General features: G+C 32.4%; 4 protein-coding genes and 2 long non-coding RNA genes across 8 annotated transcripts in view; 3 read left to right on the top strand and 3 right to left on the bottom strand.

Annotated features, from left to right (window-relative positions):
* LOC113522183 (uncharacterized) overlaps positions 1-308 on the top strand; it is a 922-nt gene extending 614 nt beyond the window's left edge. The window contains exon 2 of the mRNA XM_026907858.3: positions 1-308. This exon is cut by the window's left edge and continues 182 nt beyond it. The gene's annotated coding sequence lies outside the window, so the exon portion shown is untranslated.
* Positions 309-28,308: 28,000 nt separating this feature from the next.
* Positions 28,309-36,484, bottom strand: LOC113523611 (tenascin). 2 transcript variants are annotated; one of them, XM_052895620.1, is made up of 7 exons: positions 36,324-36,484; positions 34,717-34,860; positions 33,894-34,028; positions 32,447-32,683; positions 31,388-31,504; positions 30,508-30,648; positions 28,309-28,869 (listed from the first exon to the last, which is right to left on the bottom strand). In XM_052895620.1, the coding sequence occupies exons 1-7, from the start codon at positions 36,403-36,405 to the stop codon at positions 28,862-28,864; spliced, it is 864 nt and encodes a 287-aa protein (XP_052751580.1). In that variant the 5' UTR covers positions 36,406-36,484; the 3' UTR covers positions 28,309-28,861. The 2 variants fall into 2 exon arrangements, with proteins under 2 accessions (XP_052751580.1, XP_052751579.1); XM_052895619.1 differs by lacking the exon at positions 28,309-28,869 and adding an exon at positions 29,157-29,545.
* Positions 36,485-36,617: 133 nt separating this feature from the next.
* On the top strand, positions 36,618-43,663 carry LOC128200860 (uncharacterized). Of its 2 annotated transcripts, XR_008252925.1 has the most exons (3): positions 37,047-37,061; positions 37,167-37,417; positions 42,617-43,663. It is a non-coding gene; the product is annotated as an uncharacterized LOC128200860 (long non-coding RNA). The 2 variants fall into 2 exon arrangements; XR_008252924.1 differs by having other exon boundaries at positions 36,618-37,417.
* Positions 43,664-52,287: 8,624 nt separating this feature from the next.
* Positions 52,288-54,291, top strand: LOC113523439 (uncharacterized 30.3 kDa protein-like). The gene is made up of 2 exons (XM_026909419.3): positions 52,288-52,439; positions 53,286-54,291. Exons 1-2 carry the CDS (start codon positions 52,349-52,351, stop codon positions 54,065-54,067), a joined length of 873 nt encoding a protein of 290 aa, XP_026765220.2. The 5' UTR covers positions 52,288-52,348; the 3' UTR covers positions 54,068-54,291.
* Positions 54,287-56,701, bottom strand: LOC113523440 (gallerimycin-like). The gene is made up of 2 exons (XM_026909420.3): positions 56,523-56,701; positions 54,287-56,086 (listed from the first exon to the last, which is right to left on the bottom strand). Exons 1-2 carry the CDS (start codon positions 56,599-56,601, stop codon positions 55,935-55,937), a joined length of 231 nt encoding a protein of 76 aa, XP_026765221.2. The 5' UTR covers positions 56,602-56,701; the 3' UTR covers positions 54,287-55,934.
* A 1,514-nt stretch (positions 56,702-58,215) lies between these two features.
* LOC113523443 (uncharacterized) lies at positions 58,216-59,644 on the bottom strand. The gene is made up of 2 exons (XR_008252926.1): positions 58,926-59,644; positions 58,216-58,398 (listed from the first exon to the last, which is right to left on the bottom strand). It is a non-coding gene; the product is annotated as an uncharacterized LOC113523443 (long non-coding RNA).
* Positions 59,645-72,089: the final 12,445 nt, after the last annotated feature.

The raw sequence follows: 72,089 nt of genomic DNA, 5'->3' as shown, positions 1-72,089 counted from the left end.
AGATGTAATTAATTCATTACGATTACACAATTGACTTTTTTTTATGGAAAATATTAAAAAAAATCTATATATGTTTTTGTGATTAAAAAACTTTTGTTCCGTCGCTAAGTGTAGTGATTGACAATTCCTTATTTCGTAACAATACCCGATAGCCAAATCTAGTCCCATTAGATTTTTTCTTTTTAACAAAAAATAATAATAGATTATTAATAATATTCCTCCATGTAATGATTTCAAAGTCTAACAATGTTTGTATTCTTATTTTATGTTTTTCTACTTTAATTAAATTTGTATGATTCTTAAAAATTTTCCTGTGTATTTATTTTTCAATTGACTTTTAAAAGAAGAACGTATAGCATTCGATTGTATTTTAAAATTGGCAGTGTTTACTCGAATGGGTTTTACTACATCTTTTCCTTATCTGGTTTTTGAAAAGGATAATGTACCGTTATACCAGCCAAGTCAACTGATGTTTATTTAGCATTTGTAGTGTTATACTTACCTACCTAATTACGAGGAAAAAGGGAGTGACTGACAAATATTGGTTATGCATTGCACTAAAGTTCCATATCATATAAGCGCATGCTTTTATGTATTATTATTATTATCATATCAACTGTATTTTTTTTAATGGATGATAATGAAATGTTAATCCCGCTTGTGCTAACGGTATACGCTGGCGGAGCACCAGTGAGGGATGATAGGTGAGAATAAAAAGGCAAGTCAGTTAACCCATCGTGTCGAATATACTATAGTCTGGCTAACTGACCTACCTGGGGGGAAAGGGATTGTTAGTAATGGAGACTGAGAATCCCATTACTAGCAATATACCCAACCAGGTCGACCTCTTTGCGGTTCCCCCTGGAAACTATCATGGTTAATTCCTAAGGAATTCATCATGATGGGCTAACGGGCCTGTTTACATTCTCATCAATCACCCTTTTCTGGTACTCGGCCAGCGTATTCCGTTAGCGCAGGCGGGGTTACCAATCCACTTTCACCCATTAAAAAAAAAACCATAGTGAGGAATTCAGCACGATGGTTTTAATTCAGCAATGCGACTGGTGTTCTGTATTACTAACAATCCCTTACCCCCATATGAACAGTTAACTATCTAATGTAGAATTCTGACCTCAAAAGGAGTGGGGGAGGACTGCCAGTAGTTGCTACGCTTAGCAGACAGGTGGGCAACCGCAGATAGGCTTTGATATTTTAAAAGAGACGCTGCTGCCCATGCCTATACCATTAACTTCCCATTAGACATTAAGTTGGCTCTTACGACACCCGCGAGAAAGGAAGGTGTGGCCCATTCTATGCTGTGACCACACGGCACATATGTAGGTATAGTTGATTTCTTCGATGTGTTTTTTTAATATTTCATTTATATTTTTTATTTTTTAACAAAATTTGGTTAATATTCATTAGGGTTTATTTCGATTTTCAAAAAAAAGAGCATTCAATTCTATTTACCAATTTGTGTGAATTTTTTGCGGTTATGTTAAGTGGCTACGGCGCTATGACTGAATCGATTTTCGTAATATTTTTGTAAGACAGAGTTTACTTCCTTGATGCCATATTAATTTTGTGAGGAACCAGGCTCATGATTGGTATGATATGAAGCCCATTTTTAGGGGAGTTAACTTTAACTTGGCGGGCGGGTTGGCAATCGCAGTTCGGTTTTGGTGATGTTTTAAAAGAAATTCTGCTGTCAATCCCTCGACCATTAAGTTCTCTTAGTTGCCTCGTACAATACCCACGGGAAAGGAACGGGTGGCCTATTCTATGCCAGGATCACATGGTAGGTTTTTCTTTTGCTAAAAGATAAAATTGTGGGAAAAAAAACTAGATAAATATTATGAATATTCTTGATAAAAGAGCACCAACGGAAATGAAGCTCAAGTTTTGTTATAAACTTACAGTTCACGGTATGGTATGGTATTGAAATCTAGGAACCATCTATTGTATGAAGGTAGTAAATAATAGAGAAATACAAGATCAGGCAATACGAGTTTCGTAGTGCTAACACTGCGTGCTCTCTGGCGGCGAGAGCGCTGAAACTAATGGTTCGTTTGTACATAAATAAGCCACACCTTCCGAACAAAGCTTCGGATTTTTTAAATCCAATTGCATTTGTTTAATATTGCCTTAGTTTCTTATATGAAGATACGAAGCTGATTCTTTTACCATTTTGTGCGCTAGCAATACCCGTTATATTACTTGCATGGTGTCATACATGGTGATGTAAAATTCTTGAGTCTCCATAATTAGCAATTTTTTATAATACCTGGAATGTCAAACGAGCTGACGGTCCACCTGACTTGGTTCGCGTGTCCAGTCTCTCATATCATTCTCTATCCCATATAGTACGTGTATATCAAATTTTATAGTAATTGGTTAAGTTGTTAAAGCGCTATAAGGTGACAAACAAAGAAACTCTCATGCAATTTTATAATATTAGTAAGTATAACATACTTTTTAATATATATAACGCACACTTAGGTATGCAGTATTGCAATGAGTTGGCGCCTAATCAAGTTTCGATCATGTTGCACCTTCGGTAAATAAAAACGATAATGTCCTCATTTCTGAGAAGGTGCAGGCAAATGGAATTGGTTGGTGTTTGCTGAGCAGTGTGTAGACAATGTTTCCAAGAAGAAATAACATAAGTGTTTATGTGTATACAGTAATGTATTTAAGGATTACATTTTATGTCTTTTTTATGGCAAACAAGTTGACGACCCGCCTATTGGAAAGTGGGAACTCTCATGAAAAATAACACATAAATACAAATGTCTAACTAAATAAATTATGAACTTTTTAGTTATTATATTGTATCATCATATTGTCTTATCAGCTTTTAACTGTCCACTGCTGAACGAAAGCCTCCCCTAGGGAAGTTTTATTTGTAATTGCCACGCTTGGTAGGCGAATTTACAACCGCAGTACCGATTCTGAAGCGCTATTTCTCTAAACCTATCTCTTAATTATGCCATTATAAATATTTTGTTTAAATTAATAGTTATGTAAAAATTACTGTCTTATGAATCAGAGATGCTATATAGCAATATCTGTATATTTTAGTTACAATATATTCTAAATGTCTTATCTAATATTAAATGTCGAAATGATCGCAATTAATATACCAGAGGGAGACTTTGTACAAAAGTCGATTGCGTAAATTTACTGGGTACAGAGGAATAACATCCGAGTCCTCAGGAATGGCAACACATGGGGGAGTCATGGGCGAAATTGTATACTCTGTTATATCCGTGGTACTGCTCATGTCTATAGGCGACGGTTCCACTTTCCATCAGGTGGGTCGTCAGCTTGTTTGCCATTCTAAGTTGTATAAAAAAAAAAAGGAATCCAACTGATATGGACGATATCAAAACAGGTGATGATCTTTTTCTGTCATCAGTGTCCAAAAGAATCCAATATTTAGATATTGGAGCAGTACCAACATTATGCTTATCATGGACCATCATATACGAAACTTACATACATATATTAATTTTAACTGAAATCTATTACAAATTGAGTTCATATTGGACCTTAGAATAAAGATTTAGCTGTGATATTAATTTAAAATTTTAACATTTTAAAAGTTTAAGACAAAATGCACCTCAGAATCGACCCCAATGCTTAGTTAATATACTTTAGAAGCATATACCTTGTGAAAGAAGTATTAGGTACTCTTAATCAAATGGTTAAACCCTTTAATTAGAAGGATTTGAGATGGATAATGGAGACAAGACTTCGTCTGTCCTATTTAGATAGGTAATCCTACAATAATACTTCTGCATCATCAGAGTACCGTGTCATTTTGGAATTATGATAACGTCATAGGATGTCACCTACACTGTTTTGCTATTTATGTACCATATAATTACAGTAGCCTGTTAAAAAGTAATATTAATGCATATAGGCTAGCTTATTTTATCATTATTAGTAAGAGTTTTTCGCAAAAAGAATGATGTTCAGTGGTAATTTATAAAGAAAATTTTGTTTCTAAATTATATAGTCTCCGGTCTTAACAGTCATTACCACGGGTATACATGACCACAGTATAAATTGAAATTGCATTTGTTAATTGAAATCGTAAAATAATATTAATTTAACAGTAATTTAAATAAATAAGGATAATAGGTATAAGTATTAGAAATTTTACAGTTTCTGCAGTTCGGTTAGATTAATACATGTAATTCAATAAGAATACATACATACTATTGTGCTTAAATCTTATTGAATTCGTCACGACTGTACAACTGACCTGCTTTTATCTTCACTTATTATCACTCATTGATGCCCCGCTAGCGTATACCAATAGTGCAAGCGGGGTTATCATTCTATTATTATCACCTTGATAAAAAAAACTGACCTGCCTTTTCATTCTCACTTAGGTATAATTCCTCATTAGTACCCTATTAGCATATATTGTTAGCCCAGACGGGGTTACTATACCATTGTCAACCATTAAAAAAATACGGTACCTAATAGTTAGTATTATAGGAACAATTACTTTCATTTTTGGTTATGAATGAATTAGTGAAAATTCTCTATTGTTTCCTGCAATGACTGACACAGATTATAAAGATTAACAATATGAACACAAACAAAAACTTGATTACATTAAAGCAAGATAAAGAAGTTGTGTATTTATTTTAATATAAAATGAGCAGAGCAGTCGACTTGTTATGACTAAAGTTAATAATAATCAATTTGTCAATTAGTAATCATACATACGTAGGTATTCAAAAATATAATAATATAATATAATTATCGTCCAACGGCAGACCATACAAAAACAAACTGTATCCCCTCAAAATAATAAGGAAAAGTATTAGATATATACGTTGTCGAATCAAATACACAAATATTTATCTTTAAAGCTGACTGAAGATTGAATTCCACGTCCTCGGACCATTTTTTTTATACAACTTAGAATGGCAAACAAGCTGACGGTCCACCTGATGTAAAGTGGTAACCGTCGCCTATAGACATGAGCAGTACCATGGACATAACAGAGTATACTGTTTCGTTCATGATACTCCCCATGCGTTGCCATTCCTGAGGACTCAGTTGTTATTCCTCTGTACCCAGTAAATTCACGCCATATCCCACCCTTCAAACCGAAACACAGCCATGCAAACACAACTGCTTCACGGTTGAAAAACGAATGGGACAGAGGTACCCAAGCAATCGACTTTTGTACAAAATCTCCCTCTGGTAATTCTCACCGCTTGTTGCTAGTTGGCAATGTTGGCAGATTGGGTATTTTTTGGGGTAAAAAAATTCTGGTGAAATTTTGGAGATAAATAAAATTAACATGAAATTTGGATAATTTTTTGACAGTTTTTCGTATCGTTCACGGAATAGTTACATAGTACAACGTAAAGAAAATAACACAAATTTGAGCAGGAAAAAAATTTAACATTTGGGTAGAAATAAAAAACGTATCTGGCAATGCTGCCTGTTGGGGTTTGAGAATAATGATTGGGATGCGACATTGTTCTGTCATCTCTGTCTGAAATTTGGGTCATGGGATTCGAACTTGAGACATTTTGGTCTCCAAACGTGTCACGCAGAATCTGTTTGATTAATTTCGTTATTTTAATTCGACCAATCTCTTCAATAAGAATAAAAGTAGTAGGAAATGATAACATTTCCTACTTGAAATCGACACGACTACAGTGGCAGCCAGATCAGTTACCTTACTTGCTGCTAAATGAGCTGACAAATGATAATACTGCGAAATAGAGGTAGAAAAAATGCCGGCAATCTTTCTTACTTTGCCTCCAAGGCTGACTAAAATACCTGCGGGCGACACTATCATTAATCTGGCACCGCGAACAGCTAAGGTGTTGTTGCAGGATATTCGCTACGTGCTTACTTCAGAGACATTATATCTCTAAGAAGAATATTTTATTGGTAACTAAATAAATATAATCACAGATAATATAATATTATATAACTAAACTGGTGCTTCTGTAAACTTTAATTATTCTTAAAACATTTTTATTATATGGAACTTTTAAAAATAACTTTGAATTTTTACATAATAGTGTCTTGGCTGTGTGGTCTCGGCATAGAATAGGCCACTCCTTTCTTTTCCGTGGGTGTGGTAAAAGCCGAAATGAAATGAAATGAAATTTATTTGCTAGAAACATTGTAGAAAAGGTGTTGCATTTGTGAAGTTTATAAGATGTCCATTATGTTTCGCCACATCAAATGGCATGCAAATATTAATTATTGAATTTATCCATTTTCTATTTTATACAGGTACATCATATATTTAATTTTCAATTACATATACAATAAATCACTATTAGTACGAAGTGTCACTTTGGTCATGCATTACAAATAGTCAATAAAGCTACTACAAATAATAAAATGATAAAAATGTCAAATAAAATTAAAATTACAATTTAAATTTCAACTAAGTCAATGTCACAGCATTTATATTTTACAAAAACTCATTAATATTGTAAAAATTATTTTCTATTAACCATGTTTTCAATTTTAATTTAAAATAATTTAATGGCAATTCTCTTATTTTTTTTGGTATCCTATTATAAATTCGAATAGCCATTACACCGCAATTTTGTTGATGCAGCGTTGACTTACAGGTGGGTAGTTTCAGTTGTGTGGGGTCTCTGGGTGTGAATTTATTATATTCTGTCATTGTTGTAAATAAATACAAATGTTTTTTTACAAATATTCCCACCTCATAAATATACATTGAGGTAAGTGTCAAAAGCTTTATTTTTTTAAATAGAGGTTTACAAGATTCTGTTGGACCAACACCACAAATCGCTCTTATACATTTCTTTTGCGCGATAAAAACTTTTCTTACTAATACCGAATTTCCCCATAGTAGAAGTCCGTATCTCAATATCGATCCTACATAACCGTGGTAAGCGGTAAGGACTGTGGTTTCATTGGCTTCTCTTTTTAACCTTCTTAGAGCATACACAAAACTGTTTATACGCTTCCTTACATTATTTGTATGTCCTTTCCAATTACAATTTTGGTCCAATGTAAAGCCTAGAAACTTTATTTCTTTACATTCGGTTACAATTTCATTATCACATTTTATAAAAATATTTATTGGTTTCATGGAATAATTCAAGAATTGCATATACTTAGTCTTAGATATATTGACACTTAAATCGTTGTATTGCAACCAGTTTACTATGTCTCTTATTGTGTTCTTTATAGTAATTTCATAGTCAGATTTTATTCTTTCATTTTCAGGAATAATAACTGATAAATCGTCGGCAAATAAAACACATTGATATTTAGTTATATCTGGCAAGTCATTTATATATAGGAGGAATAATAGAGGTCCTAGTATACTTCCTTGTGGGACTCCCGATAGGTTACAATGATAATTAGACTTAAAAGACTTGTTTGTGTTTGTATTATCAATCGACTAAGGGGCGGCGAGGGATGGACAGTAGCGTCTTTCTTAAAACATCTCTAAAGCCTGATTGTGGTTGCCAATCCACCTGCCAAACGCGGCAACTACTGGCAAAATCCCTCAAGGGGAGGCTTATGTTCAGCGGTGTATGATTAAGGGCTGGTATGATGATGATATATGATGAAACTAGTTCTTTAGACAGGTAGAGTATCTGCGTGTAAAGATTTCAAATTTTTTTGAAAGTCATATAGATACAGTTTTCATTACTCGTTTATAAACTGCAGTTTTCTAATAGGTGACAAATTTATAAGATCGGTTATGTATTTTTAGAGTTTATTCATTATAATCAGGAAATAAAATGTATAATATTAGCAAAATGTAAGGAGTATGAGAAGTAATTTTTAGATGAAGTGTTGGTTTTGAAAATGAAAATCAGAATACATGGACTTCACATATATGAATATGTAGCAAGAAAATTAGATTAAAGCTTTAGTCAAACGAATACAGTTTGAATATGGAACGACGTACTTAAAGGTGCCGGGAGAGACCTGGATTAACTAAAATAAGGATCAGATTAACTGCAAATTATCTGGACGAGGAGTCAAAAGTGTAAATTTTATATAATTAAGTTATAAAAGTCCTCAGGAATGGCAACGCATGGGGGGTATCATGGGTAAAACAGTATACTTTGTTATGTCCATGGTACTGCTCATGTCTATAGGCGACGGTTATCACTTTCCATCAGGTGGACCGTCAGCTTGTTTGCCATTCTAAGTTGTATAAAAAAATAAAAAAAAAACAAGAGGTGTATGTAAGAATTGAGAGACAAATGCTTCTCTTACATACGAGTACATCTCGACTGCCGTGAAGAGTCAATACACCGTATCTTTGAAAACCTTAATTTGCATATTTCTTGTTTAAAGGATATAAGTGTTTTTTTCTTCTTATTTAAATTAAAATAAGTCATTCTAATGGACAGTAAATAAAGCGCTTATAATTGACTATGTGTGTTTTTAGTTAGATTGCTACCTCTTTTTATTTCTATATTATAAAGAAATATTAAATTATTTTCGTTTTGGTTTTGGTCATATTTTGCTACATTAATAGAGATTTATGAATGAATGAATGATGAAGTAGGTCAATTGGTCCATTGTGAAGAATTTAACAATAAACCAATCACGATGGTTGCCAGAGGGAACCGTGTAGATGTCGACCTGATAGGATATATTGCTAGCAATGGGATTGCTAATTTTCATTACTAATAATCCCTCCTCCTCCTTTCCCCCCACAACGCAATAGTCATGTCTCTGATTCCTTCCTTACCTTCTTTGTACTTAAGATTATAGTCGTAATTTTTTATAATATCAAATATCAATAATGTATAAAATTGATTTGAAACAAGCGTTTGAAGGGTTATAACTTTTTATTAACTTTTGTTCATTAAACATGTAATTCATTGTCGAAACTCGAATTAATATCTAAAGTGATTATAATATTTTTACCCTTACCCTCCAGTAACTCAGGTCCAGTTACATGAAAAGTTATGTTGAAATATCATTTATGTACCATGTAATACCTAATATACTAATATTTTACTACCTACTTATAAGCTGCATTGCCAATTTGGTTATAGTAATGATTCCTCTTCTTAAGGTCAGCACGCACAATTCACTTCATCACGACACGTCAATTTGTCATTATTATATTGATATTCAAAGTCCATAATCATGATGGCGACTTCCATGTCGCAGTGGTGGGCATATCGCTTTGCGTAATGCGGTGCCGGGTTGGATTCAAGGTTGAGCCAATTTAGGAAATGAACTTTTCTAAATTGGTTCAGGTCTCGATATTCTGAGTTGTACTCTTAGATGTTCGTTGTCTGATACTTTCTAACATAGTTGTAGTTTCTAGGGAAAAGAGGCTTCCCCTTTCCTTGTATCTGTGTTCTTTGGCAGGGAGCTGTTTCCACAGCCTGAGAAATCGCAGCAGAAAATTCCTTTGATATCGCACTATTTAGGTTCTAACGTATAAAGACGAATTCCCTGTCGATTGCGAGCGGTGTGATGATAAAAGGTGGTCACAGGCAACATATTAACAATTTCTGAGAACACAAAGAGTCGAGAGAGTTTTACCTACAGAAATCTTATTTAAATTTGTGTTGACGAGTACAGCAAACATGAAAAATCATTGCAGTTTGATACCGTAACAAACTTCACGGAATACGAAAACAAATTCTGTGTTTAAAATGATGTGTTTACAAAGCGCGGGCGAAATTTTAATTACTCTGAGAGACCGGCAGTGATAATGTGTAGCAGAGGGGAAAATTGCGGTGTAGTGATTTGTTATTTACTTAGTAATGGGAAGAAGAACAAACAAATATGACAGTGTAAATAACTCCCTATCTTTATTTATAAAAATTGTTTTGTTATAAATTTGCATTCAAAATATTAAAATTTTATACTTCTGTCAATATTTACATTGATATTAGTGCTTGGCTGCAAGTTAGTTCATTTTTATTATACTTATACTTAACATTTATACGTTGAACCTGGTTTATAAATATCTTAGTTTTTATTTACTATTCCTCATGTGTTACCTTTTTTTAGGACCAAGATTTTTTAATGTATAAAAATAGAATAGTAATCCCTCCTATGCTATTGGTATATATTGGCGGAGCGCCAGTGAGTGATGATAGGTGAAATAAAGCAGGTAAGTTGGCGTATCGTGATAAATTCACGATAGTTTTTTGGGAGAAACGAGTGGAGGTTGATCTGATAGGATATATGGCTAACAATGGGGCTAATAATAAAAAACCCTTTCCCTCAGACAAAGTTATTGTACCACTGTGTCTTGTAATTTCACTATATTTAGCTCTCAAACTGAAATGCAGCTGCATGGTGACGAAATACGAGTGGGACAGAAGTATCAATGCAGACAATTTTTTTTATGGGTGATAATGAAATTGTATTAGATAAAAATGAAAGTTATTAATTTTAATTAGTTCGTACATAATGAAAAAATCATTATAAAGTAATCACGACCGTTTCTACGGGAAATCGCTTTAGGACGCTCTGAGAGTATAATAAAAATTTATTATTAACATTTATAAAATATGAGAATAAGACTGTCTGTAATCTGTGTCTCTTTGGTTAAGCTTTGGATGGAAGTAGTTGGTCGGGGAGGTTACACGATGCCTCCAGTTATCAATTACGGACCTAAAGCGGTACAAACACGACTTGTTTGCGCCCCCGCCCCCTGGATGTTTGTACTCCATTAGGCACATTAATTAGTGAACCCACGGTTGGCGATTGATGAAATCTTACTGGATTTCGAGTGATTTGATTTGTGCCGAACCTTCCTTAATCCTTTAGAAGTCTAAGATAAATAAAACAAATGTTTCGGCATCTAAATATTGAATATTTGTCAAACGGGTAACTTGTAATTAAACGCTTATTAATTATTACTGCGTCTTTGATATAAGTTGTGAATAACACCTATGAAATATAGGTAAGTAGGTTATATTTGTGTAATGCAAATTATTTAAGATTTTGTTCCTCTTTCCATTTCAGTTTATCGATTAATAAATAATTAGTAAAATCTATTATGTCCAGAATTGTAGAAGCTATAATGTAACGTATATATATATATATATATATATATATATATATATATATATATATATTTAGATACAACTGTGTTTTTAATACTGGTATAATAAAAAATACAGTTGAATAAAGAAACTCTTTGAATTTAATTGAAAATGCATGACAAAGCCTATATTTATTTATTGTTATGCTTTATTTGTTTGTCATTTGTATGACAAATATATTATTTTATATTTTGATTAAGGAAGGAAAACATTTAATTACCTACCTATTTAATACAACCACAACAAAGTCTGTAAATAAAAATTAATAATTTATTTACAATGCAGTAAAGTTGTTACACAATGGTATTGTAGTCGTTAAATTTATAAATTGGTATAAATTCATATGATTATGAAAATAAATGTTCAATAACATTAGTAATACAGCAAGAATAAATTAAATAATTATTATTTGCCTATGTAGGCATTTCAGTGTTTGGATCATATCAGTATACTTATAAGAAAAAGGAAATCCCATATAATATGTATGAATAATTAGCTTTAAAATACTTTAAATGAGTAAATAAATATTTATATACTTTTTACTGCATTACTTAAAGAATAATACAAATATTTTACACTTATGAAGTAGAAAAAGCGGTTTCTCTTCCGGGCAGGCAATCTTTGGGTAGAGGAGAAAAGAAAAAGATGGTAGCTATTTGAAGCAAAAATATTGTTATAGCCAAAAACATATAATATATATTATATTAGAATAAAATTAAACACCTGTTTCTATGCATAGGCCTTTATGTAACGATGAAAGAATATGCCAACTATCATTTTTATTTTCAGGGTATTGTAAAAAATTATTAAAGAAATCAAGCACTATATTACTTCAGTGCAAGACAATTCTGTACACAGTATGTGAATAGACGCTCACGAAGGAGACCCGTGTTCAGTCAACGTCATCATCAGTCCACATCATTCCACTACTAGATATAGGCCTCTTTCAAAATACACTACTTTGCACTGTTGTTTTTAAATATGTAGCTACACACTACACTAGCTTAGATATAGTCTCTATTTTTTAATATATTTGTGTTAGGCCATATTCGACCCATATTTGAGGATCGGAATCCATGGAACATTTGCTGCGCATCTGTGGTTCGTTGGCAATTACGCGTATGAGTTAGATATCTTAAATCGCGAGATCACGTAAAGGTAACACATAGCATCTATAAAATTATAGGATAAGGTAGGTGGAGTCACAAAAGATCCCAATAAGTCGTCGTGCAACGGCTTAGTGTACCTCATGCGCAAATAAAAATAAGAAGGCCATATTCGCACTGTCGTTGGTCTGTGGATAGACTATTCGCATATCGGTTATTATCCCTTCTCGGCTCATCTCGGTCTTGGCAATATAGTTTGAATCTGGCTTAAATGACCATTGGTTTTGCGACAAATATGACTAGGCCATTGCATTTTAATTAGTTAATCTGACTGTTAAACTTCCGGGGGCCGACCACATCTTCATTTGTTGCAGTATCCGGTCGTTCATTTACCTTCCTAATGCTCCTCAAATATTGCGTCTAAACTGCGCCCACCATGTACCCTCTTGTATAGGTATTCCGTTACTCGTATCCAATAGCGAGGACGGGATGCCTTAAATACAGTACCGCAAACCATAAAAAAAGGAGACTAAAAATCCCATTGCTAGCAATATATCTAATCAGGTAGACCTCCACGCAGTTCCCCCTGGAAATTGTCATGATTAATTCCTGACGAATTCATCATGATAGGCTACTGGCCTGTTTTCAGTCTCATCGATCACCCTTCACTGATGCTCCGCCAGCGTATCCCGTTAGCGCAGGCGGAGTTACCAATCCATTTTCACCTATCAAAAAAAAAACATAAAAAAGACTATCAAATTTCAGCTTCCATGATTCTAATTAACATCAGATGGGTGTTTTTGTAATGAGTGAAAATGGAATGGTAACCCCTGCTGCGCTGTTGGTATACGCTGGCGGTGTGTCATCAAGATAGATAGGGAGGTTGAAAGCTGGTCAGTTAAGCCATCGTGACAAATGTAACAAGAAATAACTACGAGAAAGGGGATATTAGATCCTATTACTAACAATCCCTTTCCCTTCACATCATCTATCATGACCTATAATTAGGACAAAAATAAACGGGATCATGGTATAAGACCAAATTTTGTGGGTTGCACTATCTTTTTCTTGTTTATTACAAATTTGGAATGACCTTTTGGCTTCGTCATCAGGTAATCTTTGTGCTATCATGTTATTGGATTGTTACTATTTATATATCAAATTGATTATAAACTCGGATTGTTTACTAGTATGCTTAAAAATGTATTTAGAAAGTAAAAAAAAAGATGAGTTAAAACTAGGCCTTGATTTATGTTTAATTTTTTAAGGCTATCTTAATCTTAAGATTTTGTGTTTAAATTCGAGTTCGCATTTGTTATTCGTAGAGTAATTTGACTTGATTACGGTGATAGGTGATAATAATGTAAGTATCAATACACTGTAGTGTGGTATATAAAGGTTTAGTTTTGTTACGATTTTATTATAAGACTAAGTATACTTTTATTAATAAAATATATATTGGGTATTAGAGACATCGTTCACAGTTTTATATTTGCAATGTTTCTTTCATTATTCGTTGCCGGAAGTGAGAAAAGGCAGTAATTAAGGGTGATATTAATACAGAACTATTGAGTGGATGCCGTTGCGTCGGTATTCCGATATTGCGGCCCTCTATCGGTGATCGTTCAAGTGTGATACGGACGGAATGTTCTGGATAACTCTTGGCATCATTATATATTTTATTTCCTCTTTTTTCTTTACAGATCAATGTACTGTTGAAGTGTGATTTAATTTATTTTTAAGGAAATTGAATTATTATTTATGCAAGTAATAAGTATTGCTATAGATATAAAGTACACTGCTCATTATACGTGTATGACAGAGTAGCGTGGAAAAGTATTTATATAAAAGATAGAATTTTGTACAAAGTGTTCCTTTAGTCAACTAGTAGATTTTTGAATCTTTTTACATGAAAGAGGCGAAATAGCTCGAATCCCTTTCAAACTTAAGTGATTACAAGGTTGTGTCACGTACCAGGTACTAGCTTTATAATGTGGTTATCCTTGTGTGAAATAAGTGATAAATATCTAGGGTTCTTTTAATATATTTACATCAACATATCATACAAATTTGTTTAGCTATTTGGGTGTGATTTAATGACTCATCTCTAATGTAATTTTTTATATAATGTATATAGTATCATTATATTATGTAAATTAGTCAATGTGAAACATTTTCTTTTGTAACACGAATTTAAAATATATTAATTATTGGCAGAGGATTCAGAAAAGGTTACGACGGAATAGCAGTCACGTTATTATTATTTCATTAATCGTTAGCAATATGGGTCACCCTCTGCACAGCCCTTTGCAAGGGCTACTAAAATTCTGTAAAAAGAAATGTCTATCATTGAATGGAGAGAGGACACCATTACGTATGTAAATACTTATTTCTTGAACACGTCTGCTACCTACATACCCAAGGGACGGTTTCGTATCGACAGACCCGCCATTTTATTTATTAAGGTCCCGTACATTTTTAATCACGTCCGTTTGTCTGATATAAGTATGACATGACGTACCATGAGTATGTCACTAGACTGCGTCGCTCTTATCTACATATATTAAAAATAACGTAAGTATTATTACTTTATATTATACTCATTATGTCTATGGTACTGCTCATGTCTATAGGCGATGGTTACCACTTTCCATCAGGTGGACCGTTAGCTTGTTTGCCATTCTAAGTTGTATAAAAAAAAATACTTGAATATAGATTTTTCTCTCACAAAACTGGTCTTCATTTCAAATTGTACCTCATGTTGTTACTTTATTCCACCTTTTGTGAAGAGAAAATAAACCATTCATTCATTCATTCATTCATTCATTCTTTAATATAGTTAGTTTTTACCCGCGACTTCGCATGATCAGGATGTGTTGATTAACCGGAATGAAAATTAATTTATGTCAGTACAGGTTAGTAGGTACCTAAGTGTTAGTAAATTTTTATAAGAATTGATTAATTAGTTACAGTTAATAAATAAAAAACTATCAAACCCACTTTCACATTTATAATGTTAGGATTTATATCTCATTAAGTTTATTCATTAATATGATGTACATAGGTAGGTACTATGCAATATAAATGTGAATTTAGATTGCTGAAATATTTGAATAGGCTTAACTTTGTTCAGGCAAGCGATTATACGGAATAATTTATAAATATTAGTGAAATTTAATATTTAATTTGTGTTATAAAATTTGGAATATGCCGGTTAAAAACTTGAATAGTTACAAAAGACCAAAATAAAAATAACTTTATTTCAGTAAACTTATATAAAAGATCTTTTAAATCGTCATTTTTGTGATTCTATTATAGAGGTCATAATTATTATGTGAGTATCATCAATATTTTCATCATTGTTTTTATATTAGCCGTCAATTGTCAATTGCTGAACTTTGGCTTTCCTCCTACATAATAAATTTATTATATCACACTTAATTTTTCACTATTTCAACACAGCCGATTCTGTAATTATATGGACCATTACAAGACTAATCGAAGGTTACACTGGATACGATCTTAGCGTCACCTACATTAATTATTTCCCCTCCGTTAATTGCCATTTGTTTAATTAAAGTCGCCATCCATTATTTTATCTTTTCACCTTATTTGTTTTTTTTTTTAATATAACCTATCAAGTTGTTTGTTCCTACCAATACATTAACAAACAAGAACTTAATCTTCTTCTTCTTTTCATTTAAGAGTTTCCTCTTGTCGGTGCATCTAATTCAAGAACTTAATAGGTATATATAAATATATAATTACATTATTTAATATAATTATTAATTATAATACACATATTATATCACCATCATTATATCGGCCGTTAACTGTTCACTGCTGATAGATGAATCGACCTCTCAAATAGACTGCCATAAGGAACAGTCTCGAGCCACGATGGATGCAGATTGACTTTCTACAGTGCATTTAAGGTCGTCACTACATTTAGTAGGGGATCATCTTACACTATATTTGCCTATACGGTTTGCCATATAAGAACCTTTCTTGTTATATAAATATTAATTAATTAATTATAATAATGCCATCACCTCCGTTACCACTTATGACATATTTATTGTTCTGGTACGTATAACATTATTTAAATGAAGGTTTACCCATCAGATATGCCATACAGACGTTCAGATAAATTTTGTATTTATTCTTTTCTTTTTGCAATCAAAAATGTTAAATAATATATTAATTGTATAAAATATTTCGTAAGCAGTTCAATTTAAATCAGTCCAATCGACAAAGTCAAATCAGACAAGTCGATGTAAATTTCAATAGTACCACAACTCTTGTAAAATTTATTTGTGAATGTTTCCTGTTAGTACGTCGTATATTTATCCAAGTTGCATCTGGTTGTTGCAGTGCTAGCCATAAATATCTTGAAACTCATTAACACAAATGTCCGTATTAATTGCACCTAAGTCGCTCCCTCTACACCAACGGAAATGTCGCGAGTCAATTAAAATTAACAAGCTATTTAGGGGTAAATTTACAGAATTTATTGGATTAATTAATATTGTTTCGATGCAGCCATTGTATTAATTACTGACTCGTATTATGAAGCACCGATATATATATATATTTTTGATTATAGCACGACATGTGATCGCACCATCTTGAGCCAATTCAGCGACAACATCTATGAATACGATCAACCGAGTAGAGAATGTTATACTATTAATGATTGACTAAATAATAAGCTATATAGGGGATAATTTCAGAATGTAATGGATTAATTAATATTGTTTCGATGCAGCCATTGTATTAATTACTAACTCGTATTATGAAGCACCGATACATATTTTTATGTTTTACTTTCCGGTTCACTAAGTACTTTTTCATGTTACATCTGAAAGATCTGAGGTTATAGAACGAAAGAAACACGTCACCAATTTAAATAAATGCAACTGCATTTAAATACAGTTGCCTATTCTCAAAATTATTCAAGTCTTGGGATGGATGGATCTTGGGAGACAGTTACTAAATTTTGTACAGTGTACGGTAAGCTTAATATATTTTTACAACCCGCCATAAACTAAAATTTCATCCCAACCATCTGGACGAGTGGCGGTCCTCCACCGTGCGTTTTTCAAGGCACTTTCTTCCACGCACAACCACTCTTTGGAATCAACTTCCAGCAGCAGTATTTCCGAACCGATACGACAACATAACCTTCAAGAAAAGAGCATATTCCTTTTTAAAAGGCCGGCAGCACACCTGCAATGCCGTAGGTGTTGTGGGTGACCATGGGCGGCGGTAGTTACTTACCATCAGGTGAGCCGCATGCTCGTTTGCCCCCTGTGTTGTAAAAAAAAAAAAATTTAATAAAATACGCTCTACCCTGTTTAATTAAAAGTTAATTTAATTGTAACATAATTGTAAAGTTCTTACATAAAATTGTAAGTCGAAAATGTTTAAAAAGTTCATAAATACAACATTGATGATGATTTTTATAATGATACAGAATTTAACTAACAAGTAACTATGTCATCATAGGGAAATTAATAAAATGGCATCCTATGTACAAATGTTTATTTGAATAAAGATTCATCATCATCATATCGGCCTTTAACTGTCCACTGTTGAACAAAAGTCTCCCCTTTGGGGGTTTTACCAGTAGTTGCCACACTTGGCAGGCGGATTGGCAATTAGGCTTTGCAGATATTTTAAGAAGGATGCTGCTGTTCATCTCTCGCCCTCCCTTAGTCGTCTCTTGCGACACCCACGGGAAAGGAAGAGATGTCCTATTCTATGCCGGGACCACACGGATTATTTCTATTTTATTCTACTCATTACGATACGGAGAAACTTAACTATTAGTTACCTGTATAATAGTTTTATTATTGGATGATAATAGAATGGTAACCTCGCCTGCGCTAACGGTATATGCTGGCGGGGCATCAATGAGAGATGATAGGTGAGAATGAAAAAGGCAGGCCAGTTAACCTATCGTGATGAACTCACAATTGAAATTCAGCACGATAGTTTCCAGGAGGGACCACGGGAAGGTCATCCTGACAGAGTATATTGCTAGCAATGGGAGTGGTGGTTCGCATTAGCAACAATGTCTTCTCGTTTGTATAAAAGGTTTCTCGTAAAAATCGTCAACTAATTATCACGAAATTCAGCATATTCGTAGTACTCGTTATTTGCTATGAATATCATAGGGTACTTTTTATCTTGGTCATTTAATATGTCCCGGCCAGTACGGCATGAATAGTATTAAAATATTAATAAAAATTTGCCTCGTAACGACGTGGACGGCATTTTGATAGTTAACGAAGCACTTTTTGGTTAACTCGATTTAATTATGTTTGTGGATTAATGTATTTTGAAAGTTAAAATGTGTTACTAAAGCGAACTTTGTGTGGATTTGGGATTAAAATTTACATAATTTGACACACCCATGAAAGTTCGTTAGAATCGTCAATAAATATAAAGTAGTAAAAATCGGATTTTCATGTTGAGAGACTGATGAATTTATTTATGTACGCATTGAGTTGATCTTTTCTTACTTGTAAAAATACATCATAATGACATTCTTATCCGGGTATAAATAAAATATTTTTATATACTGTGAGCTTAATGAAAGGGTTACTAAGTTTTGTTGAAATAATTACAAAAGCATTCTCTGAATGAAGTCAGTAACAAATTGAAATACACAACCAATTAGAAGTTTTTTTATTTGCTTTGCTATTCGACATCAGCAGACTGTCGGTTATGATCGCATCAATTATTTGTTTGTTTACATTTTTATTAAATTCTATTGAAGTAGATTATACTTTCTGTCATTCATTAATGCCATGTAGTCCTAGCATAGAATGGGCCACCCTTGCCTTTCCCATGAATGTCGTAAGTGACGATTGAGAAAACTTAATGGTCGAGGGATAAGAAGCAACGATCTTCTTATAAGATCACCATAGCTTAACTGCGGTTGCTAATCCACCTGTCAAGTTTAGCAACTACTGGACATTCCCCAATGACTATAAGGAGGCCTATGTTCGGCAGTGGGCAGTTAATGGCAGATATGATGATCATGATGATATATGTATATGAAATCTTTTTTGTATGATGCACTATTGTTAGCATATGTCAAATATACCATAACAGGATAGTTATGGTGTCGTTGAATAGTAATAATAATAATTACAATATAATTATGTTTATGATAAGAGGATATTTGAGAAGGATACCCATTTCATTATCGTTGCGCCGAGTCTTTCTCTGCAAGAGCTGACTAATTATAATTTAAGAAAAATTAACTAAAGTAGGTATAGGATTTTAGTAGCCTTATGGAGTAGAGCATTCATTCATTTGAATTTTTTGTATTGTAAATTTTCTTGACAGTTGTATAATTATGTCCAAAATGTGTGAATGCAGATAAAATTATTAATAAAGTATAGTCCCATTAGAATATTTCTTTGCTGCCCTTACTGGCCAGTTTCAAAATACATTCTCTATAAGTAATCATGAAACCAATACCAAGTTATTTAACGAAGAAAGCTTCGAAAGTAGGAAATGGGTAGCATTGTTTCTGTTTATTAAATTATATTTAATATTAATCTTTTATTAAGAAATTCAATCATTATGTAGCCTAACAAGTGTCAAACTGTCGAACTTGGAAAATAATTCGTCAAATTTAATTATGAGCGTTTACTGAAGTATAGCAACGTCTCTATTATTTGTCAATTAACACAAAAAAAAAAAAAACAATTAAGTATAATTTTCCATATTTTTCAATAATTAACAAAAAAGTTACTTTTTATAGTATTGCTCCGAATTCTATACACTGGATTCCTCTTTATATTGATTATTTATGGTATTTTATTGTCTTAAATTATTAATCATAAAAATGTTTATATACATTATCCACTTATTAACGTAACAGACACACACATTTTATTTATTTTTGGGATATTTTAAAGTTAACCAAAACATACAATTGTGTATTATCTTCTATAATACAATATATATACATTTTTTAATTTTGCAATATATCTATTTATATTATTAGTATTGATAGCAACAAAGTGTAGAAAATCTATCATTACTCTAGAAAGTTGCATGAATAAAATTTAAATATTTCACACGAGTTTCATATTTGCGTTTGTTTCTACAAAGACGAAATCATGTTTCTGATAGATCCGTGGATAGTTTTCATAGAATGACGGTGCTTGTTCAAATGCAAATTTGATGTATTGATAAAGTTTATATTTCCAAAGCAACATGGGATACGAAGGTATTAAATTTTAAAGCAAAATAAAGAAAAAATTTTAGACTATTTTTTTACTATCACAACAGTAGAATAATAAATGGTAATAAAAAAAATCAACAATGAATTAAAAATCTACTTTTTATTCCAATAGTCATTACTTAATTATACGTAGAAATAAAAATTAAAAAAAAAAAAAACTTTCCAGAATGCATTTATTTGTATTAAATTGAAGAAAATACAATTCACCATTTGGTATAGGATTTAAATTTAATGATAAAGAAATATTTGTTAAAATCAAAACTCGAAATATATATTTCGGTTTCGGGATTCCGTAATTTTTTCAGTAATGTAACCGTACGTAATAACAGCGTCTGTCGAGCTCTCGCATATTGAATTAATTGTCACATGTCGTTCGTGTACCATATTAGCTTTCATAAAGAAAATATCATTCCGTCTTCTCCTGAAACGTATTTTTTTCTGATTGAATAAATCTACAGGGGAAGCTCACATTTAGTTCAAAGCAAAGGGAGTTTTACGTTTTATTAATACTCATAAACCATAAAGAAGCTATGGCAAATTAAAAAGAAAACATGTACTCAGTGTTTCTCATTAGCGGGTATATATTTAGAGTTTTATAGGTTATTGATGGCATTATTCAACCATTAAATAACTGGTCTGCTACACCGTAATAAACATCACACAAAACATTCTATGAACAAAACAAGATAATGCCAATAACACTGCTCAGGTGATCTAGAGGGGATGTATTTTACTGAACTACTAGATGCTATTTTTTGGAAGTCCATAGCTATTTGATCATCACTAGTTATTTGATTAGAATTATTTAATACCGCTACCATTAGTATGTATGCCACTACCAACAATCGAAAATTGACTACTATTATTATTATCAAAAGTTCTACAACCTGCAATATCAACTTATAAATATTAGCCAGAAATCTTCGACTGCCATTTCGTCGATGCACGTTTTGCGACATTACATCATACGAGATTATATTATTTCTTAAAGTTGAAATGAAGAGAAGAAAATATTGTTAGTAATATCTCTTGTTTGTACATTAATATTTGTGTGTTATATGTGTGAATAAATAAATTGGAATTCACTAATAAGTATAGTGCGTTTAATTTCTTTATTTCTAATATCTATGAATATCTGTTATAAACGTACCTGAACGCGATTGTGAGTGGGTAAAGAGGTTCGTTTCTCTCATTGTCTATAAACAGAGTCCTAAGGCAAACTTAATTAACTTAGTTGCAAGTGCTTTTGAAGTAGGCCCTCTAATTAAAACTTAAATTAATATACGTCACGTGCGGTTGTTTCCTGTAGGGCTTTTAGATTCCGCAAGTCATTATTACTTTCAAATATTTACGTACCTATAATTGAAATAATTCTAATAATAGGCACGTGTACAAAATTTATAAACTGCCTGTGAAAACGTGTTCATGTATTATATGTATGTTGGTGTTAGTAGGTAACACCATCCAGTAAGGGGGAAAGGGATTGTTAGTAATGGAGACTGAGAATCCCTTTGCTAGCAATGTACCCAACCAGGTCGACCTCCTCGCGGTTCCCCCTGGAAACTATCATGGTTAATTCCTGATGAATTCATCATGATGGGCTAACTGACCTGTTTTCATTCTCATCTCCCACCCTTCACTGGTGCTCCGCCAGTGTATCCTGTTAGCGGGGTTACCACACCATTTTCACCCATAAAAAAAAACACCATCCAATAGTATTACATTTAATCCAATAGTATTACATCCAATAGTAGCAATTATGTGATCCCGAATTCCATTTATATTTACTTCAGATTGGGGTATTTACTTATACATCGTATGGTCCCGGCATGTACTGGGCTAGCCCTTCCTTTCCCGTGAGTATCGTAAAAGGCGACTAAGGGAACTTAATAGTCGAGGGACGGGCAGCAGCGTCCCTCTTTAAACATCACTAAAGGAAGGGGGGAAGGGATTGTTAGTAATGCGGACTATCAGTCCCATTGCTAGCAATATACCCTATCAGGTCGACCTCCACGTGGTCCGCCCTGAAAACAATCGTGGTGGATTTCAGGTGCATTCATCACCATGGGCTAACTGACCTGCCCTTTCATCTCACCTATCATCCAATAACGCGAACAGGGTTGCTGTTTCATATTACAAATATAGGCCTGATAGTAGAAAAAAGTCGTTTGTTTGGGTACCTCTGTCCCATTCGTGTTTCAACCGTGAAGCAGTTGTGTTTGCATGGCTGTGTTTCGGTTTGAAGGGTGGGATATGGCGTGAATTTACTAGGTACAGAAGAATAACACCTAAGTCCTCAGGAATGGCAACGCATGGGGGTGTCATGGGCGAAACAGTATACTCTGTTTTGTCAATGGTACTGTTCATGTCTATAGGCAACGGTTACCACTTTCCATCAGGTGGGCCGTCAACTTGTTTGCCATTCTTAGTTGTATAAAAAAAATCATCCATTGAAAAAAAAGAAAACATCACCAAAGGCTATCTGCAGTTGTCAACCTGCCTGTTAAGCATGGCAATTGTTGGCAAAACTTTTCCTATGGGGAAGGTTTATGTTCAGCAGTGGACAGTTAAAGGCTGATGTAATTAAATAAAAATCTTTACTTATAAATATCCAGATAGGTACTAATGAGATGAGAGGCATTTTTTTAAAAAGAATATTGTGATTGTGCGGGAAAGAAGTGTCTGGAAAATAGCACAGTAGAGGATTTTCCTTCATTTAGAATTCTATGTACTCGGGTTGGTATTTTTGTATGTGGTAGGTTATACGAGTACAATAATGAAAATCAGCAGTTGATTTCAATCTGAAATATTCATCAGAATATCATCATCATCATCACAATAGCAGCCTTTATCTGTCCACTACTGAACATGAAGGAACTGAAGCTTCCCCTTGGGGGGTTTTGCCAGTAGTTGCCATGCTTGGTAGGCGGGTTGGCAACCGCAGTCAGGCTTTAGAGATGTTTTAAGAGGGACAATGCTGCGGATCTTTCGCGCTCCTTAGTCGGTTTTTATGACACCAACGGGAAAGGAAGTGGCCTATTCTATGCCGGGACCATGCGGTCATCATCAGAATATATGCAATAGAAAACATAAAGAGATGATGCATTTTTTAACCAATTTATCCAAGATTAAATAGGTGTAAAATATCGTAATGTAACAGCCCAGAAGAAGAAGAACAGCGTCTCACGTGTAGCCAGATCTGAGTTTTGTATACCCAATTCCTAAAGTAGTATTATATTACTCTAACATTTTCGAGACTATTTATAGATTTTGTGGTTATTTATCAGTCTAATAATAACCGCAAAACTGGACGTCAATTGATATATTGCCACCAAGGATTCTTAGGCTTACTTGGTGTCAAAATTATCTTAAACTTGAAAATATAGGACAATTTAAACTTGAAAATATAGGACAATTTATGTTTTTTGTTAGGGTTAAATAGGGTTATTTCTGCCAGAAATTAAGCTATGAACTTATAACGTAATAATTTTAAAATTTATTACTAGTTCGAAATATTGGGTTCTGGGCTAGAACTATCTATCTAGTAAAGACCTACTTATAGTATTGCAAAAAATTTCAATATATTACAGATTTTGATAATCTGTGTTTTGGATAAGCTTACTCCAAATTTTGAAGCTTTCTTGTAAATATTATTTGCAAAATTAAATTAGAAATGATAACTAGACCAAATAAAAATAGCAATTTTTGAGTTTCAAAGTCAAATTTGAAGTCTAACAATATAGTTGGAATATGTAGCTAAAGTAAGTTAAATTCTCTTTCGTAACTTTTTTTTTTATAAAGATTCTTATATTCATTATTTAAATTTGCTATGTAATTTAAATATATGAAAATTAGCAATGGTAATTTGGAAAAGAATTAATAAATAAATCAGTTTCCAACCTTTATTGTTGATTTCAAGTAAATGAATTTAGCTTCTGGAACTTTTCTTAATTATTCCCCAGTTTTAAAACTCGCCGGCTTTTTTGAACCGTGAGTAACGCCGCACCCGAAAACTTTTAGAATTAACAAGTCTACGACAAACCCTCGGTAATAATGTTTTTTCATATCTACTTGGGTATTTAATGTTTATATTGAAAGCGCGTCTCCTAAGGTCCTATTATCGCTTACGTTTACTTTTGTCAAATACAATTTATTAGTTGAAATATTACAACATATGTTTGTCAAATTAAGCAAAAGTAAAATATAATAACAAAAATGTCTTAATTAAGTTAGTTTTATATACACCTTTGCTACTGAAAATCTGCCAAAGCCACGATGACACAAACTTCATAACAGCCTATTGTTTATACTTGTGTTAGGAGGATGCGTTGAAAAACTTTTAGCTTTTATAAAATAACGAAGGTCTGGCAGTCACGGGCTCTTGATCTATAATTTGGGGATCATGGGCGTAACAGTATACTTTTTTATGTCCATGGTACTGCTCATGTCTATAGGCGACGGTTACCACTTTCCATCAGGTGGGCCGTCAGCTTGTTTGCCATTCTAAGTTGTATAAAAAAAAACCCTGAATAACACATATGTCTATACAAAATACATACTATAGTGCGCAAGTGAGTCTTATATTTACAAGCGCATGGATACACACTTTGAACGTTTAATTTGATAAATTATTTAGTAACAAAAAATTTATTAAGATATATATACACAGATTCTGTAGTTCCGTGCAAAATATCCGATGGGCCGTCAGCTTGTTTATCATTCTAAGTTGTATAAAAAAAAAAGATTTTTTTACAAATGGATTGTTGCTAATGAGGACTAGGGGCTTTCTCGCTAGAGATACACGATATATGTGTTAGATTCACGTGGCCTGGTATAGTTTCCAGGAGGCCACGTGAATCTAACACATTGATAATTCCTAGAGAATTTGTCATAAAAGGCTAACTGTATTCTCCAGTCTATTATTGTATTAGCGCTGAAATTATCATTTCGTTTTAAAAACTGTTATATTATATTAATTATATAATTAATATACTTATACCTATATAGGCAAATTTGTTCATTACTTGTTGTCATCTTAACGGCTCAACTAAATATCGTGAAATTTTGCATACACATACTTTTCAAGATGGAGAAGAATATAAGCTACTTTTTATCTCCATCAATAATTATCATATCCCGGTCATACGGATGAAATCACGGGTAAGAACTAGTATTTACGTACTTACATTTAATGTTGTATCAGAGACCTTATAAATCATAGTTACTATATTTACACGAATGGCAAGAGATTCCATTGGGGATGGGCATCAACGCTTTTCCAATAATAACTGCCTAGAAATGAAAGCCTTTATGGATCGTAAACGGAAAATTATAGTCTTGGACGGCAGGGCTCATTTTCACCGGACATTTGGTCTTAATATCGTACAGGCAGTGTTAGCACAGCGATGACTTGTGACGCATACCAATAACATTCAGAACTGTTAGGTTAAATTGAAATCCTGGACGTTAGACCTTCATGAATATTTTTTTATTATTACAATGGCATACAAGCTGAGGCCCTACCTGATGGAAAGCGATAATCGTGTCTAATAGTGGGAGTCGCAAATGTGAAAACGATTCATGGCTTAACATAGATATAAATTTGATTATGTATTGACTGTAATTCAGCTGTACGTTTTCCAAAAAATAAATAAATAAATAGACATAAGCAACATCAAGGTAATCACAAAATACATTACAATGCCCATAGTACTTCTCATACGTTGCTATTCCTGAGGATTGTGATGTTACGTTTTCGTACCTTAACAAGTACCTAACATATTTGTCTCTTCAGTTTTTTTTTAAATGATTCTGAAAGAAGGTATTAAATACGATTACATTTTTTAAGTGTAAAGGTGTGTATTGAGTTCCTGTGTGTTTCCTATATGGAATGGGCTTTTTTTTTTTTTATACCACTGAGGTGGCAAACAAGCATACGGCCCACCCGATGGCAAGCGGCTACCGCAGCCCATGAACGCCTGCAATACCAGAGGCATTACGCGCGCGTTGCCGACCCTGAAGAAACCTCTATACCCCCCTTTTGAAGAACCCCATGCTGAACTGCCCCATCCTTTCTTTCCCGTGGGTGTCGTAAGTAGCGACTAAGGGAATTTGATGGTCGAGAGATTGGCAGCAGCGTCCCTTTTAAAGCATCACCAAAACCTAACTTGCTAAACTGCCTGTCAAGCGTGGCAACTACTTTCAAAATCCTCCCAAGGGTCTCCCTCTATCTCTTATATGTTCAGCAGTGAACAATTAATGGCTGATATGATGATGATGATGATGATATGATTATAGGTAATATTAATTGTCTAGATATAGGATGCTATTTCTTTTGTGGGGAAAAATATACAACTTAAATATCAATAGTACTGCAATGTTTTATTCAAATTCTTGTCTCGAAATACCATGAAAATTACTTCATTAACTCCTTATATTATTTCCGAAATAAACGAAGGACAAAAAAGAAATAAGAATAATTCTATCGCAAGATCAAAGAGTAAAACGGACGCGAAGAGGCGTTGAGTGATTACACGAGTCCTTTGACTTTTGTACAAGTTCTTACAATTAACTCGAAGGGCAGTGAAGCCTTCTGAACATACTTTTGTCGATTGTTATGTGACCACTGAACGAATCAACGGTTACGAACAAAGCAAGGCGTCGAGACAATTATTACGGCTTTTGCATGCTGAGCCTAATCTAGGGGAGGGTAAGCCGGGCGAATCGCCAAAAATGTGATGCTGCAAAATCGACAGCTGCTGACTGTTAAAAAGAGAGGCAAAATTGCAAATCGACCACTATTTGCATGAAGGTCGTTTATGCAATTTTTTTAAATGCCAACAAAAACCTTTTTAGTAATAACTGTGCAATTAACTTTGTTTGTTATCGTAACCTCTTGGCGCCTTAACCAATACTATATACTTTTTACTAACACAGCTGTCTATCCGTACATTTAGTACAAGATGCTAAAAATTATTTTGAATAAAAAAACATTTTGACTCATGGAAAAATGTTTTTTTGGGGAAATGTAAAATTTTATTGGCAGAGTACGGCTGATAATTTTGTTTTCACCTTAATTATATAAATATATATGATTATTTTAAAATTGTTCTATTAAGGAAAGATAATATTATATCCACAAACACATGCCATATTTCAGTTTTTAAACAAAATGAATAAACGCAAAAAAAATCTCAGATGAAATAAATATTTCAACATGCGTATAAAACAACATTTCTTGGCTTTATTTCTCACATATAGAGCTCTCACATTTTAGATGCATCTTAAATCCATCGTGCTGTTCAGGTTGTATTTACGTTGCGCCAAGATGCGGACATACTTACATACACCCGAAAAACATTTCCCTCCATTCGGCGGGTAAAAATTACATGAATAAAAAAAGAACACACACAAACACTCAACCCATGAAGGGCGTCATAGTCGACACAGCTGTGTGTATGTATGTATATTTTGTGATGTTCATTGTGTTTCATAGAGTGACAGAATGACATGAATAGGCTACGGTTACCATGCACTTTTCACGTCAGTTTCTTTTCCATTAGAATAAAAAATAATAAATTATTAAATACATATTTTTGTCATGCGTGAATGTTTACATTTGGAAAATTACTATTCACTTACTCGAAGTAAAATATTAAATAGTCACACACACATGTTTTTATCAAACATGTATTTCGTTTAATGTAATACTTAAAGTAGACATAGCGAGTAATATGAAATAAACTACTATTTCAATAATATTACTGTGAACAGTCTAAATAATAATAATTTTGCTCTGCAAAAATGGTACCTTTGATAATAAAGTTATTTAAAAAATTATTAACACAGGAATAAATATAAAATACCATTGATTGGAAAAGATAAAAATTGACTCAGAATAAATTTACGAGACATGACATACAATAATAGGCGAATTGTGAATTCATATATCGGTAGTTTCGGCAGCTATTACAGCAAGCAATACATACTTGAGTAAAGGTATTACGACCTTTACTCAAGTTCAAATATAATTTATAGCCCATAGATATATTTCTTTGCATTCAAAATTGCAACTACTCTAATTTGCTATAATTATTGCTACAGTAAATTTTAAATTCCATTTCCATCTTTTTAGTTATTCATTATCATATGAGGTCTACACTGTTTGCCCGTACGGGGTTGCCACTCAAATACCTTATTTCTCTATCTGTTGTCGTTTCTTTGAGCTATGTAATCAGCTGCTTGCCACTTCAGCTTGCTTATCCTTCTATGTCAGTTCTTTTGCAGATATCTTCATTTTGGTTTCTGTCTCGCAAAGAAACTTCGAGCTTAACCCTCTTCATAACTCGCTGAGTAACTTGAAGCTTTTGCATATGAGTAACCATGCTTCGATTCCATAGGTTATTACTGTCAGTCATGATCTATGGAACTGAAACACGCAATGTTTAAAGAGCTTTATCTTCATACTTTGAAGTATTTTGGATGAGAAGATGTATGTAGATATAGTTTTCCGAACATTTACTAGTAGGTATAATTTAGGAATTATTTTATTCTCAAACTTTTTCAGTTTCCTGTATCTGTATAGTTGTTGGATTTTGTCACGGCATCTTAATCGAAATATTATTGCATAAGAATAAATAATTATATAATAATAAAGGAGTTAATAAATGTATATTTTTTTCAATAATATTAGGTATAGAAAAGAAGACAACTATCTGGCTGACGCAAGTATATTATAATTCATCAATGTACATACAGAAATATTTTCATTGTCTGTCTTGAGTTGCATATTGTGATTATAAGCACGAGTAAATTTAGACTTTCGGAAAAATAAAAAACAAACACTAGTCTTGTGTACTGTTCTTGATAATTCTTCGCAGTTCGCCCTAGGTTCAGATATTGTCTATATAACTTTCCATCAAGTTTAGTAGCTTTTTCCAGTAATTTCATAGACTTATAGGTTATACGTTCATTCGCATTTTATCACATCAGACATTTAACTTATTTGTAGAATTAATAAAAGTAGTGGTAAATTTCCATGTAATAACACGATTAAAATTGATTTTATTTCTATTTCAATTCATCGGATGAAAGTTCGTTGGTGTCTGTAAACAACAAGTTGATTATTTTAAGAAAATTTTGAAATTTAATTTTTGACTCTACAATAGGCTATACAAAAGTAGGCGAGTTACAAACTTTATTTGTAATAATATTTTTATTATCATCATCATATCAGCCTTTCACTGTCCACTGCTGAATATAAGCCTCCCCCTTGTGGGTCTTGCCAGTAGTTGCCACGTTTGGCAGGCGGGTTGTCAACCGCAGGCTTTGGAAACGTTTTAAGAGGGACGCTGCTGCTCATCCCTCACCTTCCCTTTGTAACTTCTTACCATATATATCCACATTTTTTATACTATGTTGAAATATTACTAAATGTATGTAGTTTTTTTGTTTCATATGTTTTTGAAACAATACTTGACTTTAGCATTATTTCAGTCCATCAATGGTTTCTGTTGTTCTATAGGATAAATTAATAAAATGAGGTAGGTAGTGATCTATATATATTTCAATTGATACGTCTACATCTACTAGGAGATCTTCCTTCACTCGGTTTGTCTACACGATCTCACCATTCAAAAAATTTTCCCTATTGATTGTCTATAGACCTTCGAGTTAAGTGGTCGACCTATTGCCGGCTGAATTTGCCCATCATTCCAGTTATATTGGTTATACCTTTCTTTCGGATTCCATTGAGTAGCATAATATTTTTTGACAAGAGGGCTGAAGGGATTTGAATAAAGTTGAATTCGTTTTATTAAATACGGCTAATTAAAGTTATTATTACTATAATTTTATATTGTACATGCCGATATGGTAGAATATGGAATAATGGACATGTAATTATTTTTTTCAATTGTATTAAATTATGATTTGATAAAATTATATGAAAAATTAGGACTCAAATATTTATTTAAAGTGAAATTTTAATAAAAGTGAGTGTAAATACTGTTTGTCCATTAAGTGAATCCACTAAATACAGTTAGTATATACAAGTCTAATTAATTACCTGTATCTATCGAAGATGTTGTATCGCACTTGCATTTCTTGTCCACACACATCCCGTTAAAGAAGCCCAAGTGTCGACAAGATTGATCACAACTTGTATTAAGACAGTTTTCTTTTTCTTGCTTTGAATAGTGTATGGTTTCTAAAAATATACAAGTATTAATAATAATAAAGCAGAGAGTTATTTTGCCGACCTAAAGTATAGCAAGTGAAATCAAATATCAAAAATATGATAAGTTATATCTATACTAAGTTGGTTTGCGTTAATTTAGAAAATAATATTATTAAAGTGTATTCAGACTCTTTTGTTGTGGCTGCAATTATATTATGGAACACATTTCCTCATGAAATTAGAAATAGCCTAAGCATTGGGATTTTCAAATTACGTCTGAAGAATTATTACCTCTCACAATACTGATGTACGTACTTATTATATTTGTGTATAATATATGTATATCTATCTATTTATATGTATTTACTTATATATATATTTTTATTAATTTATTATAATTTATTATACGTATTGGTCTTTTCAATTGTAAAGACATTTTATTAATTTATTTTTACTATAACAATGAAGTCGATTGGTACACATGTATGACTGTAACTACTAATGAACTGTCAGTTTTCTTATATTGGGTTTGCTGGAAGAAATCTCTATTGGAGATAAGCTCGCCTTTGTGCACTATTATGTTTGTTTTTACATTTTAATAACCTTTTGTTGTACACAACAGGTTATTAATATGTATAAAGAATAAAGAAAGAAAGTGTTTTCGGTTTTCTGCAATCAGATGTTTTGATGTATTTTTCTGTGTCTGCTATAGTTCTTCAAAACAGACCAGGTATTCGGTGTAATTGTGTGGCACGTAGTATCTACTTACCTTGATTTTGCAGTAAAATGTCACATTTGCATTTATTTCCAACACAAACGTCGCCTGTGAATCCCAGGCGTCGACAAAGTTGATCACAGTTTAAAGGATTGCAACTGTCACCCTTACCTGAAAATTAAAATGTTTCTGTCCGAGTGAAATTATGTTGGGCATATTAAATATTAATAGGATACTGTAATAAAATTTGGTTACCGTATAGTTTAAATTGACATTTAAAAAGAAATTTCATTATCGTTTTTTAAATAAAACAATTACCATTATGTATGTATCAGCCCTTAACTGTCCACTGTTAAACATAGTTTCTCCCATAAGAGGGGTTTGCCAGTAGTTGCCACGCTTGGCAGATGGGTTGGAAACTGTAGCTTGACTTTTGGTGATATTTTAACAGGAATGCTGCTACCCATCCCTCCACCATAAACTTCCTTAGTCACCTCTTATGACACTCACGATAAAGGAAGGGGTGGCCTATTCTATGCCGGGACCTACTCGGCTCTACACCATATATATTTAGTAAATTAAATTCATTTAAGATCGCTTTTTGTGATTTATAAGTGTATTATATATATATATTTTGTATTGTTATTTAATTAGTTTAATTGTTATTTAATTAGAGTAAATAAATATACAAATAAATTATATCTATAGTTGCCATATGTGTCTTCATTAACCACAGCATAGTATTAATTTTCTTTTCTGTAATGTGTTATATATAATATTATTTTATCAAATTTCTGCATTCTCTTAAGGTTCACTGAGAGATAATGTTACTTAGTATTAAGTTTGCATATCAAATCATTATCATAAGTGGTCAATAACTTATTATAAATAAATATTTTAATTAAAAAACTAAAATTTGAGGTATTAGGGAGTTTATTATGTGCGTTTTAAACCTACTTATTTTACAGACTTGAGTTTCTCTGTAAATTGGTACTAAAATTAGAAAACTGGTCAGTTTGCACGTGAGCTAATCATGCCAAGTTTTTAATAGTTTATAATAAGTCTTCTGGAGATTCTTGGATATATCCCTTTAAAATAAGTAACAATAGTTACCGTGCAATGAAACGTGACAATTGCATTTGTCCCCCAAACAGTCGCCGCTGTGGAAGCCGAGCCGGCGACAAATGTCGTTGCACTTTTTCGGATCGCACGTTTGCAAATTGCCTAATTTCTCTTCCTTTTTGTTGCAGAAGCAGCGATCGCTTAAACAATGGCCAGTGCCCATTGCATTGTTTTTACACATATCGTTGCAGCTTAAGGCATTACATTCGGGAAATTTTCGCTCCGCATCTGTTTAGGAATAATAATTATTTTTAGATTTAAATTTTGAACACAAACTACATATAACAGTATTAAAATTTTATAACAGTATTAAATTCTCTTATTAAAGGTTTTTTTGGAATATACTTGTCGGACACAATTATTGGAGACGACACAAACACAGTGAGTTCATTAACTTCCCGTTACTTATGTATATACAGCATCTAATCATTACACACCATTTATATATATTATTTAGAAAAAAATCATGCATATCCAATAAATCATGAGTAGAAATTATATAGGGAATCCCTATATTATACATACATACATATCTGTCACGCCTGTCTCCCATTAGGGTAGGCAGAAACAATGGAACGCCAAATGCTTCGATTCAAACAAACCTCTTTCGCTTCTTCCACATTCATCAGTCTTGCCCTATATTATATTATATATATTTTATATATGCCTAGCTATATAGCTAGGCATATATAAAATATTGGTATCCGAATATAGATTTTCGTTCAATTGTGCATTTTTTTTGTTTCTCAAATCCCGTGGATTGATCTTACGTAGTGCCGCATTATCAATCCTGCAATGCAATTATGCAATTCACGCAAGCCCTTTGCGAGATTCACACTGAATTTCACAAAGGGCTATTAGTTTAAAAAATCATTTTTCTATTTTAAATTGAAAAAGAGAATTGTTCATTTTCTATTTTAAATATAGTTGCTCACATACATTCGGAATGTTATTATTGTTAGTAGTGTATAAATAATTCATATGTAATTCATTAAAAAATATGTGATCCATCCATTGTTTCTGCCTATCTTAATGGGTGACAGGCGTGACAGATATGTATGTATGTATGCATGCAATATGTGAATTTTGTTTTTGTGTCATTTCAAATTGCATTCAAAAAATAAGCATCACTTGCTTATTTTTTGTACTTGCTCGATCTATTTTTTTAATGCAATTTAGAATGTTAAAAAAGTTAACGGCCCACCTTTGTAAAGCGATAACTGTCACCTACAGATATAAACAGCATCATGAATGTCACAGAATAATCTGTGTCATCTGTGATCCTAAGGTCTATGGTGTCACACCACCGTATTCTGTAATTTCACTTCTGCATTCCAGTCTTTAATGTTCTTATTCTTTTTAAATGATTCATTGTTAGCTAGTCCTTTTTTAAAATGATCGAAATAGTTTTGATTTACCTAATTAAATGCCGTAGTACCTTTCGAGTGGAGTCCGTGACGGCATTCACAATCATCCCCGACACAGACTCCTCCATTGATACCAAGTCGCCGGCACAGTTGGCTGCAACGAGTTCCCACGCAGGAGTCCAAACGAATAGAGGCGCTGTTTACATCTGTACGTAAGTTAGATGACATCATCAGAAAAATAGATGGAAACCCTGGAGGGTAGGCTAACTTACGGCATTATATATTATTCGCGTGTATTTTTGAGTTTATGAAACTATAAAGATTGCTTCTAGATGGCATAACAAGATAAGACGTATTTTGCGTAAAGCTATTATTAATTTCATTAAGATTCTTTATATATATAACGACATTTAATGAACTTATTTATTGTTTTTAACAGCTATTTCTATTTCATCCGAAAGTCTTCTTCCAGGTGAGTACGGTGCTTTACGTCGCAGCATCTCGTCTCGAACTACACAAAGCCCCTAATACATAATAAGTATATAAAATTTCCATAATATAGATAAACAAATAAAATTTATTTATTATTTATATATATATCTTTTATATGTACATTATCAACTTACAATTATTATGATTGTATATATTGTAATTTTATTAATACTCAGATAATTTAAGTGATTGTGTTTGTAAATATATTATCTATGGAGGGGATTTCAATCTACATCTGCATTTTAGTAGCAATTTTAATATCACAGGGTACCACTAGTAGTAGTAGCACCATAAAAATATACATATTGTCTTTAAAAAAAACTAAAATTCTAGTTAGCAATTCAGATTCGAACAAAATTCGAAAATTTCTTTTTCTATATACTTATAAATATTAATATTTACCTTCTAGTCTGCTTTCCTCCTTAGGAAAAGTGCATATGCAGGAATTTCCAATGCAATTACCAAATATATAACCTATACTATTGCAAAATGAGACACAGTTCGAGTAGATGCATTTCTCGAGCCCAACTTTGGTTTCTTCTGCGTCTGAAAACAAATTGTGTATTAAAATTAATAATTTAACATTTTGTTACTCTCCTACAAACTAAAAAAACTAGACAAATTAACTCGAATTCTTGAACCAGAAACAATTTAAAAAAATAATTAAAATAATAGCATATAGATTAAAAATGAGTAATCAAAATGTGTTTAAAAATTTATGATAATATCATTTATTTATTTATTTTAAAAGGTACATCAACAGTGTAAATACAGACATTAATTTTAATTGATATACATGGCTTGCATCTTGCGTTTACACCAATTACAGATGTAATTGGTGGTCATATCAAGTACACCAAAAATATATAGTTAAATTTATCTTTTATCTTTTATTGACTTATCACACTCCTTAACCTCCACTTTTTAAGGTCTATGCTTCACGATAACTCTGCCTAATGATTTTTTAATCAAAATGTTATTCCCGTATTCTATACCAATTCAGAAAATTTAAAAATAAGTTTTTTGTACAACAATATAATCATAACAATAATATGACAACAATATTACACAATATATTATTTAATTAATAAAAATATTTATATAATATAAACAGGTAAATAATTGAATAACAAAATTATTAGAGTTACTATGCGTTATATATGTCATATTACAATTGGTTATACATATGTAATCAATTAAAGCAATTAATTACTAATGTTGAAAGTTAATAGTTTAAATAAACGTATCTTGGCTGGGAATTACCAATGACCGCAACGTAATCTAATGTCATGATTTGCTGGATCATATTTTCCTGATATTTGTTAGTCGTTACGTGTATAATAATAAGAGTCAATTCGCCTTGACTTTTAATTGCAATTATGACTTTTAAAGTTTTCATTAATTATATATGGGAAGTAGAAATTATTTGCCTCTTTTTAGGGGAACGTTTTACAAGTAAAAAAAGACTTTTCATAAGTATTATATAGAGCCGTCCAGACTTGAGCTAAGCGGAGATTATCCTGTGGGTGTACCAGACAATTGAAAACCATATTTAAATATATATTTTTTGTATACATATAAAAAAAAATTAAGTATGGTAGTTATGTTATGGTAGTTTGGTTAGTAGCCATAGTATGAGTACAAGCTCTGCTTGGCTTGGGTCTAAATAACTCTATGTAGGTAAATACATATATATGATCATAGAGTCATCTGTTCAGCAACGGACAGATAATGACTGAGATGATGATGATGATAATAAATAGAAAATACCCAGACTAATACAAACACACATACAAATACAAATATGTGTATTCATAAGTATGTATGTGTTCGGGCAGTGAATTAAACCGTTCTACCACGGAAATCGTCAATCGAAATACTATATGAGTATTAAATTGCTAATTTTATTATGAAACCTGACTAAAATAGCTGTAACTACACACTATTTTCAATATATTAAGATCAATTTTAAATAAACAAATACCTGTTTATTTTTAGCAGTTACTTACCATTATGACCAACAGCAGAACCGTTAACTAACAACGCGTTCACAGTACAAAGGGAAACAATTAAAATTATTTTCGTTAACATGATTGTTTTGATGACTGCAATATAAAAGTATGGAGAGGGATGATTTTCCTGTCATATATATACAGGACTTGGTATATTAGGTACGTGATATCGGGAATTCACCAACACGTCACGGATGCACTGGGAATGGCGTTGTGCCGTTACTAAGTGCTAATTTTACCCACTTAGATTATTATCTAAGGAGATAAGATTTTAAAGTTTCAAGTTTGTGTACATTACTTATATCAGAGCGAGACTTTGTACAAGTCATTTGTAAGGAATGTATGTAAGTGAGTTCTAAGGACCTACCATGTAATGTTTTAGAAAATTCGAGGCTGAACGAAAGATAAATTTGATAATTACATAATACATACAGTTTAAAAATATTAAAGATGTTAAAGTATCGTTTCCTTGGACTAATATGGTAGGAACGAAATGTTAAGTTAAAAAATTAAGCAACTGAACCGATTAAAAACAAATTATAGGACTAATTTATAAGCACATATATCCTGTCAAGTAAAAAAATAATTTTCCAAATTTTTTATAACTGACAGAGTTATGAGGTTAGAAACATAACAAAAAATACAACCGAATTGAGTACCGTATTCTTTTTGAAATAGGTTGAAAAAAATTGTAGCAGAGTATCACCACGTAACTTGCTAGTTAAGTTAGTAAAAGTAAGTGTTAAATTTCGTCAAATGTTAATTTGTTGGCCTCTCAAAATGCATCGATAAATCAATCGTGCAATATTATAATCAATACGTTCATAACATTTGCGTTAGATGGCACCAGTGGACCGTGAGTAATCGGAGAGCAGGAAAGTACGTACCCACATGCGATATTTAAACAACGATAATGTGAACAGCCGGTTGTAAAAATATCGGACTCGACGAGATCGCGTTATCAGAATACCAGCAATAATCAGCATTTAAAATAACAAAAAGGAAAAACAAATTTATTTTACATATTTCGTTTATTATGAAGTTCGTAGTGGTTATGTTGTTTATATTTGCTGTGCTAATTGGATATCAAGGTATGTTTATGTTTTCATAAATTTCCACAACTTCTATGGAAATTTCCTACCTAATAATTTAACTACGGAGAAGGGAAGTCGACCTCCACGCGGTCCTTCCTGGAAATCATTGTATTTGTCGCTATAGGTCAACTGACCCGAATTTACTGTAGACTCTATCGTAAACTAATAGGCAAGGTTAATTAAGTAGTAACATAAGTAAGTTAGGTTAGGTATTATTAAATTATGTACTAAATTACTTATCTTATTAATAGTCTTTTTAAACATCATCAAACCGTAGTTACCGGTTGCCAATCCGCCTGTCAAGCGTGGCAACTCCTGGCAAAACTCTCAGTAAGAGAAGGCCTATGTTCAGCAGAGGACAGTTAGCAGCTCATTTGATGATACTTAATTATAACTTTGGCAGATTTTACACATTTTAAAATATTTTTTTTTTTTGATACGATTATAAGTAAATATTACCTATATAATTTTTCTGGGGAAGGGATTGTTAGTAATGCGAATTACCAGTCTCATTGTTAGCAATAAACCCTGTCCGCTCGACCTCCCCGTGATTCCCCCTAGAAACTATCGTGCTGAATTCCAGGTGTATTCATCATGATGGGCTAACTAACTATCTTTTCATTTTCACTTATCACTGGTGCCCCGCCAGCGTATACCGTTAGCGTAGGCGGAGTTACCATTCTATTATCATCTATTAACAATATATCCCAAAAAAAATTTAATTAAAATATAATATACAAAATACATATGTATATACACATTAACATATGTGAGAGAATATCCATGTGTATTATAATAAATTGTGTTTCACAAAAAAAAAACCGACTTTAATTGTGACAATAAAAGTAACTTTAATTAAAAACTACCTACTAAAACTAAAACAGTACCTACTTTGATAAATTTTTTTATGAAACTAACTTGTAAGTATATGCTTTTAGATATAGAATAATTTTCCAAATCGGTTTACAATGGATGGAGTTATGAAGCTACAAACATAAAAAAATACAACAGAATTGACCGCCTCCTTATTTTTAAACCTGTTGAAAATACATTTATATTCTGTGACTGTGTACAAAAAATTTGCAATAAAACTATGGTCCAACTTTGTGCTAAATTTACTACGCTTTCATTGTGTCCTATAGCGTGATTGGGTGATAAGTATGTACCGAAATATCAAAACATCTTTTGCTACATCTTTCTTTCTTTACTTTTAAAATTATACGTTATATACATATAATTTTAATCTAACAATAAATATAAATCTAACAATTTGTCCGCTACTTCGTATGCGTGTATAATAAAAGTACGAAAACCAATAAAATAGACCAGAGGGAGACTTTGTACAAAAGTCGATTGCTTGGGTTCCTCTGTCCCATTCGTATTTCAACCGTGAAGCAGTTGTGTTTGCATGGCTGTGTTTCGGTTTAAAGGGTGGGATATGGCGTGAATTTACAGGGTACAGAGGAATAACATCTGAGTCCTCAGGAATGGCAATGCATGGGGGGGGGGGGGGGGTATCATGGGCGAAACAGTATACTCTGTTATGTCCATGGTACTGCTCATGTCTATAGGCGACGGTTACCACTTTCCATCAGGTGGACCGTCAGCTTGTTTGCCATTCTAAGTTGTATAAAAAAAAGATCACTTATGGTGTATCAAAACAATACATACACCAAATTTTAAGTTAGACCTTCAAGAATACAAAATCGACAACCGTAACCAATGGTGCATTAGTTTTTGCGTGATATCGAAACAAAAATACAGGCAGAGAGACAGACAAAATTTCTAAAAAATATTGTTTTGGCATCTATTAATTAAGACTCCTCATATTTTTATTTTTTTACATATCACCCATGTACAGAAATATTCTAGTTACAATTTTATTATGTAAGTAAACGTATAATTATATAAATAAAAAGATAAATAGGATTTGATATAATAATTAGGTCTAATCAGATAGGTATGTCCTAATCAGGTCTCAATACTTATTGAATGTAGGTAGGTGTCGTGTCATTGAACTCGGTAAACTGGCGTCGGGGCATCCCTGCAGCCACAGATAATATAATACTAATAATACTAATACTGTTACTAACGTAGATGTTTATACTAGGTTTGTATATATGATTCATTAGTATCGTCTCGCTTTTGTTTTTATTCTTAAATTTTTTTTTTTCCGCAACTTAGTCCATATGATCGGATTAAAAACTCGTCTATATTCAAGGGCGAATACCAGATACTAGGTATTTATCAATTTTTATGAAGATTTCTGAATTTTAAAACCCTTTTTTTACGGTTTCTTAGTAATAATTAAATTCCTTTTTATAATTATTATACTTTTTATTTTTCCTTACATTTTTTATTTTCCATTTAGGTATAATTTATTTATTTATTTATTTATTATAAGTTACAACAACAGTTTGCAAACAGAAATGAACCATTAAAAAAACCAAAACAATACAAAAATTTATCAATACGCAGTTTGAATTACATTGTAAACATACACTAAGTTATAGTATTTATCTTTTATATACATTATATTACTGATTACAATTATGAATTTTTATTATTCCAAAAACCATACAATGACCTCTTAAACCCAATAGTACTCTGATGAAAGATATCGATTTTTCCGATTTTATTATACAATTTCGATTAATTCATTCAACCCATTTTTTTTCTACGGTTTCTTAGTAATAATCATAATACGTAAATTTTGTTTTAAATGAAATTTTATATTTATTATATTCTTTTATATTTTTTTATATATAGGAGACCAAACTGATGCACATTTTTTATCTTCCAATTAATAAAAGTGTATAAATAAAGTACTATTATATATTTTACAATTAAAAAATTAAATATACAATAATTAATCTAAAATCTTAATTTGTGTAGTTAAAATAAATCTAAATCTAATCTTTTGGGAGTTATTTATTTCGTTTTCTTAACACACATACCTACATATTGAGAATATTTTCAGTGGTTCATGTATACTAAAGGTATTATTATATTATTTTTAATTCTATTTAGATTATATAAGAAAAATTTGTAAAGATATTTGGACGTTTAGAAATATCAAAGATAATAGATGATGTCTGTACAGATGTACAAGGGGAATTTTTTGAGTGTACTATGTTTGTCGTTTCCGACAATTGTTTCGAAATCATCCAGAAGTCTTCTTAGCGTTAGGGGGCGTCTGGCGCTTTACGTCAGAGAGTCTCGTCTCATACTGCTGACTGCATCTCGCAGAGTCCGTGAAGACAATATACGAGTAGGTGATAGGTGATGAAGATAGATGCTTGTTACTTAATTACATTTAAACGATTGATTTGAATGAAATTTAATGCACAGGTAGGATATATCATAACACATAGGATACTTTATATAACGATTCGCGTAGGCAACTCCATGTAAAACAACTAGTTTTTTTTTATATCTCGAAGATCGCAAACAAGCATACAGCCCGTCTGATTGTAAACGGTCACTGTAGCCTATGGGCACCTGTATCTCTAAGGGTGTCCCGTGTGCGTTATCGAACTTGAAGAAACCTTAATATAACCTTTTTGAAGGGAGAGGGGAAGAAGGATTGTTAGTAATGGGTTCTAACAGACCAATTGCCAGCGACATACCCAATCAGGTAGACCTCTACGTGGTCTCCTCCTGGGAATTATTGTGCTGCATTCCAGACCTTTTCACCACGATGGCGTAACTGACCTGTACTTTCATCAACACCTATCATCCCTCACTGGTGCCCGATGGCGTATATCGTTAATGCAGGCGAAGTTGCCATTTAATTGTCATCCATTTACAAAAAAAAGTTTCTTTAAAGAATCCCATATTGTAGTCTTTAGGGAAAACCTCATATATATTGTAGTATACTCATAAACCACATTTATTACATATTTTAATGTTCAGTTATGGCTTTGTTATGATTTTATTAGGTACAAGTAAAGATAAAGAGCGCTGTATGGTTTCATTAGTTGCTGTTTGATAAAAAAAATATGTAACGTTGAATCAGACTGAATTACGATTATTGTCGTGTATAAACCCAATATAGTGGGAGCATATCATGTGATATGTAGGTACATGTTTTTATTTCGTGTTTTCCTTCTCTTGCACTTATCGACGCTGGAAAAATAAAATGTATCAAGTGACATATATAGTATTTTTGAGATGTTTTTTAGTTTAATTTTGATGTTTTATGGTTTAGCTAAATCACCAATTGCTCTGCTTAATTTATTATATTACTTAACTTTCTATTCGACGCAGAAAAAAAATTAAATATATATATAAATTGAATATATTGTTTTTATTACTGATTTCTTCTTAAAATTTAAATAAATTGTTTAATTCTCTTTAATTCTTTATTAAATATTTTAATATCGGCCAGAGTGTCGCATAATACATTTTGCCTTTTCAGCGTCGTTATGTTTTGCACTCCATTTTCTGAGTTGCCTCTTACAATATCCTGGACATGAAAAGGATAAATGACGTTATATTTTTACCTCGTCATTATTATGGGGAATCGTTTTCATGTCCTTATTAATCCTATTTCTATTATAAATGTTAAAGTTTGTGAGTATGTATGTATGAAAGTATGTTATTTTATTACGCGAAATCTATCAAATGGACTTGAATGAAATTTGATAGATAGATAGGTTATATCCTAACATTAAACAGCTAGTAGTATTGATAGGTATGTTAATTACAGTGATGGCTTATTCATTCTTCATACTCGTGAACGGGGGCTTCTAGTAGAGACTGGTTTGTTCAAGAATATTGTGGTTGATTGTAGTTTTGTAGCTTTTTATTTTCTTTTTTATCAATACAAAGTTTATAATAGTCATTTTATCCATTCATATTTTTTATTTTTGTTATAAATTTAACTTTTAATTGAAAAGGCTACAGCTGTGTTTTTAGCTCGTTCTTATTAACTGAACTGGGCGGTAATTTCATAAAAAAATTACTATCCCAACATGCTTATGTTCACTTAAGTTATTCAGTTTATGTGAATAAAAAATATTTATTATTATTAAAAAAAAAAACGCGTTTAAATCACTGAATGGATATGAATAAAATTTAATACTGAAAGAGACCTGCATCCTAGATTAAGATATAAGATTCATTTGTATACTAATAAACGTGGTTAAAGCTATGAAATACAAGTAGATATTTAATAATTATTTTCACTTGCAGAGGTCAACGCAGCTGTGAGAGCAAGGCATCCATGCTATGGAGACTGCGTCGAGATGTGTGGTCTGCAAGGCAAAAGTTCTGGCACCTGCATGAGGGGTGTTTGTCGATGTTTCTCCGATGTGGGTTCATAATTATGATAAATAATTTGCGTCAAGTCATCACAATGTACTTTAAAAAGTAATTATCAATGCATTATTTAGTCGATTATATTGGATTTGCATCGCCAAGAGCATTTATTGCATTTCTTATGGTCGATTTGATAGATAATACCGCTAGGTGTTAGGTCTACTATACGAGAATTATACTTTATGTATAATTAGGTTTTACCTGTGACTTTGTCTGCGTGATGATCTATATGTCTCTATGTCCTTCCATTCCATATAATAGGCATATACTAATTTTTAAATTAAATAGTTTAGCCGGTTAAGGTACTAAAAGGCAACAAACGAACTCACTTTCCCATTGATAACATTAGTAAAGACGTGCATAAAAACAAATAAATGTATAATTAATTTGTACATTCAGTGAGATGTAATTCTGGGCTTTGTCCATGTAATGGAGGTTAGTACAATGCAAGAGTAAGTCTAAGATGCTAAGCTAAGTTACCTACCTTTAGTTTTTAGCACAAAAAATCGTTAAGACCTCTCTTTTAAATATTATAGTCATGTAAAAGATAGTTTAAATGTATTGAATAACTGGATAGATTTATAGTTAATTTACAGTTACTTTTATAGTTAATGTGTACTTATAAATTGTAAATAAACATAACATGTAAAAGACAATTCGTCATAGTCCTAGAATACTGACGGATCTTTATATGTAATATTTGTCAGATCCGTCAGTATTCTACGACTATGACGAATTGTTTAAAATTTTAGTATTTCTTTTTAATAGAATAAAAAGAAAATATTCATTATATCTTTAGGTTTAAAAAAATAAAATTATGCATTCGAAGTTTTTTTTTTAAGTGTTCAGTTATTGTATTAGTAATTATAGTTATAGTCATACTTACCTCCTGATATGTAAATAAATATTATATGATTCTTATTTAATAGTTTTATTTTGTGATTTTACATATTTTTCGGTATAAATTATCTTCACATTGCCTTTTTTATAAGGTACTTAAAGGATACTCACTCTACCTATAGTCTAGGATTTTGAACACGGTAAATTAATTCAGGTTATTAAATTACTATGAAAGTTAAAATATTTTTGTCAATGTATATAAATAAGTTATAGTAAAACATTTAACTACCAAACAACTTTATTTATTTAAATTTAAAAGGAAAAACAACAGCGTACGTATTAATACACTTTAGAACAGTGCAATCCGGCTCGAAGGATCACATTTATGTTTTAGAGGGACAGTTTGCAATCCATAATAACAATAGTCAAGATATATGCGCCGATATGGCTTACAACAAATCTTTAACATTAAAAACTGCTAAACATGGCAACAATGTTTATTCACCCTGAAGTGCAATTACTAAAGGTGCAATTTGCCAGTGGCTAAGTGTTTGCGCTAATGTCTCCATTACCCTCCATTTAGCGAGTGAATAATTTGCATATGACAACACAATTTCTCCATTTCAGCAAACATGCTGTTTGATTCGCTTAAAGGGGTTTCTGAGCTGGTCGCTGCACGCAGCGTGCTCGAATTAACGTAACGTTTATTGTTCATTAAACGTGGTATTATGTGTGTTATTTGCCGTTTGTTTATGGTATGTGTATGTTTATTTAATTTGCCTTACCTTAGTCACCTTTTAACATTCCACTTTTGGACATGGGTCTCTTTATAAGAGCAGAATGTAATTACGTTAACCATGCAGCTTTATATAGGATTTTAATTCGACATTCTTTCTTTAGCTCTGGTGTGTTGTTTTATTATGGGGATCTAGTACTTCGTCACCTTTCTGTGTGATCCTGGCATAGAATAGGCTGTCTTTTCCTTTCCCGTAGGTGTCGTAAGTGGCAACTAAGGTAACTTAATGGTCGACGGATGGGTAGCGGTATTCTTTTTTAAACATCACTAAAAGCCAAACTTCAATTGCCAGCCCACCTGCCAAGCATAGTATCACTAGCAAATCACTTGCCCCCTCCCCCCCCCTCTTATGGGAAAAGCCTATGTTCAGCAATGGACAATTGACGACTAATATGATACTAATATAATTTTAAAATCTACATGTTACAAGGGTTGAGGACGGCAGTGATGCCTCTGGTGTAGCATATCATATGTTCGCATGTATATCATAAGCTTATATGCTACTGTTTATAATATTGTTAGAATTATAACCATAATAAATATTACCAATACTATTTTTTTCATTTGTGGTACAAAACAGAGATTTGATACTAATATCTCTACCAGAACGATTAAATTTTATTATATACCTACAGCGCTACGTAACATCGTCATGTCAGAACAAACCGATATGCTACGTTACTCTCTGTGGTTGAACATTTTACACATTTAATTTAGAAATAAAACAATATCCTTGTGTCTTTCTACGTGTCTCGGAACTCTGGACTCTTGCAGAATATCAACTAGTACAGTAATTGCAGAATACACAACTAGCCAGCCAGGTAGGTATATGTGTATCCTATCTGGGATCAATTTCGCCTAAAGCGAGTCCAACTTAGTTGTTAGCACTTATTCCCATTTAGTTAACAACTTCAGGGTACTGACTACGTGGAGAATATTTATATCTCTTAGGTTAATTTATTTACTAACAAAGTAAGGGATGGCTTGTTACTTAGTTAGGTTGCTTTTAAGACGAACAACGCTCTGAATATTTTTTGTAGGCTTTTCGTTTCCGTAGAATTTATATACAGATATATATATAGATATATACAAGAAGAGAAACTTACCGACTTACAAAGAAAGTTCTTTTACAACAACAGTCAACAAACAAAAATTGTATTTCTTTTTAAAGGCCATTATAATACAAGTAATAAATTATATCCACTAGGAACTTACGTACATATTATTATCTGTAATACTGCAAAGAAGAAAGTTAGTGTAATAATGGGTTGATTGCAATCACAGGTAATTATTTTTGGAAATGAAATATGTTTTTATACAGTTAGGTACAAAGAATACCCCAAGTCACTCAGTGAGTTGTGTGACAGAATATGAAACGAGAACATCTAGACGAGAAAATGAATTTGAATCTAGTCTATAATGCCCATAGGAGGAATTGGTCTTAAGGTCTAGGTCTACTAAGTTGAAATGGCAATGAACGTAGTAAGTCCTAGGCTTCCTTAAACAGCATAAAATTGTGGGTATCATAAGACCTAATTACTATTTACTACATATTAATATTATATTTATATTAAGTACACAGTAACAGTAATTTGCAACAATAAGTGTATATTTCATAGAATATTTCGATAAAAGATGTGACTGATATAAATTAAATTTAAATTTAAATAAAAAAATTACGCAGGCATAAATGAGTAAAGTTTTATAAAGATCTTAGATCTTTCTGTACTTACATTTAAATATGGCAAAATTAGATAAGTTTCGAATGTCGTATTTTTGCGTTTGAATTGGCAAATTACTATAACTATAGGAGACAGTGCTAAGGTCAGGAGGTTTAATTTTCACTTAAAAATGGCGTTCAAATAAGCTTTTTTTTTATTTGTGATTTATTTATCAATAAACAGCGTGTATACAGATTATTTTAGTTGATAGTCGTTTACAAGAATTTGTAATATCCTAATTTTTTATGTACGGTTTCTATCCAGGATCATACTACTTTTCATGTCTTGTCCCACGTTAGGTTCCATCAGTGTTTTCATCTTATCATTGGTTTTAATCAATAGTATTATTATGTATAACTACTGGAACAAAACATTACACACAAGAGAAACGACACTGAAGAGAAAGAAATTCAAATCGTAGATCTAAGAATTTTTTTCTTTTTTGAAATGCATACATGGATCCATGAAACTATTGAAATCGTGCAAGCGGCACTGTTTCATAACGGTAATTACGTAAATGTAAAATTTAAAATTGTTGTTCGGGTTTCTTACAATTAAACTTAAAACTGATAACAGTCGTATAAATGCGTATAGGTTATATTTAAAAAATGTTGAATTTTTTATTTTAATATATTTTTATATGAGAAAAGGCAAAAGAATAGAATAGAATAGAATAGAAATCATTTATTCAAATAAACTTACATTGAAGCACTTTTGAAAAGTCATTACATTTTTTTTTTAATTTACCGCTCGTTCGGAAAGCTGTCTCATCACAAGAAGAACGAGCAAGAAACTTGCGTGATGCTCTTTTAAATAATTTTATTATTATTTTACATTTTTAAGTTTAATTGTGTGAATACAAACCACCAATTAGCACTAATTCAATTAAATACTCAAAAAGAAAAAAAAAATTGAATACATAACCAACTGGTTAAACAATTAATAAGAGGAAATCAGTCATAGTGATTAGAGCAGACCAGTCCCTACAAGCAGCACCCGTTCACGAGTATGACGGATGAGCCAGCCATCACTGCGCTCGACCATATTTTAGGGAGCCCAATGACCCGGCCCACCACGCCGCCACAAGTCTGGACATTTTAGTGAGCATGACTACTCAAAACACTAGACCACGTCAAAGCTACTCACAATTGCCATCTGATAGTTATAGTATTCACATTTTACATAAGAATGCATGCGGCAATTAATACAAAAAACCGCTACGCTTTCATATTTCTAAAATTAATCAATTAAATCAAGAAAGCAATGAGAAAAAAAAAATTATAACGTTGTATGCTAATAAACTAATTATTTACTTGATATGTTGTCATCTATGAATTCGTCTATCCTGTAATAGGCTTTCTTACATAAAAATTGTTTAATATAAGATTTGAATTGCCTCTCTGTCAGATTTAATGCAGATTCCGGCAGTTTATTATAAAATCTTATGCAATTACCATAGAATGAATTACTGATTTTGTGCAGACGGCATTTAGGTAAAATAAGCTTATTTATATTGCGTAAGTTTCTACTTGTACAGTCTTTGAGTTTTTTAAAACTCGCTAAGTTCTTCCGTGTATACATAATATTTTCATAAATGTATTGTGAAGTAACTGTGAGGATATTTGAGTCTTTAAAGCACTGACGTAATGACTCTCTTGAACCCATACCATAAATAGAACGTATGGCTCTCTTTTGTAAAACAAATATAGTATTTATATCGGCTGCTTTACCCCACAGCAGTATGCCATAAGACATTATGCTATGGAAATAACTAAAATATACAAGTTTAGCCGTCGCCACGTCTGTTAATTGCCTAATTCTTCTAATTGCATATGCAGCAGAACTGAGTCTACTGGCCAATTTTGAAATATGGGGCCCCCATTGTAATTTCGAGTCCACTGTTATACCTAAAAAAACTGTATCATTAACAAAATTTACTATTTCGTCATTAAGCAATAACTGTGTATTTATTAGTCTTACATTAGGAAGTGTAAATTTTATACACTTTGTTTTGCTGGAATTTAATAATAGGTTATTACATGTAAACCAATTTAATATTGCAGACATCGTTTATTTCATTTACATCGTCTAATTGATTACTTTGACATCCAATTTTAAACACTAACGAAGTATCATCCGCAAACAGCACTATATCTGCAATTTTCTCTACCATAAAGGGAAGGTCATTTATGTAGATTAAAAAGAGAAAGGGGCCTAAGATTGACCCTTGTGGAACGCCCATCTTAATATTAGCTCCCTTAGATTTTACACCGTCAATATCTACAGTTTGAACCCTATCCTCTAAATAAGTTCTCATTAATTTTAGATCATTATCTCTTATACCATAATGTTCGAGCTTGTACAAAAGCGTTTTATGATCCACACAATCAAATGCCTTTGATAGGTCACAAAAAACTCCGAGTGCATCCTGTGACCTCTCCCAAGATTCGAAAATATGTGTCATTAGCGCAACACCTGCGTCAGTGGTAGACTTGCCGGCGGTGAAACCATATTGCTGACTGTGAAGCAGTCCGTTAACCCTGAAGTGATGTAACATTTGATTTAACATTATCTTTTCAAACACCTTACTTAGAACTGGCAAAATAGATATAGGTCTATAGTTCCCTGGCTCAAATTTATCTCCTGATTTAAATAGTGGGATTAATTTGCTAAATTTCATTAAATGTGGAAAAACGCCATTATCAATACATTTATTAAAAATAGTGGCTAGATATGGAGCAACAATATCTATGAAAGAACTAACTACTTTTACAGACATGCCCCAAAGGTCTTCCGTATTTTTTAAATTTAGCTGTTTGAATATTTTTATGATATGAAAGGGGCTAACATGTGAAAATTTAAATCTTAAAGAACAACAACCGATATTAGTCTCTAGTAATTTTTTTGCTCGAGATTGAGATGAGTCCAGAGAAGATGTAATATCAATCGGAATATTAGCAAAAAAATCTTCAAAAATATTAACTACATCTTTTGTTGTTGTTATTAATTTATTATCATAATTTAATGTAAATTGATTACAGGCTATTTTAGATCTTCCAGTTTCTTTATTTATAATGCTCCAGATGGTTTTAATTTTGTCAGAAGACTGCTTAATTTGTTTATTAAAATAATTAGACTTAGCCATAATACAAACTTTTTTAAAAATTTTAGAATAATTTTTTACATAAGTGGTGAATTTGTCATCAAATCGATATTTTTTTTTGATCGTATAAATCAAACAAAATATTTCTACTTTTAAGTATTCCTACTGTTGCCCATTCCGTGAATTTAGATTTAACATGAACTTCTTTTTCTTGAAAAATTGTTCATATTCTCCGGATAAAATATTAATTAGCTTGGTGTAAAGATAATCAGGATTATTACTAGATTGTAACAGCAAATCCAATTTATTTTTAATCGCGCTTTTGTATTTATTAATATTGTAAACGTTTATTTGTCTTTTTGATTTTTTATTATTGTTGACTTTATTGATTTGACTGCTAAACTTAACAACTTGACCACAGTGATCTGAAGGAAGTTTATTTATTATGAATTTTTCTGTATACTCGCAGTTACAAAAAACATTGTCAAGACAAGTAGCAGACGTGGCAGTTACACGAGTGGGTTCATGAAAGACATGACATAAATCAAATGACTGAAATAAACTAATAATTTTTGTACATGTGGGTGTGTTACAAAGAATATCAACGTTAAAATCTCCACATACAATAATTTTTTTAATACTATTAAATACTTTTTTTAAAATATCCTCCATCACCCCTTCAAAAACATTGTAATCACTATTAGGAGGCCTGTACACACATATAAGGATATAATTTTCTAGTTCTATACAAGATAATTCTATACAACACTCAATAGAAAGTCTAACAATGTCAGCACGTTCCTTTACTTTAATATTATTTCTTGCAATTATCATAGACCCGCCTCTGTTAGCTGACTTTCTATTGAAGCAGCTGACAACGTTATAATTATTTAAATTGAACATCATATTGCTTTCTTTAAGCCAATGTTCTGTGAAACAGACAATATCAATATTATACTTTTCTAAAAATAATTGTATAATTAACTCGCTGCCGGGAAAACTTTGTATGTTCTGATGAACAATTATTAATTCTGATTGCTTTCCCTTTGTCTTTGTGAGCAGTTTAAATCTGCAGTCATAGTACTTATGTCACAAATATTAATAGAATTATCTGTTATGTCAGCATTTTTATGTTTAAGTTTACCATGTAAACTGTTCATGTAGTCAATATTATAAGCCACTAAAGTGGCTATTTTATTTTTAGATGATTTAGAAAGATACATTGTATCTTTTGTCAAATAAAAATCACTAATAAAACTATTAGTATCAAAAAATGTCAAAATGTCACTATGACGACATGTCAATGTATGTAATAAGTTATTCAGGTAATGTACCTTACTGTTAATTTTTTTATGAAGATGTCTATTTGTGTAAGGAAAAGCGCACAATACAATCTTATACACATTTAATTGTAATAAATATTCAATTCCTTTAATTACATCCTGTCTATTTAATTGAATACTATTACCAAAAAATAACACAATTGTGGTCATATTGTTCATTTTCGTAGACTTAATTTTATTTATTATTTGTGTAAATGATGCTTCTGGCATGCAGTAGTTTAATAAATCACCCTTAAGATGATACTTCAATATAGACCCAAAGTTACAGCCTATTCTGTCAGAGAACACCATTGTGCTACTCTTAGGGTTACAGTCACTGGCACAAACACCCTGAACTTCATTTTCCAGCACAGTTACAACTGAATTATTATTTGATATATTTGTGTGATTACATGTACAATGCTTAGTCAACGACTCAAAACGGTCAGCATTGTATTTACTGACATCAATCAGATCATCCATTGCTAAAATATGCTCCTGGATTTGTTTCTGAGAGATAATATACTTTGTATTTAAATCATGAAGCGAAGATTCTAAACTATTGATTTTTGAAGTTAGGTAGTCTGTATCAATGTCATATAACTTTTGGCTTTCCACTAACTTATTATTACACTTATTAATGTAATCATGCAATTTTAAATTATTCAAAGTGGTTTTTTTCAATAATTGTCCCTTTTTGCAACGCTTATTTAATATATTCCGATTCTTAATTATAAACTTTTTTAGTTTTAAATATTTTTTAAATTTATTATTACTCAACATACAAATATTACTGTTATAGTTGCCTAATTTAGGTGATGTATCACTAGTAAGGTCAATTACAACAGGATGGGTGCATGGAACTGTAGTAGAAGGAGGCACACAGTCAACACTAATAAGTTCCTCATATAAATTACTAATCTCATTACTTTGTCGAGATTCCAATCTTGTGTCTAGATCATTGATTTTAGAATATGCCTGCTTTAACTCAAGTTCCAATTCAGTGATACGCCTCAAGGCTTGCTCATGAGTGTCACTACATTGATGAAAGCTACTTATTAGTTCTTGAAGCTGATCCCGCTGCTCAATAACTTCCTGATGGCTATTATGAAGTTCTGACAATTCTGATTTTAATTGGGTATTTTTATTTATAATTTTTAAAATTTCATCTTCACTCTCTTCTCTCTCCCTGATCAACTTGTCACTGAGATCTTTGGATGCCTGAAGTTCTTGTAGGGCCACTTTAAGCTTCATCTCTGTCTGCCGTGCAGTTGTGGAACGGGTAGATAGTGACATTATTGAATATATGAATAGTTACTAGGGAGAGTGAAGTGAGTTATTTCTAAAAAAAGTATCACAACGAGAACAGCAACTGAACCTTACTTATTTTATGTGTTAAAATTTTGAATAATTTTTGTTAGGTATATTTATACGACCTATATATAAAATAAAATAATATAAAAAGGTATGTGATTCATCGGATAGTAAGTGGTCTTTCAAACTACGGACAGTACCTACACCAGATGTGTTACCTACAGGTTGTAGGCATTTTAGAAAGGCTATCATGATTTTCATGTAGAATGTATCAGAACGTATCAGAATGTGTAATAAACAAATGGACAAACTGACACACTTGACACTTGATGATGTAAGTAAAGACTCTAAAGATGAGTTGTTTTCTTATCTCCAGTACATCCCCTGATACGTTGTAATAATTTAATCAAGTTGTTGACCTAAATAGTATTTATCACATTTTTCATATATAGGTGCATATATAAATGTCATTTCAAGATGTTGTAACCAGTATGAAGAAGTTTTGACATCATGAAGTCTGTATTCAAATTAGAATCATTTTTATTAGTGATTCTTTTTTATATAAACGTGAATATTATATATTGCGTTAATTTACAAAATGGTGAGTTTCTAGTAATTAATTAGAGGTACTTAAATTAATTAGAAATACCACATTTAGGTATAATAAGGAAATGTTGATTCAGGACTGGGATAGAAATAGCGGTGTTTATAAATAACTTTTAATGTTCCAGACGGAAATTCAATTTCGGTTTCGAATTTCTGAAGTAAAAATTGAGAAGTAATAAGTAGGCGTAAAATAGTAAGGCGTAGTTCTCGATTTGAATCCCAACTATAAGCACTTAAATAATATTATTAATTTGTATTTCTTTATAAAGGTTATTTAAAATTGCTAATATTATTTTAGTCTTATCAATAACAAAATTTGATTTTTTGCTTTTATTTTTAGACTTTAATAAAATTTAAATACTTTTTCTTTCCTTTGTTTATTAAATATAAAATATTCCTATTAGTAGATATATATTTAGCGATGCCCATGGTGCTGTTCATATTTACAGGCGACAATTAGATGGTGTGACGGTAGACACTTTCTAACACGTGGTTCGTCAATTTGCATATCATTCTAAGTTGTATAAACAAAGGTAGTTAATAGTTATAAAAATAGTTAAAAAAATAATACTCTCTCATTAGAGGAGATTATTAGCTCTCTTGGTCAAGCGACTTAGTTTTGTTTTTTATATCACGTGAGTAGCAAACAAGCATTCAGCCCTTCTGATAGTAAACGATTACTGTAGCCTATGAACGCCTGCAACACTTGCGGATATGTGCGCGTTGTCGACCTTAAAGAAACCTTAATATATCCTATTTGAAAAACCCCATACTGTAGTCTCATAGTGTAAAGATTTATAGCTAACGTTATGTGTAATTTTATGAAATTTACTATTTACAGTCGAAAATCTAACAAACGAAACCAGCTACAAATCGTACAATATTGGCGTCGATATGGGAATAATAAATCCTGAAAAATATTCCTTCGAGTCATTTAAGACAGATGAACAAAGCATCTTTAGAGACTTGTACAAGGACTATATTTCAATGAATGGTAGTCAGCTGGTCAATTACGAGGAGTGGCTTATTATGAACAATTTCGGTATACTCTCCGACACACAGGAGTCTCTGTTTGAGAGGAAGATATCTAAAAGAAGCACAGCCGATAATAAAAGACGGTTCGTAAATACAGTTAGGAAAGGAGACATTTTGGTAACGGGCCGAGGCATCGGAGGTTTGGTTGGACATGCCGCAATTATGACTACTGACTATTGGGTTTTGGAGATGCCTGGTGGTGCAGGTTGGCAGAAGGGAATTAAAGATAATAATAGACAGATAAGCAAATATAAGTGGTTCGATGAACATGCTTCCGATTGGACCACTGTGTACCGTTGTCCGAATGGCAACGCTGCAAATGGTGCGGCGGTTTGGGCTGACCATACGTATTATAATCCTAGTGGAGGTTCTAAGAAAACGAAGCATATTACATACAAAATAACTATTGATGTGTGGTCAACAAATCCTAGTTACTGTTCGAAGTTGGTGGTACAAGCGTATTACTTCGGAACTGGGTCGAAGAAGGTCATCAGCAGTGACATCTCACTGAGACGAGTCATCGTTCCATCTACTATACCTTCGTATTTTCTAAGCCCGTATAAACTGAAAAATATGGGTAAATATTGATTGGGACTGATCTTATCACGCGAATCGTTTACTACATATTAGTATTATATATAATAAATGTTAATATTTTGATAAAACAAATTAAACATGATAATCGATAATTGTCCATAGTACTATAAGTATTAGCGTATTAATTTAATACTAGACTGTGATTAATATTTATCTATTTATTTAATAATAATAATATTACGATTTTTTTATTTAATAAATCAAAGGCAATAAGAGTGTCATTTATTTATTGCACTACAATTATAAAATATATAGGACAATAAACAGATTTATTATTGTTATTATATTAGGAACGTGATACAAAAGGCGTATTTAATACTAAATAGCATTCTCAATTAAAACAATAATCACAACTTAATAATATACCAGTATTACATAAAGTAATAATCATTCCTTGAGATGTACGTATGTTACATTATCTCAGTAATAGTATTTTAACTTAGATATATTCCTTAATGTAGTATTAAAAGACATTATGCAGAAACTTGTGAACACAAGACCCTTTTTCCAGATTTTATCCGCATTTTACCTTTAGGGCTGAAATGCAAATGGACCAGGAATACGTACACATAGGCAAAATATACATAAGTATTCGAGTGTGAGTTTTTACATAGAATTTCTCAATTACAAATATGCATACTTTGCTTTATAAAAACACCTTATATTTATACTAATTATATAAAGAAGAAAGATTTGTTTGTTTGCAATGGATAAATTCAACCAATCAATCAATCAAAACAAACTTTATTCATATACATATATCTGTTACTTACCGATACGTCATTTTATAATTAATATACTATATAAAATAACGTTAATTAAATTAATTAATAGTCATTTAAATCAGAATAAGATTCAAGATTATTTGCTTGTAACCCAAGCGTATGTTATACTCGTATATGCAGATGTTAACAATACAATCTCGTTCGACATGTTTAGCCTGTACGGCATACAAAATTATGTTGTTACACAGATAGTTCAAATTATACATACAAGTGAATTTCATACTATTAATCGTCATACAATTTTATATAATTAATTAAGAGGAAAACTAATATATTAATTATACACTTCAGATTAATACAATATTCAAATCCATGGATTATTGTCATTTAAATAGTCATTTATTTTTCATAAACTCAAAAACAATTTAACTGTTTTTAAAAATTCTTTCACCTATAGAAGCTTCATTTCTATAAAGCTACATTATTAGCGAGTAACAAAGGTTATAATTTTATTTTCAAAAAATCTATCCATCCGTATGATGCCGGGTCGGTTTACTAGCCGTGAATATATACACATATATAGACGAGGAATTTCGTAAATAACTGTTATTAAAAATAAATTAATACAGAACGCGAAATCTCGTGTCAACAACCAAGCTAATTTTGCTTGCGAACAATGAGTTTTTTGCTCATCAAATCATCATAAAATTGATATAATAATGTCAATTATAAACAGAATTATGAAAAATAGTTCAGAAGTAGTAGATATATTAGTAATAGGGTTACATAGTTACAAAAAATTCAGACGAATTGAGAACAATTTTGTATTGGTAGCTGTTTAAAAAGTATATTTATTTTAACATTTATAATTAATAGGTAATATTTTTGTTACATTGATTTAAATTAAAACATTTTTTTATATACCACTGAAGTGGCAAACAAGCATATGGCCCACCTGATGGTGAATTTAAAATTACTAGTAGAATTTTACTACAATGAATGCTTGTAATTAATGATTGTAATTTAGAAGATGTTTATAGAATTCGTTATTTCTGGAAATTACTCTCTCCAACTTCTACCTACTACTTGTACTACTTTTTTAGTTGTCTTAATCTTGTGGTCAATTGTATGTACTATCGAAGACATTGACATCCATTGATGGTACAGTATCCACCATTTTTGTAACCTCTACTCCTGCAGTTAGCAATGCACTCGTAAAATACACATCCGGGGAATGGTGGCTTGACGGTGATGGTCACACCTCTTTTTTGGATGTTGTGTGATTCTGTGGAAGAAATATTAATTTATTTATTTTGTCCTTTATTATATTAAAAAATGTTTGACTAAAAGTAAAAAAAATCTCAGTTTTTACACTAAGTTTTTTTTTTATGTAATTTTGAATGGAAAATAAGCTGACGGCCAGCCTGATAGAAAGTGGTAACCGTCGCCTATAGACATGAGCAGTACCATGGACATAAGAGAGTAGACTGTCTCGTCCATGATACCTACAAGCGTTGCTATTTCTGAGGACTCAAGTATACTCTGTAAATTCACTGCCATATCTCACACTACAAACCGAAACACAGCATTACAAACACACGGCTTTTTGCTTTGCACGGTAAAAACACGAATGGGACAGAGGTGCCCAAGCAAACGACTTTTGTACAAAGTCTCTCTCTAATAGAGGTAAAGTCCCATAAATATAAAGATTGAGTACTAACCTGTAGACTTCTCGAATTCGATACATGATGTGACAGCCAAGAAGGCCAATGATATTGCGACTATGAAAGCGATCTTCATGTTCTCGTTTTACAGGGATATGTGACCGGACGGCCCATCGCAAGTAATTTATACAACATCCATCCTCGAGGCTGCTTGATCTAAGCAAATACCACTCGTATCCTAATGTTAATTTCTCCGTGCTGCAACTGATATTTCTGTATAGATTTTATCCATTGCTGTGTACACACTAGAATGTCAAATAATAAGCTTAATATAAGTAGCGTTGGATAATGAATTCTCAATTAACAATTAATATCATCATGTCATTATGTTGGTAGATATCATCATAATGGGTAGAGGGAATACCCTGGCAGATCTCTTTGACACAGTAACGTAATTGACGCTTTCGATTATTCAAGTGCATTTGATATGAAAATTTTCATTCATATCAAATGCACTTGAATTCCAAGTTCATAGTAATTATAACAAATGGGTACTAATTTTATTCTTATATTACAATATAAAACGCAATAAATATTTTTCAAACAATTAATTTAATGTTATACCATGTCTTTCAGATATTACTAATTAATTTAATTTATCGTACATTATATTTTAATATTATTCTGGACTTTTTTTTAGAAACTAAAACTATACTCGTGTCATTGCAATTCAGATTATACACCAACATAAAAATGTTTATTCAATTATGGATTGGAATTTGATGTAATTGGAATATGGAAATATTGAAATGGATTTTGATGGAAATACAATAAATATTTAATTAAATTGTTAGTAATACATTTCAAAAAGCTTTTCAATAATAAAATTTATAATGATCATTATGATGGTGGAAATGTTAGGGCTGACAAGATACATGTTAGGGATATAGGTTTTATAACGTCTGTAATTATTAAAAATATAGCAACTACTGCCAATTCGCGCACAGTTTTTTTTTATACAAAGTAATCTCTAAAGACTCTACTTGAACTCCAGATAAATTTTGGTTTGTAATTCTTATATTATATTTACATTGTAGGTAAAAATAGGCAATAGAATTTCATTATTAATTTATTAAGATACAATTGTACAACTTGTTGGATATAAACAAGATAGGTATTTAACTGATGTATAGGTACATTATAGATATACACATTTGTTATATTTATTATAATACTGAAAGAAATAAAAGGTAAATAAATACACATTTAACAAAGAGTTCATAATTTTTCTTTTAAATTTAACTTGCCTTTAAAACATAATTGACAAAAATATATTAAAAATTATTGGAAATTGTTAGGTGTAGATTGCACGATTCATAATATTATTATCTATTTTATTAGAATTTTTTTTTACTCTATTGAACCACTTTAAAGAATAATATAAAGATATAAAAATGTAAAGGAAAGGTAATCAAGTTTAGTTGAATTTATCACAAAACTTTCTATAAATTAAATTAGAAATCGAAACATTCAATTAATTAATATATTCTTTATTTGTGCTATTATCAGATATTAACAGACTGTTTTATGTTTTTCATTATGTTCTACTGAAATAGACTATAGAGCAAGTAAAATAGTGGTACAATTATTTTTCATATTGATGGATTCTGTCACCTACCTTAATCTATGTTTGTGATTAATATAAAGAATATAACGTATAATAGTAAACAAAATATTCACAAGCCAGTTATTATGCTTCATTCATTAATATTTTCAGATTGCTAATAAATGCATTGGCATCCATTAATGGTGCAGTATCCACCTTTCCAGTAACCCCTTCTTTTGCAATTGGCGCTGCATTCGTAAAAACCACACGAAGGAAGTGCGGCCGGTGCTATTATTGCTTCTCTTTTTTCTATGAGGTGAGATGGTCCTAAAAAGAGAAAATTATAAGAAAAATAAAATGTACAATTAATGAAATATGTAGGTCCTAAGAATGTAGAGCTAAAGATAGATTTTATACAAAAGTTGTATCTTAAGGTACCTCTGTTCCAAGTTTCTGATAACAAGTTCTCGTATGGTTGTGATTCAGTTTCACTAGTTGGATAACATGTTAGAGAAATTACTAGAAATCAAGAGAAATTACTGCATAAAAGCATAACGAATAATGCATTGCCGTCATTTTCTGACATCTATGGTGTTGTTCATATTATTCCATGTAATATACTCAAAGAACGACGACACAGAGCTAGTAAAGTATGCAAGTACCAAGAAAACGTAGACGGAACTATCATGATTCTGATGAAATATCTGTGTTGTAGGGTTGAAAAAAGTCAAAAAACTTCAGGACTGGAATCGAAAAAGAATATAAAAGATTGACTAAACCTGTGCTAATTTTGAGTTTCTTACTAACATAGTTTTATCGTTTAAATGTTATGTATTGATTTTTAGAATACCAACCTGTGAATTCATCTTCTTCTACACAGGATGCAATAGCCATAACGGCAACAAGAATAGCGATGATTAAGGAAACTTTCATGTTTACGATTAGAAAGTATCTATGGAATGTTAGACAATTGCAATAGTTTATATACATTCCACGTTTTTGTTTGAAAAGGCAATATTATTAATTATTAAAAGTTCTTCTTCGTAGCCATTTTAAACTAAATCGTTAATAATGTAGTGCATTGCTGACATATTGTTACAATTTTAAATACTATACACTATTTAGCGAGAAATGGATCTTTTATTTTATACTTACGGAAAATACCGCTGAAACAAGAAAAGGGAATACCCGTAGTCAATTTCTTAGTCACAGAATAGTCAGCGATAAACCTATTTTCTAGCTTTCGAAACTCTAGCTTATGTCCTGCCAGTAAATATCAAATTTCTGTGAATGTTTATGTGAATAGGTTACGAAGAAGGTTTTATTTGATTGGTATCTCTTAAGATAACGTATCATTTCTCCGAGCTTGTTTGCTTACCTTCCTTAGTTCTGGGATTTGTTCAAGTATATACTCCTTTAATCACTTGTTTATTCTTTATCAATTAGGCATATTAAGACACATTTTCCTGTTTTGCTTTCATGTATTTTTTTTCTATACAAAAAATAGTAAAGAAAAAAATATTCCTTTATTTATAAGAAAAATTGTCTCAGTAGATACTTTGTTTATATACTATGCACGAAAGGGCACAAAACTCGAAACCTAATGATAGTATTCATGAAACCGAACTGGGAAAAGTCCCCGAGGAGCTCGAGTCGAAATATGAAAATAATTTTTATCCTTTCTATCTAAATCGGTTACATTTTCACCACACGGTTTGGAATGAATGAATGACAACTCTTTATTGTTCCCTTCATAGAATGATGTAGATTGTAAAGATTAATAATGTGTACACAAAAAAAAATGAATAATGGAATGTAGTATTTACATATTTTATTTTATTAATGATTTGACTATTTTTAATCAGTCGCCTATAGACATCAGTGTGTGTGTGCAGTACCATGGACATAACTCAATTGCTTGGGTACTGCTTCGCCCATGATTTTAACCCCCCACGCGTTGTCATTCCTGAGGAGGGCAACGCATGGGGAGTATCATGGGCGAAACAGTATAACAGCATATTTTGTTATGTCCATGGTACTGCTCATGTCTATAGGTGGCGGTTGCCACTTTCCATCAGGTGGACCGTCAGCTCGTTTGCCATTCTAAGTTGTATAAAAAAAAAATAACAAGTCACTATATAGAATGAAATGAAAAGTATGAATAACCTTAGGAAGAGTGTTCTTATAGCGAAACTGAATATATTTAATTAAACAAATATGAATTATAAAACAACAAAAATATAGAGTCTACAATTACTAATTTTGTAGCATTCAATTTTCACATAAATGTCGTTTTCGACATAATTGAATTTATTATTCTTTTCCTTAAAAAAAGTTAAGTTCTATTAGTAGAATTAGAGTACTCTCTTCAAAGGACGTTAATGATGTTAATTTCAATAAAGAATACTCCTTAGAAGAAAATATTATTTGATTGAAAATTCTAAAATTAATACGAACTTATTGATTTAATTTGATACATGTATTTAAGGAAATACTTATTTGTTTTAGCAGAGACGATGCTTCTTTTATAAGGGGAAGAAGGGATTGTTAGTAATGGGGATTAACAATATATTATATAATATAATATTATAATACAATATTCCACCCTTCAAACCGAAACACAGCCATGCAAACACAACTACTTCACGGTAGAAACACGAATGGGACAGAGGTACTCAAGCAATCGATTTTTGTACAAAGTCTCCCTCTGAATTCATTACCATGGGCCAACTGACCTGCTTCATCATCATCTATCATTCCTCACTGGTACATCATCAGTGTATATCGATAGAGCAAGCGAGGTTACGATTCTATTATTATGTATTAAAAAAATATGTTCTTTTTTTAATATGGTGTTTGAATGAAATTACAGGTTTTTGTTTAGGACTTAAATACTTAACACATATTCTAATAAGAGACACTTTAATTAATTACAGTGTCGAGATTGCCGTTGTCAATTTAGAATTTGCGTTCTAACAGACAAGTATCTTTAGAGAAGTCGCATCGAAGCACCCATCTCATATCGTCGGGTCCTATTGGAAATGTCAGTTTAGTGCCTAATACAAAAACGTAGGGCTGTCACAACTCACTTAACCCGTGGTGACGGAGCCGGGTGGACCCCGATAAATTATTGTCATTATTGACCTAAAAATATGCTGATTTTGCCTTCACGGAAAATCTGTGGGATTTCAACGAATATTTAACGTTTATCTCGTTTAAATAGACAGGGCGCCTGCCTTATTTTTATTGGTTGTCAATGCGATTGACATATTGCCTTTTTCATAATGATCTTTATTTTTTTTATGGGATGGAAATGGAGCGTTAACTCCGACTGCTCTATTGGTATCGGTATACCCTGGTGAGGTATACCGAATGAATAATGATAGGTGAGGGAGGGATTTTCCAAGAGATTTTTTTTTTATACAACTTAGAATGGCAAAAAAGCTAACGGTTCACCTGATGGAAAAAGGAAACCGTCGCCTATAGATATGAGCAGTACCATGGACATAACAGAGTATACTGTTTCGCCCATGATACCCCCAATGCGTTGCCATTACTGAGGACTCAGATGTTATTCCTCTGTACCCAGTAAATTCACGCCATATCCCACCCTTCAAACTGAAACACAGCCGTGCAAACACAACTGCTTCACGGTTGAAACACAAATGGGACAGAGGTACCCAAGCAATCGACTTTTGTACAAAGTTTCCCTCTGGTAAGGAGGTCAATCTGACAGGGTATATATATTTTAATGGGTGATAATGTAACGGTAATCCCACCTGCGCTATCCAGTGTACATTGGCGGGGCACCAGTAAGAGATGATAGTTGCGGATATAGAAATAGATGTAGTTAGCTCATCTTGATAAACTCTACTAGAATTAACCACGATGGTTTCTAAGGGGAACGGCGTGGATGCAAGGCGACCGGATGGAGCATATTGCTAGTAATGGGGCTATTTGATCCCACTACTAACAATGCCTTTTCCCCTACAGGGTATATTACTAGCTATTAGACCCCATGAACACTCAGGTTGTGGAATTAGCTCCAAGCCGAGGTTTTCCCAAGAGACTACAGCATGGGGCATACACTTACCATCAGGTGGGCCGTATGCTTGTTTGCCACCTTAGTGGTATAAAAACAATATTTATTTTTTTATTTTTTATGTAATCATCAATATTGTAAATTCTCAAAGTCTATTGGACCTTTTATTTTTTTCATTTACGACATTTTATAATTGTTGTGCGGACGAACTTTCGTGAATAGTTAATATTCTATAAAGTTACTAGGAATATATATATATATATATATATGTCTATATAAATATGTATAAATGTATAATAAAATATATGTATTTGAGAATGTGATATTTTTGATACAGATATGATCATATGAAATAGAGTTTTCAAATGGAAAAGTCATTTTCAATTGCTTTTTGGATGGTTTCATTCGCGATTATTCCAGTTCGCGATTCTTTGCAATTTGTCACAAGGATCTTACAGGTGGGAATTTTAATATCTACACGTAAAGTATATTTTTATTCTTTGTCCTCGCTTCTTTCAGGAGTTGGGTTGGATTTCTTTGTCATGCGGAGCCCTTTGCTTTACCAGAAAGAATTATTATTTCCGTGATCATCAGGTTCCCACATGGCATGAAATAATTTCAGATCACTTACGTAGGAAAGTTTACTTAATAAACGTATATTTGGGGGAAAGGGATTGTTAGCAATTGAGTTTGACAGCCCCATTGCTAGCAATAGGTCGACCTTCACGTGGTTCCCCTTTCGTGAACAAACCATCGTGTACAATTCTTGTTAGATTTGTCTCGATGGGCTAACTGACCTGCTTCATCTTGACGTATCATCCTTCACTGGTACCCCGCCGGTGTACACCGATAGCGCAGGTGGAGTTACCATTGCCGTCGAAAATGTGCGAAAACGAATCCATGTCTCCGACATATGGCACCTCGAGGGTATATCGTCTGGTTTTTTGTGGGTACACCCCCGCCTAACGGGGGGATTCCCACAGGAGATACCCATTCACCTCCCACAAGGTGTATGGGTCTGCATAAAGTATTTTCCAGACGTTAAGTAAAAAAAAAGGTGAAGTTATCATTACAAAATAAAAATATACTTACATTACGCTATTCATCTATAGAGCATCATACATATAGTACATTACTGCAGCGGCCAGTAACTGAGGCATTGATGGACGAACGTGCTAATGTGGGCCGAGGCGAAGCCGAGGCACACATACGTGAGTCCATCAATGCCTAGTTGTGGCCAAGGCTTGTTTAGTACTTTTCTCAAACAATGCGTGAAAATCAAAAACACAATTTTACTTTTTAAGTTCAATGACGAACGAATAACGAACAATAATAATTTTTCACGCGCCATAATGTTCTTTTGTTTTTTTTTTAATAAACGGCTTCTATTTACAAGCTAGTTCGAAATTTAAACAAAACCTTTTATTAGTTACGTCCTTGTTAGCCATGTTTCGAAGTAAAAGTTAATTCCATTTTTAATTTACAGTACGTATAAGAGTTTACATAGTAATTTATCTGGCCGCAAAATACGACAGATATGGATTTTCATACAACTTTTACCGGCCGCTGCCCGCATGTATCAGGCCAGTACGGCAATATCGATTTATTTCTAAGAAGATTGTCAAAATAATGCTCACATTTCTAAGCATGTTTGAGAAAATAATATAGCTTGTGGAATGTAATATATTTAAAACCATAATTTTTATTAAAGTAAACATGTAGCACTCAATTTTTGTCGTCTCAAATACAGGCAAATTGGAAAACCGAAGTGTCAGGATGATTACTAAATAAAAATAGTCTATCTACATTCAATATGTGTTGAAGTTTACCTATTTATATGAATAGACCTAGATATTTCAATGCTATTGACGCGTCTACGTGTCGAGTGCTTTTGCCGTTTTTCGTTTATTTTTCTGGCATTTTACGGACATGAAAGGGAATTGAAACGTATTCATTTTACATGACGAATTTGCGCGAGATGTTATAACGTAATGTGACAAGATTTATAACACGCACACAGATATCAATAACTGACTGGCTCATTAGTCATACTGCTAAAAGGATTTCGTCAGTATCGACACAAAATTACCGAGACTACCTAAAAATATATATAATTCTAAAAATAATATATATATTTATATATACATATGATTTTCAGAATTAAAAAAAAAAACAATCACTGATATAGTAAGAAAAAATATTCCTTTATTAAAAATATGAAATTGTGATTAAAGATTTGTCAGTATTTTGTATTTAGGTTTATCAGTAAATAATACTTATGTTAATTTCATTGAAACATTAAATCATTATATAAACTGTATGTTAGTTCCATACAGTTAAATTCTTTTAACTGTTAATTTTAATTTTAACTTGTCGATAATATGTCAATAATGTTTATGATTTGACAGTAACTACAGATAGATTCGTCATTTAATTTTAATACATCACCAATCAGTAGGTTTAGGCAAAAACCCCCTATGTTCATCAGTGGACAGTTAACGGTTGATATAATAATATTACAAAAAAAAAAAAAACTTTACAAACAAAGTATTATTAATAGGAATAAATATATAAATAACAGGCTCATAGGAAGTAAGATCGGAGACGAATATAATGTTTTTAGTTTTTATATTTAGCAATATATTTTTGTTTTTTTTTTGGTTGTATTTATTCCAAAGCGAAAGGCAAAGAGCTCTGTCCATAAAGCTCATGTCTATCGTAATGACTCTTGCACAAACAAGCTGACAGCTCATTCGATGAAAAGTAGTAAACTTTGTTTATAGACATGGACGTCTGCAAAATGGACCGCGGGTGCAATCTAATATTTACATTATGCGTTATACTAAGTGTATGATTTAATTTATGTGGGTATCATAAATATAAAGATAGATTTAAGGCGTAGACTTAGGTTTTAGCGGATTTAATAATTTAATATAGATAGTTGAAAAAAATAATAATATGAATACAAAAAGTGAGTATAAGATCATGGTTCAACAACCTCGTGATTCAAATGTCCTCTTATTTAGTAAGTGCAGTCAAGTGTGAATGACCAAGTTTCGTTTTTTTTCGTCCCGATTATTGTAATTTATGTCTCTGGGGGAAGGTCCTTTTATATATTTTTCCTTAAACATTCAAGTTGATACCCACAGTCGCATACAACGGAATCCTTAGGAATATTACAAATGTGAAAATGAGTTTGTTTGCTTTGTTTGTTTTTGGCCAAAGATTGATGAAATATGGAATTTGGTATACAAGTAGTTTTTTTTTATCTTGGTACGTCAGTTTGAACAAAAATCGAGTACAATAATTTATTTAAACAATTACATTTATGTGTAGATTTCAAATCCAAAAAGGAGTGTTTTGTTCTGCAAAATACACGTCAGCGATTATTATTATTGCCAAATTTTTATTAATTTAAAAATAAGTAAAAACAACTAAATCGATTGTAATAATTCTTTTTTTAGTTTATTAAGATAAATATTATTTAGTGTGGTTCAAATACTGAGTACTTTTTTTTTAATGGGTGATAATGGAATGGTAATTCCACCTGCGCTATCGGTATACACCGGCGGGGCACCAGTGAAGGATGATACGTGAGGATGAAGCAGGTCAGTTAGCCCATCGTGACGAATTCAACAAGAATTGTTCACGATGGTTTCCAGGGAGAACCATGTGGAGGTCGACCTATAGGGCAAATTGCTAACAATGGGGCTGTTAAACTCCATTGCTAACAATCCCTTTCCCCCCCTAAGTGCTGAGTACTGTCATCACATATTGTGTTGGCGAATGTCATTTTGACAGCCTGCAAATATGTTTTTTTCCACGTTCTAATAAAATGTCACAGGATTGTAGGAAGGAGGAAACACGGGAACAGGCAGAGAATTCCATGCTTTAAGAATTCGGCGCAGGGACACTGTAAATCTTTTAGTGCGCGCACTAAACGTTTGTACCGTCTACTATAGATAGTGTTTGAGCCCATGGGATTAAAAGGCTTAGCTTGCACGAATCGTAATATAATTTGCTTTGCATAACTCACAGAGTTTAATAGGCCTCTCGCGCCAGGGGCGTAATATTAACAGACTAGTACATTTACATCGATGGGTTATATAAAACAAATTTACTATGATTTACATATATTGATTGTGATGTAGTTTTGGAAGGGAGCTGGACAGCAGCGGCATTATTTTGCTTCGCGCGCCATTAAGCACGCACCTGGTTCAAGTGAATTGGAAATACGTGACTATGCTGATGTAGGTACATATTGTATTGTACCTATCTGCAAAAGAAATGTTGAATCGTATTTTATATAGGTATGTGTATATATACTACAGCTTAAATACACTATACTTGTACACATAATTTAACGTGTCTGCGAGATATTTCGTCGATTTTGGCGTATTTTGTCTATAAGTTGTTTTATAGGGGCAAAATATTATCGTGTTACGTACTCGTGTTTTAGATAAGAAATGAACGATTAGATAGAATTTTAGAAAATAACATTAAAGTCTTTATTACTCGCTGATTCTGTAGCATTCTATAGGTGAACGAATTTTCAAAATCCTTTGAGTAGTTTTTTAGTTTATCTATTACAAAAAAAATCAATTAAATTTAATTACCTTAGTCCCCTCTTACGATACGAATGGGAAAGGAAGGGGTGGCTCATTCTATACCGGGGCCATACGGCAATAGATAATATAGTATTGGGAAAATTATATTTGTAATCTGAATGTACTTTTTTGTATGTTACGCTACATCTGTGCATGTACTGCGCTGATTTTGATGATTTTTTGTATTCGCCTCAATGGTCGCGTACTGCGCGATTTCAGAGATGTTTCCTCCCACGAACACTCAGGTTGTGGAATGATGCCGAGATTTTCCCAAAAGACTACAGCATGGGGTTCTTCAAAAGCCTATTTGTGTATCTGGTAAGTAGTTGTTTCAGAAATGTTTCTTTCCATGAACATTCAGGTTGTGGAATGAGCTCCCTACCGAGGTTTTCCCAAAAGACTACAGCATGGGATTCTTTAAAAAGGGGGGGTAAAGAGGTTTCTTCAGGGTCGGCAACGCACGCGTTATACCTCTGGTATTGCAAGTGTTCATAGGCTACGGTAACCACTTACCATCAGGTGGACCGTATGCTTGTTTGCCACCTCAGTGGTATAAAAAAAAATTCAATAAGCTTTACTCCCATTTTGGTCAATGTTAACTTTGTTGCGATTGAAGTAGGTTGCTTTTTTCTTTTAATCTGCAATTCATATTAGACCGAGCGATGATGTTTTTGTCATAATCCTGTTTAGGAAAATTTGTTTCAATAACAGCAATGGTATATCAATTTGTCTTTAATAGTGGCAGCAGACTGAAAATTCTATTTGTAAGGTAGGTTTTGCCGTGTAGTCCCGGCATAGAATAGGCCACCACTTCCTTTCCCCGTAGATGTCGTAAAAGACGACTAAGGGACGGCGAGGGATGGGCAGCAGCGTCCCTCTTAAAACATCTCTAAAACTTGACTGCGGTTGCTAATCCGCCTGCCAAGCGTGGCAATTATTGGCAAAACCCCTCCAAGAGGGACGCTTATGTTCAGCAGTAGACGGTTAAGGGCTGATATGGTGAAGGTAGGTATATATTTATAATAAAATTACATATTCGTGATATTTTCACAAACATCACAATTATAGATACGTGATGCATAAAATTCAAGACAGCTTTTTTGTGGCAGTTTATGAAGGTGACTTGAAACTTAAACTGCAGACAATATGAGGTTGAAACGATTATGATGTAATAATTTTTAAGATTGTAGCCTACGTTTTAGATTTCCAGTTCTCCGTAATCTTTTTTTTTATTTTTTTTTTCAGCACAGGGGGCAAACGAGCATGCGGCTCATCTGATGGTAAGTGACTACCGCCGCCCATGGTCACCCACAACGCCTACGGCATTGCAGGTGTGCTGCCGGCCTTTTAAAAAGGAATATGCTCTTTTCTTGAAGGTTATGTTGTCGTCTATTTGATTTAGCGGATATTTTAATTGATTTTTTATAGATTTACTTTTCTTTTTTTTTTATATACAACTTAGAATGGCAAACAAGCTGACGGCCCACCTGATGGAAAGTGGTAACTGTCGCCTATAGACATGAGCAATACCATGGACATAACAGAGTATACTGTTTCGCCCATGATACCCCTCATGCGTTGCCATTCCTGAGGATTCAGGTGTTATTCCTCTGTACCCTGTAAATTCACGCCATATCCCACCCTTCAAACCGAAACACAGCCATGCAAACACAACTGCTTCACGGTAGAAACACGAATGGGACAGAGGTACCCAAGCAATCGACTTTTGTACAAAGACTCCCTCTCCTTTTTATTACACATTTAAATGGACCATGAGCATGTTTAGATTTGTGTACGCATCACGCAGAAATTATTAAAAGGATTTTTCATTCTCTATAGAAAATACACACATCCACTGTCTCTATTAACAAAGCTGTGTAATACTGAGTACATTGTACATTTTACTTTGTTACTTATTAATAAAGTCGTATTTATAATGTGCTTAATATTACTTGCCCGATTTTATTAATAAATGATGATATGATTTAAATATTTGTTATCGTAATAAGGTCCGGGAATTTCCTTTTTGATAATATTTGAAAATGGAATCTAGTCACGTTGTTACAATCGTCGGGAATAGCCAAGCCTTCACGTTTGTTCACCGTGTAGAACGACGAAATGGGATCGGTCGAGGGCTGAGCACCCATGCGGTGCGGCCGCCATAGTCACGTCTCCCCAATCTACCTGGAATAGGCTGTACGCATTACATCGAGTGCGGTCGCTAATTGTATGATTTGGCGTATTCTTTTATTTTGCACGAATGTTACAGATTATATTCGACTGTTTTTAAATGATATAATTAATAGTATAGATTAATAATTAAGTTTTCAATATTTGTATGATTGTTATCTTAGTATTAATAAACATTTATCTGTGAGAGCTGTATACGTTTCTAATTGATATGTTGATCTAGCATTAAACTTACTTATAGCATTGTACCTAGTTTGTTTAATTATTGTGAACATATGGTTGGTGTATTTTTTATAAATAAATAAATATAATGTATTTAAATACAACCAAGTTCTGATGAAATTATCACACAAATACTTTCTATATTAAATTAATAACAAACCAAAATATTCAATAATTTTTTGTTATATATTATTGGATCTTCTTTATTGGAGACTAGCGGCCAGTCCCGGCGTCGCACGGGTGGACATGCTCAAGTTAAGTTAGTTAGTCTGTCTATCTAATATAAAATAAGGAGATTCTCAATTCACTATTTTTTTTTTGTATCTATATATCACGCGATAACTTTGTTAATTCTAAAATTACTTTGATAATGATGATATGGGTACGGAGGCACTTTAATCCTTTGAAATGGCAACACATGGGCATATCATGGGCGTTACAGATTACTTTGTGACGTTCATGGTGCTGTTTATGTTTATAGGCGACGGTTACCATTATCCTCGAGATAGACCGTCAGCTTGTTTGTCAATTTAAGTGTCGTATAAAAAAAAATCGATTTTTCAATCGATGCGACTCGTGTATTGGTCTTATTTATTGATTTTGTTGTGATTAAATTACTCTGTACGATGTTGGTGTAAATAGCTATTTTATGAGTCTTTGTTTTTTTTTTTATATAACTTGGAATGGCAAACAAGCTGACGGCCCACCTGATGTAAAGTGGTAACCGTCGCCTATAGACATGAGCAGTACCATAGACATAACAGAGTATACTGTTTCACCCATGATACTCCCCATGTGTTGCCATTCCTGAGGACTCAGGTGTTATTCCTCTGTACCCAGTAAAAGTAAACCGAAACACAACCATGCAAACACAACTGCTTCACGGTTGAAAGATGAATGGGACAAAGGTACCCAAGTAATCGACTTTTGTACAAAGTCTCCCTCTGCTAGACTGTAGAATGTACCGGCAATTATCATTAAAAAACCAAGAGAGTTTCGGTCTCTCTCCGGTCAAACTGTTTATTTATTCTTCTCTACCTAAAGGATGCCCGGAAGAGATCGCTTTTAGCGATAAAGTCACCCATCGTTTTCTTAGTGTGATCTTTTATTGTAATTTTTTGTATTTATAATAAGTTTACTAATGTAATTTTTGGAATATGACCATTGACAGTTGTGAATGGTTCATTGATCACCCAATCTATTGATAATTACCACTGCTCTTGGAAGGGGGGAAAGGGATTGTTAGTAATGGGGACTAATGACCCCATTGCTAGCAAGCCCTGTCAGGTCGACCATCAAGCGGTTCCCCCTGGAAATCATCGTGATTAATACTTGTTGCATTCGTCGGCAACCATTCCATTAAAAAAAAACTGCTCTTGGAAATATTCAATATCGTACGTAGAATGTAAAGGGAATCATACTAATGTTGTAACAATACATGTATGTTGTGACAATACATGATAAATGTGTAAGTTTGTAAAGATATTTGGATGTATGTTATTCAATTATGCTTTAATAATCGAATGGATTTTAATAAAATTGTGGTGTACTAGTAAGCTGTGTTCTAATTTAACATATGTAATATTTAAATAATGATTTACGCAGGCAAAGCTGTGGGATATTTCTAGTGATTAATATAAGAAAGAAGAAAAGTCAAAATGATGTCTAGCTTTAGTACTGCTTAAGAACAAGGAATTACAAATTTTTGTGTATAACCAACCAACCAAAGTGGTAATATATTCTAAACTAATACGTTATATGTATGTATGTATATAGCATACTATACAAGAATATATATGTGTAGTAGTAGCTAGCTAGTACTAGCGGCCCGGTACGTGCTTCGCTAGGTATAAAGTAAAATAATAGAAAAAAAAATTAACATCAATATCGCTGGCAAATTGCTTTAATCGAAGCACGTCCAAAATGAAATGACCGCATGAATGACATAACAACATGCTTGTACTGTCAACACTGAAAAAAGTTTAAATTTGACAGCACAATCCTCGTCTTAAAAAGAGTTTGAATTTGCCACAAAAATCCCCATTAACAAAATGATCCGCCATTTATTGAATTCATTTGTTACAAAAAATGTGATAAATGAAGAACCGCTCGACCGATTTTGTGCAAACTTCACATAAACCATCTACTAAATAGTCCGAACAAAGCCTAAACATTTGGTTTGGATAGGTGAGCCCGTTCTTGAGTTATAAAATGACAACGAAAAGTGGTATTTTTATATATATAGAAGATAAATATATATATATTTATATATATGTCTGTCTTATGTGGAGAATCTTATGCCTACCATGGCACGGGTTTTTCCGATAATGGTGTATAATTATCATTTTATTAGACAAGCTATTAACGAGAATTAATGCATATATAATTTCGGTCCAACCAATTAAAATCCTATTAATATTGTAAACGCGAAACTCGGTAAAAATTAACGGATTAGAATGAAATTTGGTACACCATAATAATGAAATGCGTAGTTTACTATTATACTAATTCACATAAGAGAAACCGAGGAACTAGTTTTGACATTATAAATGTAGAAGTTTATAATCAAGATTAAATATTTGGGCAGGCATGTTTGAATAAAATTTGATACATAGAAGGACTTTCGATTGTCACGCGAAGCGAAATGCGTATTCCGTGGCATATGACTATTAATAAATTAAATTAAGAGTGCATGAGGGAGAGTTTGTACAAAAGTCGATTGCTTGGGTACCTCTGTCCCTTTTCGTGTTTCAACCGTGAAGTAACTGTGTTTGCATGGCTGTGTTTCGGTTTGAAGGGTGGGATATGGCGTGAATTTACTGAATACGGAGGAATAACACCTGAGTCCTCAGGAATGGCAACGCATGGGGAGTATCATGGGCGAAACAATATACTCTGTTATGTCCATGGTACTGCTCATGTCTATAAGCGACGGTTACCACTTTCCATCAGGTGGG

The sequence above is a fragment of the Galleria mellonella genome, unplaced genomic scaffold, assembly GCF_026898425.1.
Source record: "Galleria mellonella isolate WM207_F2 unplaced genomic scaffold, CSIRO_AGI_GalMel_v1 utg300, whole genome shotgun sequence".
Lineage (NCBI taxonomy): Eukaryota > Metazoa > Arthropoda > Insecta > Lepidoptera > Pyralidae > Galleria > Galleria mellonella.
This window is presented reverse-complemented; position numbering and strand designations above follow the sequence as displayed.

Excerpts from the sequence above, each read along its gene's own strand:
- LOC113523611 (XM_052895619.1), bottom strand. The coding sequence starts at position 36,405 with ATGTTAACGAAAATAATTTTAATTGTTTCCCTTTGTACTGTGAACGCG. Across the intron at positions 34,861-36,323 it reads TTCTGCTGTTGGTCATAATG|ACGCAGAAGAAACCAAAGTT; the intron begins GTAAGTAACTGC and ends ATTTGTTTTCAG. Across the intron at positions 31,505-32,446 it reads TTGTCACGTTTCATTGCACG|GTAAGGGTGACAGTTGCAAT; the intron begins GTAACTATTGTT and ends TTTAATTTTCAG.
- LOC113523439 (XM_026909419.3), top strand. The coding sequence starts at position 52,349 with ATGAAGTCTGTATTCAAATTAGAATCATTTTTATTAGTGATTCTTTTT. Across the intron at positions 52,440-53,285 it reads TTGCGTTAATTTACAAAATG|TCGAAAATCTAACAAACGAA; the intron begins GTGAGTTTCTAG and ends TACTATTTACAG.
- LOC113523440 (XM_026909420.3), bottom strand. The coding sequence starts at position 56,601 with ATGAAGATCGCTTTCATAGTCGCAATATCATTGGCCTTCTTGGCTGTC. Across the intron at positions 56,087-56,522 it reads CGAATTCGAGAAGTCTACAG|AATCACACAACATCCAAAAA; the intron begins GTTAGTACTCAA and ends TTTCTTCCACAG.